Genomic DNA, 72089 nt, shown 5'->3' on the forward strand with positions numbered 1-72089 from the left:
TACTTCTATTAATGGCCTTGAAAACGGGAAAAGCTAAGGAATACGAGCAGCCTCTAGAAGCTAAAAGTCACAAAAAATGTCTTCTAGAACCTCCCCGGGAGGAACTCTTTGTGTCTTTCTAACACTTTAATTTGAGCCCAGTGAGACCTGAGGTAGACTTTTGGCCTTGAGAACCATAAGATGATAAACTTGTAATGTTATTTAATGCAGCAGCAAAAGGAAACTAAGATAATCATGATCTGATTAGAAATCGATCTAATAATTGAGTAAACTTTTCTTGAAAGAAATTTACAAATGGTCAATAAATACACTAAAAGAAGCTCAACATCACTAATCATTAGGTAATGCAAATCAAAACCACAATAAGATAACTCTTCACACCCCTTAGGATGTCTGCTATGAAAAACCCCACAAAACATCAAGTGTTGTCAAGGTTGAGGAGAAATGGGAACACTTTTGCACTGTTGATGGGGATGTAAAATCTTGTGGCTTCCATGGAAAACAATATAGCAGTTCTTCAAATAATTAAACATGAACTTGTTACCACATGATTCCACAGTTCCACTTCTGGATATTAGCAGTGATCCAAGTAGATATATGTACACCAGCGTTCATAGCAGCATTATTCGCAATAGCCAAAAGGTGGCAACTTCCACTAAGGATAAATAAATACGTGAAAATTGGTGTGTGTGTATATATATATATATATAGAATGGAATATTATTCAGTCTCAAAAATGAATGAAATTCTGACACAGGCTACAATATAGGATAAAATTGGAAGAAATGCCAAGTGAAATAAACCGGTCACAAAAAGACAACTACTGTATGACTCCACTTATGTGAGTTACTGAGAATAGTCATTCAGAGACCCAGAAAGTACAATAGGCTTACCAAAGGCTAAGGGGAGGGAGGGATGGAGAATAATTATTTAGTGGGTAGAGAGTTTCAGTTTGGCATGATAAAAAATTTTGGAGCTTGATAGTGATGATGAATGCACAGCAATGTGAATAGACCTAATGCCACTAAAAGGTACACTTACAATGGTTAAATTTAAAAATTTTATCCTATGTATATTTTTTCCACAATAAAAAAAATCTCTGAATAACATGCACCTCCTCGATTTTATCCACTATAATTCTAACCTTCTACCATCATATTCCATGTTTTTTTCTCCAGCATGGAAGATAATTTTCTGTCTTGGAATGGGCACTTCCTGTTCCCTCTGCCTAGCACCTCCCTGATATTTTCTTTCCACTCATCTATTTTATTTCTCCATAATGTTTAATGTTATCTGACAAAGAAAGCATTTATGTGCTGATTTCTCTATGTCTATCTTCAGCTACTAGATTGTAGGCTTTATTTTCTGATACATATTTTAGTTCCTGTAAGAATACTTGGTACCTGATACAAAGTACTTAGTACAAATAACTCAATAATATTAGTTGTATGGATAACTGAAAAATGAAGGAAGAAAACTTTTACTATGGGTGATTTCTATTCATACCACCATGCATTTTAACATGTTATTAAGGACATTTTTCTGGCTTGCTTAAGAAAGATTGACTAAATGTTCTTTTACAAGCAGTGTTATTACTCATATCACAGAAAATGATAAAAATGCTTTGACCCTCTGGTTCTTCCATGTTATTTTATTTCTTTTTGCTTTGTTTATCAACTTCTTTACAATTAAAGAATTATGATTGATTTGAAAAAATTCATTTGTTTCAGCAGTTTGTGTCATTATTCCTCTGGAAAAAAAAAAAAAAAAAAGAGACTAATGTGCTAGACCAGCACCAAAAAAACAAAAAGCACAGAGAAAACATAGATTGTGTATAGCGTTTTTTCATACATTTTTTTCCTGGGGCAGTAGGAGAATCTTTGCCATGATGTCAATATTTGGAATCTGTTTAGATCATTATATTTGAGTGACTGCTACCTAAAAATGTACAGAACAATAGGTCTGCCAAATATAATCATGAGTAGAAAGGAGCTAATTTTACTGGCATTACTCCAGGATGAAATTCAGTTGCATGGCAGATTAGTAGATAGAAAAAGTGCTCTGTCAAGCCTTAACATGCTGTCCAAGTAATACACAAACTTATCTGTCCAAAGTAAGGCAATTGAAGCTGTAGGAATAATTGCAATATGTGCTTGCTTTGTTTTTTAAATGGTCTATCAGTCAGAAGCCACTGTACTTGGATATAAGTGATGCAGGCAGCACAATTTTGTATCTTTACATTTTTTTTTTTTTTACTCCTGGCAAAACAAAATGATTGATTTGTAAATATATTAGTTTCTTTTTCATCTTTTAATAAATATGCTGTAAATGTTCAATACAATAAAAATGAATGCTAAAATAGAAAGTGAACAAGTCTTAGAAAATTGCCAAAAGTATTCCCTTTTAACAAGTAACTCATATACTGAGACCAATATAAGGAAAAAAAAATTAACTTGGGTAGCCATATGAGTTCAACATCTTATAATGTGATTTTTCAATGAATATTATTAAGAAAAAATACAGAAAAAGTATGAGTTTAAAGACAGAGCACTTTCTGTAAAAAGACTCGACAGTTTGGATTGCAACACTGAAGACATCCATGACATGGTATCAGACTGATATTACATATCAGTTTCTCCTTTCTTCTTGTGTTTGATTTTGATCTAATCACTGAAAAGCAATGGCTCTTTTTTTTACAATGATACATCCAGAAACTTTCATTCTCATAAGGTATTTACTAAAGGCCTAGGAAAATACTACCTTCTGTGACCCCTATTTGATTACTCTAATACCATGTAGGGGAGAATGATGTATAAACAGAAAATTACACCAAAGCCTCAAGGACCTACTGGTGCATGATATTGTGATTTATTGTATTCTTTGTATCATGAATGATTTGATCAATAGGAAACATCAGCAGGTATTTGACTGATTTTTGCAAGACCAAAGACTGCATTTATTTCTTACACATCTAAAAGTGAAAACTGTGGAGTCCCAGTTGTGGCTCAGTGGGTTAAGAACCTGACATAGTATCAACAAGGATGCAGGTCCAATTCCTGGCTTCTCTCAGTGGTTAAGGATTGGGTGTTACTATAAGATGTGGCATAGGCCTCAGCTACAGCCCTGATTTGACCCCTAGCCCAGGAACTTCCTTATGCCACAGGTGCAGCTCTAAAAAGAAAAGGAAAAAAAAAAGTGAAAACTTCGTGGATCAGAAATTTCATTCTTTGCCATTTATGTCAATTGATTGAGTAGCTGTTTAATGAGTAGTTTGGCTCCTGAAGAGTTACCATTGCCTCTTTCTTATACTGAGTATAGGAAAGTAACTACTACATGTGTAATAAAGAGAGTTTCTTCTGGTATAATTAGAAAAAAATATAAGAGAGGAAATTGTTATGAAACATAATTAATCATTTATTTTTTTAACTGAAGAAGAGTTGATTTACAATATTGTATTAGTTTCAGGTATACAGCATAGGGATTCAGTGTTTTTACAGATTTTACTCCATTAAAATTGTTACAAAATAAAGGCTGTAATTTCCTGTGCTATGCAATATATCCATGTTGCCTATCTATTTTATAAATAGTAGTTTGTACCTCTTAATGCCACACCCCTATCTTGTCCCACTCTGCTTCCCTCTCCTCACTTGTAACCACTAGTATATTTTCTTTAACTGTGAGTCTGTTTCTGTTTTCTACATACATTTGTTTGTATTGCTTTTTAGATTCACATGTAAGTGATAGCATAAAATATTTGAATTTCTCTGTCTGACTTATTTCACTAAGCATAATATTCCCTAGGTTCATCCATGTTTTTACAAATAGCAGCATTTTATTTTATTTTATTTTTTTATGGCTGAGTAGTCTTCCATTGTACATACACCACTTTTTCTTTATTCAGTCATCTGTTGATGGACGCTTGGGTTGCGTCAATATCTGGCCTTTGTAAATAGTGCTGCTATGAATATTGGGGGTATATATTTTTTTGAATTCATGTTTTTTTTTTTCTGGATATATATCCAGGAGTGGAATTGCTAGATCATATGGAAGCTCTATTTTTAGTTTTTTTGAGGCATCTCCATACTATTTTCCATAGTGGCTGCAAGAATTTGCATTCCCAGGAATAGTGTACAAGGGAGGGTTCTCTTTTCTCCACATTCTCTCCAACATTTGTTATATAGACTTTTTTTATTATAGCCATTCTGACGGGTGTGAAATGATATCATTGTGGTTTTGATTTGAGTTTCTCTAAAAATTAGGGATGTTGAGTAATAGCTGCTTTTACAATTTTTCAAGTTTGAATCTTTGTACTGGCTTATATAAGTGGTTGATCCTCAGTTGTTACCATGTATTTACCTTTCTTGGTGGGATTTTCTTTTTTCTGTAGATTTTTACTTCTTTTTCACTTAGGTAAGACCTTTCAATATTTCTTTTAGGGTAGGCTTGTATTAATGAAGTCCTTTGGTTTTTGCTTGTCTGAGAAGTTCTTTATATCTCCTTCAATTCTAAATGAAAATATCGATGGGTAGAATATCCTAGATTATAGTCTTTGACAGTATCATGCTGTCAATTTATGGCTTGCAGTTTCACAGAGAAATCAGCTGATAGTCTTATGAGGATTCCCTTTTTTTTTTGTTCTTTCTTTTTTTCTTTTTCTTTTTTTTTTTTTTTTTAGGCCTACACCCACAGCATATGGAGGTTCCCACGCTAGGGGTCAAAGCGGAGCAACAGCTACCGGCCTACACCACAGTCACAGCAAAGCAGGCTCTGAGCTGCATCTGTGACCTATACCACAGCTCTCCGCAATGCCACACCCTTAACTCACTGAGCGAGGCCAGGGATCGAACCCACAACCTCATGGTTCCCAGTCGGATTCGGTTCCTCTGGGCCACAACAGGAACTCCAGGATTCTCTTTTTAGTGATTCTTAGTTTTTCTCTCATTACCTTTAAAATTCTTTCCTTATCTTTGATTTTGCCATTTTAATTATGATGTATATTGGTATGCATCTGTTTGACTTTATATTGTTTGGAACCTTCTGTGCTTTCTTTATCAGAATATCCATTTCCTTCCTCAAGTTTGGGAATTTTTCAGCCATAGTTTTCTCTAATACATTTTGATCCCCTTCTTTCTCTCTTCTCCTTCTGGGAACTTTATAATGCGAATAGCAAACTTTTATGTTTTTCCAGAGATCTCTTAAACTGTTTTTTTTTTTTTTTAATTTATTTTTGCTGTTCTAATTGGGTAATTTCCATTATTCTATCTTCCAGATCACTTATGCATTCTTCTGTATCAGTCTGCTATTCATTCCTCCCAGTGTTTCTTATTTGCCTTCTTGAATTCTCCATTTCTGATTGTGTCTTTTGCATACTTTACAGCATGTTGTTAAAAATTTCACTGTGTTTCTTCTGTTTTTTTTTACTAATTCCGTTAACATTTTCTGTTACAAATATTTTGATTTCCTTATCTACTCAATTATTTATTTCTTTTTTATTATTTATTCTTTTCATGGGCTTTCTCTTGCTCTTTCAACTGAGAGCAGCTCCTCTGAATTTTCATTTTGTTTAACTTTCTCTGTCTCTCTGAATGTAGGTGCAATAGTTATCAGTTGCAGTCTTGAAGGTTGTAGGAACATCTTTGTACTGACTGAATGTTCCCAAGACTTTTGGTGGAAAAGATGGATTTGACATGGATACAAACCTTCCTCTGGGTATGTTGGTAGCTGTCATCTTGGTAAAGAGTGGGGCTGGAGATGGCAGGGCTAGAGCTGGTGCTGGGTGTAAGATGGGACTTCCCATCTGCTTAATGGCCATAACCACATTATAAGGAGGAAGAAGAGGTCTGATCCTAAGTTGCCGGAGCAGAATTCTGAGGTTCAGGCCCAAGTTGGCTCTGTTCTCTTTAAGTCTGTGTTTTCTCTCTTCTGGCATCAGGACCTTTGGGCCAGAATGGGGAAGTGTTGAAGCAAGGTGAGGCTCACGCAGGTCCGTGTCTCAAGTCACCTATAGACAGAAGTTCGAACTATCTCCAATGATCTGCCACAATTTTTTTACTCACTCAGATGCATCCTCAGGCCCCTTTGTCCCTCCCAGCCAATCACTGCCCCCAGGCTCCACCTACAATTAGTCATTTTTAAAATGAAAATTTAATATATATTGTAATGTGTTGCATAAATAAAAGCCTTTGGTTATAAATTTTGTAATCTTGCTAAATATATTTTAGAAAGCCATTTGGTTAAATTGTTTGGTCTTCCATTTCTTTATTTCCAAAGGAGGATAGTGATACTTCCATAGGTTTTCTAGGCTTCTCAAGTGAGATGATAAATTTGAAGCTCTTTGGAAACTGGTGAAGGTAAAACATTAACCTTGAATTCAGGGGAGTTCCATTTGTGTCATGGCTGGCTCATCCTGAGCAAGTCAGTTAATCTCTAAGGAACTATAAAATAAAGAATTGGTTGATGATTACTAAGGTCACTTTAAAAAATTATCAGCCTATGAATTTAAGATAAAATTACTCTAAAATACAAGTAAGTACGATAACGCAGAACATCTGTATTGTCAGCAATGTTTTAAAAGTATTTTATGGTGTGGTATTCTCAGGCAAAGCATAACGAATTGGTCTGTTTGTGGTTGTTAAGTGACTGTTTCCAATTTTTCTTTATACAGTGACTGCAAAACTCCAGTCTTTGATAATTCAAACCACCGTGTCTCTAGCGCCAAAAAATAGATTAGTGATTTCTCCAAACAGCTACAAACTGGTTTTTCCCTCCTATATACTATTAATCTTTGAGTTTTAACAATATGTAAGATATGTGAAGAACAGAACAAAATTAAGTTTTGGTGTTTTTTCTTGAAAGTCTCATCTCCAGAAGGCAGGGCTTCCAGGAATGGTAGCACACTGTCAGCTCATTTGTGTTGCCAGTGCCTCCACCTTGTTCCCAGAAGAGCATCTGTGGGTTTTTGGAGAGAATGCTATACTTCTGGGAGTGGTGCCCAGAACATGTAAGCTTCCGTGTCATTTTAGAAAGTCAGAGAGGGGACAATAAAATCTTCATTTGCTGCAATCTTTTATGCGCAGTCATCAGTCAGTCCTGGGGCTAACAGCTGCAACATTCATGTATTCTTATTTGTGGATTAAAATAAAAGTTCCTGCCTTATGAGTGTTGCGTTTTCTGTAGTTTCTCCCCTTATGAAAGCACCCCCTCTCCATTTTCTTTTTACTTTCAAAGGGATAGCGCATTAACAATGACCAAAGGCATTACTGTCCTACATAAGTGATATGTATAAATCAAGTGAAATTATTATATTCCCTCAGCTCCAAGGACTACCTAAAAATATTAGAATTTTAACAGGCAACATATATTTTAAGGAAACAATCTACAGATATATAGTAATTATTCTAATATTTGCTTATTTATTTTCATGCACATTAGGCAAACATAACCAACCCATCAAGCTTGAGATTTAAAGAATGTTTTGCTCCTTTAGGAATTAGCTAAAGTAAATAGTGACACAATAAAGTAATTTGCTTTACTACGATTAGATGAATGGCATATGTGGTGCTCAGAAAGTCCAGAAAGGATTAAGCCTTTGAAACAGAATGTTTTATAATTATGGTTTGTAAGCACAGATAGTAGGATGATATAATTTGGAGGTAGTTTTCATATACTGATTGACGTATATGTTATCTGTTTCTTCGTCATGGTATTGGAACTCCATTTTAAGCCTTCCAATTATGCGTAATAAAATAAGTATGACTTGGAATTGGTTCTGGTTCTGTGTTTTGTTTTTGTTTATGTATATGTATGTATTGTGTGTGTGTGTTGATTTTTTTCTCTTTTAAACCACTTTGGATCAGTGGTTTAAAGAAGAGAATGTTAATACATAGAAGGGAAAGTCACTTAAATATAATATGAGGATTCAAATACTTTATATGATTTAAGTGCTTAAACTGTATTAGGCACTAGTAAAGACATTAAATTTTAGCTATCACTACCATACCTCTGGTACTAATATTACATTGCTAAATTTGATTGTGATGAAATCTATATATGTGTTAAGAGAGGCACACAAATTAATAACGTTAATTTTATGTTAGGGTTGTAGAAGGAAAAACTGCAATGTAAATACTGAAAATGTTATGAAAACATATTTAAATTTTAAATGTTCATGAAACTGTAAACAAAAACAAACTAATTCCTTTAAGTTTGGATATGCTCCCAAGTGTTATGACATTGTCTGACCACAAGCAGCATTGTGAAATTTCCAAAGAATAAAACAAAGTAGAAGGACATTCAAGCATTTTAGAAATTTGTTAATACTCTAATTGGATAAAAATGCTACTACTTTAGAATACTCATTTATCATGTTTTATTTACTTGCAAAGCTTATAGTTGCTGGAGTTATTCGTAAATAAACTTATCACATCCACTGCCAAAATAGCTTAAATAATAAACAGGGACAAGCAAAGGGACTAGTAAGATGCTTCCGACACGTAATATAGTTTGCTATAAAATTACAGAGACAGCGATAAACTTAAGGCAGCACATATTATCGCAACAATAATAAAATCTATTCTATTCACTGCAAATGGATAAATTCTCTGATGCTGTGATTTTCGTTAGTATAATAGATGAGCTAAATACTGAGACCATGGAGACCTTTACTTCTTCCCGTCTTGGCCAACAAGCACAATTGGAATAGAGATTTTAAAATCTATTAATATGTTCATGACACAGTCTGGAAGTGATTTATTGGGATAAGCACAAAGAGCACTAAAGTCACAACTGGTGCAAAATGAGAACTTGTTCCACCTAGTCAAACCGGATCACAGGAAGTAATGCACAACATCCCACACCCTTATCCTCCACCCCACACCACCCCCAACGAGAGGAAGACAAGAGGCATACATAAGGCTGTGAAAACATATCAATCTTTGAAAAGAGAGGCCACTGAACTCTTGAAATGTTTTCTAATATTTGTGTAGAATTGGGAAACTACAACAAATAAAGATGGTATTTACTAAAATCGGTTTATTTTTTATTCAGAAAGCCATCCATTTTCTATTGAGGCAAAAGAATTTCAGTGTTTTTTCTTTAAGGCTAGAACTTTTAATATGTGACACTGTATGCACTAATAGGGATTGCCTTTGCGTATTAGAATATTTTCCAGATCCATCAGCCTAATGGGACAGCCTTAATTCCTGCTTACAAAATCCATTTACATCAATATATTCCACATATGAGACAGACTGAATTCACTGATAACAAAACTGAAGTATCAGCTATCAAGCCTTGATCAAGGTATGTTAGATTACTTTATGTGTTAGAATGCCTTAGTTATAAATTCATTTGAAGTACTTGTTGAAAAGCATTTTGAACATTATAAAGATGTTGTGGGAGTTCCCGTCCTGGCACGGTGGTTAACTAATCCGACTAGGAACCCTGAGGTTGAGGGTTTGATCCCTGTCTTTGCTCAGTGGGTTAAGGATCTGGCGTTGCTGTGAGCTGTGGTGTAGGTTGCAGATGAGGCTCAGATCCCACGTTTCTGTGGCTGTGGTGTAGGCTGGCAGCTACAGCTCCGATTAGACCCCTAGCTTGGGAACATCCATATGCCCCGGGTATGGCCCTAGAAAAGGCGAAAAGACAAAAAAAAAAAAAAGATGTAGTGGATGGATAACAAAAGTAAAAAGTCGTCATTAATAATCTCCCAAACTGAATGCCGTTTTTGCATTGCTAAGAAATGCTTTGGTTCCCTGGTATTGCAAATGTTACCATATTACTTGACATGTTTGGAATAGCAGAATTTGGAGAACACCTCAGATGATCTCTTAAAACAAATTTGTTTTTCAAAGTTGCTCATCTTATTTTGATTAACAATGAATTCTCAGTTTCAGAATTTATCACAAAAAACAACCAGATAACTTATCTAGTTTCTGAATAGGTATGTTTCAATCGAGGTTCTTGAAGCTGGTCAATATAAAATGCAGTGAGTGTATCCTGTTAAATTAAAAGTTTAAAAACATTTCAAGGATCCAAAACTTGATTATGGAACACAATAGACTTTTAATGGTACTTTAAAAAAAATTTTTAGGGCCACACACACAGCATATGGAAGTCCCCAGAGTCAGGGTCTAATTGGAGATGCAGCTGCTAGCCTAGACCACAGCCACAGCAATGCCAGATACATCTGAGCCATATCTGTGACCTATGCAGCACCTTGAAGCAATGCCACATCTTTAAACCCCTGAGCGAGGCCAGGAATCTAACTCACATCCTCATGGTTGGGTTCTTAACCTGCTGAGCCACAACAGGAACTCTTCCATTGTAGTTTTTGAAAAATCAATTTTAACCACATGATTGTTATATTGTTAAGTTGAAGACTATTTTTTGATAATTTAAAAATTTTTAACACAATAATATTTTGATATGATGGTATTAATTATTACTATGATGGTAAAGCATATATAATGTATTTTGGGGCAAAAAATATTATCAAACACTAAGTAATAACAGTACAACTAGTAAATACATGTAGCAAAAAACACAGGTTTTATGGAAATTACTTAATTTTGAGAACTATTACCTTAAACTAAAAAAATATAAATGAGATATAGAAGATTAAATCTTTCTTGGCTTTTAATCCATTTGAAGATATGACTGAGTGTCCTTGATAAAAAATCTGGCATAGCATCTATTAGGTAAATTAAATAGCTAATTATCTAGATTTGTACAGATTCACACAAATGTTTGTTGTCAGACAGAAACTTTTGTGAGAAAGATCACTTTTCTGGATCAAATTGTAAATTACATGGATTTTCAATTTTCATTTGTTAGAGATTTTATTTTATTTAATTTATTTTTTATTTTTTTGTCTTTTTGCCATTTCTTGGGCCGCTCCCGCAGCATATGGAGGTTCCCAGGCTAGGGGTCCAATCGGAGCTGTAGCTGCCGGGCTACGCCAGAGCCACAGCAACGCGGGATCCGAGCCGCGCCTGCGACCTACACCACAGCTCATGGCAACGCAGGATCGTTAACCCACTGAGCAAAAGCAGGGATCGAACCCACAACCTCATGGTTCCTAGTCGGATTCGTTAACCACTGCGCCACGACGGGAACTCCTGTTAGAGATTTTATTAAAGTTAATCTGCAAAGTCATTAGTATTGCAGTTAGTGTGGTAAATCTATTGCTGTTGTTAATAAAAATATATGCAACACTTTAAAATTTTTTATTTAAATTATCATGCATTTGGGGGAATATAGTCATATCCTCTGAAAAAAAATGTTATATTGATTAGAGAATCTGAGATAATTTCCTTAGAAATTTAGAAATAGTTCCAGTTCTCAGGAACAATTGTTTCAAGGATTTGAGACTAAAAAAAGTGACTATTGTCACATTTGGTTACTGGACAGATATCATTAGTCAGCCTACACATTCAACCTACACGCGGCACTTGGCATCAAATCTTAGGACAGACTGTGACAATAAAAGTGACACTCTGGAGCAAAGCTACTTCTTGGCACTGAAAGCCATAATCTCGGTGCTTCAATAAATAGACAACAGCTAAATAAATCAACTACTTCCCTTGGGAAGAGAACACTACCTAGAGAAGGATTTAGAGCTAAAAATGCATATGAAGAATTGAATTTCAATACATGAAAGAAGAAAAATATGTATAGAATCAAACTGTTAATCTCTATGTGGTCCAGTATCTACCATTATCAGATCATTGATTATAGGAAGATAGTGACGTGGTCATTCAAGATTATTTTACCTCTTTCCCCCTAAATAAACTCTCAGGCAATATCTCATATCTCAAGCATTTGTCCTGAAGATAGATTGTTGGCTCTGCAGACTTTATTGATGCTCTGATTTTTAAGATGCTCATCTTGAAGGGACAAAAAGAGGCAGATGATTTTGGGTTTCTAGCTTAGGAAAGTCAGACATCCAAGCACCTAAGTGCTCCCAAATCTGATCACACATAAGTTTCTCTTTGCCGAGAAACAATTATCTTGAGATACCATGATCTCAAGATAATTAAGTCTCATCATATTCACTGCTTGGATATCAGTGATTTAACCAGTGTCTGCTATTATTTCTTTTTGTGAAATTTACCTATATATGACTTACAGAGTATAAACATTCACAATCCTGGAATATTTAAGTCAAAAGGAATATCATCAATTACTTATTTCTATTCACTCATTTTAGGACAGTGAAATTGCAATTCAAAAATTTTAAGTAATTTTTCTAATATTGTAATCATTGAATTAGTACCATAGGTAGCTCTAAAATCCAGATCTTCCAGGTAATTACTCACTCCCAAAGAGTTTTTTTAGATTCCTGAATTTAGTTTTTATTTATGCCAGAAACCTGGCCATATATTTTACTATGTAACTAGTTAGAGGTATGGCATTAAAGACTTTGAAAATTAGCAAAAGAGACACTTTAGGGCTTGTTGTTTGATGGAAAGTTAACTATCAGTATTCTGGTCTTTGCTGTCTATCAGACATGGTGATAAGTGCAGCTGATGGAGGTGACACAGAGGTCCAGAGGGAGGGGCACGCAGTGAATAATCACTATGTGCCAGCTGTTATATAGCCTCCAGACCACACTTTATAAGGTCAACACTGCTAAAATATTCACCATATTTTGGATTGAATAGTATTAAATGTTAGACATTTATAAATAAGGTCATCTGATTTTCATAAAAACATTCTTGGTTTTATTCCCAGAAATACATTGTATATAAGAAAAATAAGGCTAGGAAATTTTAACTGTGGTCTACTGTCCAAGCTCAGTTCCTCAGCAATAGCCTGCACATATGCTGTATGCTCTCAACATTCATTTATGTTCATGACTGTAGAGCTCATTATCTCATTCTCTTCCAAACATCTCAGCACATCACATACCCTCTGCCTGAAACATCATTCTAGACATCTTTCCCATTTCCCACCATCTATTCCTCCCACTAGGCTAAGAACACAATAGATTTGGAATTATCTTTCACATCTGCGTCAGAATTTAGTACATTGTTGAACATAGATGAAGGACTCCCAGCATATTTTTATAAATACAGATAACATTATTTCACTTCTAGGGGCGATGAATACTCTGGTGAAGAATTAATAACGAAAATCAATTAGGATGTTTCTAATTACATTCAGCTGGGTCCTGTTCTTTAGGAAGAATTCTTTCACAGAAAATTAATATTAGTATTACCAAATCGGCCCATCTGTGTTCTGGACCTTGTATATGAGTTATCTTTGACCTTATTTATAGATGTAGAATTCCACATTTGAAAAAGCTCTGTATCCATTAGGGTTCCCCAAAGAAACAGAACCAATGGAGTATATGTTGATATCCATATTAGCAAGTTTATTTTAAGGAATTGGCTCATGCAATTGTGGGGACCAGCAGGTTTGTCAGCTGGAAACAGGCAAGTGTTGATGTTGCAGCCTTGAGTTTAAATTCTGTAGGGCAGTCAAGCAGATTGAAAACTCAGACAGGATTTCTATATTACAGTCTTAAGGCAAAATTCTGTCCTCTCTGGGAAACCTCAATTTTGCTCTTAAGCCCTTCATTTGATTGGATGAAGCTCACCTACATTATGGAGTGTGATCTCTTTGTCTTGAAATCCACTAATTGTAGATATTAATCACACCTACAAAATAACTTGATAGCAACAGCCTGACTAGTGCTTAACCAATAATTGGACTCCATAGCCTGGCCAAGTTGACCAATTTAACCATCACTAGCTCCCTAGATACTAGTCCCAAACGGTACTTCTAAATGAAGGACAGTGCAGACATGATGCTTCCAGAATATTTTTTAATGCATTGTGTTAACTCTAAGTCTGAGTACAGATAGTTGAAGATGGTTTGAAGTATTTATAAAACCCCCTGTCCACTAGGAATCCAGCAGAACTGATGACTGTGGGTGAGCATGGAACACTCTGAGCTGTAATAAACCTAGTTAAGTCTTGGCCACTTGTCTCTGTCAACAATCAGCTGCAGAGGGTACGGAGAAGTCAGGACCACACACCAGTGCTCAGAGAGGAAGAGGTAGGACATTGGTGTCTTTGCTGCAATGACAGAAGAATTCGTTGTGGGAAAGAGGCAAGGGTGGCTTTCCCAAGCAAATAGGCATTGTGGATGGAGTCTATATATGGAAGTAAATGTACAAAGCAACCACGTTGCTTGCAATCTCTTGACTTCTGGAGCTTAAGGGCATAAGATGTGATGGTAAGATGCTGGGTACTTTTCCATATCAAAATAGCTGACAACAACATGTGATTTCTTAAATTGATGTTTGAAAGAGAAAGGGGAACCCTTTTGAGAAATCTAACTCCATTCAGGAAGTTTTCACCTATAATTGCCCTGTAAAATTAATATAGCTTTCAAGGAATTCTTGATCTTTGGAAAAGTAGTTGCTATTGTTGAGTTATGCCCAACAGCTACGGATCTGGTGTATTTCCAATTCTGTTTTCAATTTTAAACATAATGCTTAGGGCATGAAACATAGCTCTTAAATAGTGATTTCATGAGAACAAATCCTGGATTTTCCACCTAAAAGACTTTTATGATGATGCATTATCTGTTGTTAAGAAATGCAGTGTGATTTACAAAAAATGTCATTCTTTATAGGCTGAAACTCAGGCTGAAATGTGCCCTGCTACTGACCACCCTCTGCACATCTACTTTAAAAACAAGCTAAAGTGAATCATTAGTAATCACTCATGTTGATAAGCCTGTATTACACAATTCTGCTATTACCCAAGCTTACAATGGATGGGCTGTCATAGCTGAAATCGGCACCAGCAAAAATTGTAGACATTTGTGGAAACAACCATTAAACAAAAATTTCCAGAAAAAAAACCTCCTGCATATACATTGATATAAATAAGAGTTAAGGATTAAAACAGGATCACAAAAAATAATAATAACGTAATTAGCATAGGTATAAGTGAGGTTATATATAGGCAATCATAGAACTTCCCTTCTTTAAGTTATTCTGACATGACTTTAATTCTTACTTAGAAAACACTTGATAGCTCAATTCAAACTCTTATTTTTTTCACTTAGAAAAACGGTATTATACGGCAAATACAAGAGTAACATGCCAAAGCAGTTTCTCTTCACTGCTCCATGGATATGATGACTCAAATGTCAATAGCTGTTTGATGCTCTAAGTAGTATCTTCATGCTGGCAGACCTGAACTTACTGAATGTTTGTTTTTAGTAAGATTACTAGAGGAAACCTCTTCTTTAGAATGATCTGTTTTGTTTATTTTCAATAGAGAATGAAAATAATGTATGGTTTTTACCCAAACAATTGATGGACATTGTTTTTTCAAAATGACCTATGAATTATCTATACTCACAGGGACAGTTTATATTTCAGAAAAGAAATCAGGATCAGATCTTAGTCAGGAGCACAGATTTCAGATTTTGTGACATACTTCCACCCCTCTCCTGATTTTCAAGAAAGTGGGAACGAGCCTATATGTAGTTTTTAGAAGACCTCAAACTGGAAGAACTCTCCACTTTTTCCTTGCTGCAGTGATCTGACAGGAAGTTTAGCCCAGAATATTGCATGAATAAAAAATATCTTACTGCAGGCCTAGTTATTGCTTAGATTTTTAATCTTTATTTACTTGTTTATTGGTTTTGCCTTCAGCATGTGGAAGTTTCCAGGCTGGGGATCAAACCCATGCTGCAGTGACAGCGCTGGACTTTTATTACTTTGCCACTAGCCTTGGAAGCTGCCTCTTGGGTCTTCTATTATTCTCTCTCTCTTTTTTTTTTCTTAAAGAGCAGATTAGCAAGACGAGTGGACCCTTCTTCCAGTTTAGAAGGGGCTCTTTTCTTTGAAGAAAAGATAATAGAGACTTAGTGCACAAGTTTTCTTTGAATTCCTTTTATGCACATTTTTAAACTTGCAGTGAAAATGAACCACACAGGTACAACACTGAGCCTGTCTTTTTTGCATTTTCGAATTACCAATTTGCATTACATATGTTGAGCTTGCTAGCATTGGCCACTTGCCTCAGGGAATTATTGTTGAAAGACAATTTAAAACATTGACTCTGAAGAGTCACAATCTCTTAGGATAGCAAACATTCCATACAACAAAATCTTATCATTTTGAATTTTAGAGTAATATAGCAACAATTCTAAGACCAAGCTTTCTTGAAACCATGCTGATGTTTAGCTCATGAATGGCTATTTGCTGTGTACGATCTGTATGCAGGAAACAGATTTTTTTTCTTTTTTCATTTTTATTGTGTACTTGTTAATCTATTTCTAAAGGTATTATGCTAATTATAACACTACTCTTCACATTCAGACTCCGAATTGCTCATTTTCAAGTTTTTCTTTTTTTCAAATTGTAATCTGTTAATTACTTGTTTAATGGAGTGTGTAATTACCTACTTTAAGTTAGGAAACTGTTTCCATTTCAAAGACAGAAACCTATTTTAGAAATGGAAGACTATAAATGCAATCCTTTCTGATACAGAATATAACTCTTTACCTCCCTTGATGGTTCTAAGTGAGAAAATTGGATTGAAAAACAACTCTTATTTTCTCTTTATGTTTTTGTGCATATCATATCAAACACAGGTGAAATTTATGATGAAGGTAACAGGTTACTATTTAACTACACTTTGCAGAGTAATTTTACTCTCCATTTGTACCATTTAAATGACTATACTCCAGAGTAGAGGGAAAATTACTAACTTCCAGAGTAGAAAGAAAACCAAGTTATTAATGTGATACCTTTTTGAAAGTGTTTTCTCTGTCAAGTACCTGACCAGAAGAGCAAACTGAGTAAAAAAGAGATTAAGTGTGGAAACAAGATATAAGAGAAGTGGAACAATTTAGGAAATAGAACAATAATAAATAATATTGAGTTTGGGGCTTATATATGATTTATATGGTTTTTAATGGATGCTTTAATTACATGTAAGCAACAGCAAATATAAGGAATAGCCAGAATGCTCTTATGTCACATGTGAGGAGACTGGACCTTATAGATACTAAGTAAAATTGGCTATTGATGCTCAAGCAGAAGTATAGGCATCATACTCCAAGCCAATGCCTCCAAACAAATTGCTAGCTACTATAATGGAGATAATTGGATTTATATCATCTTCAGGAGTAAAGCAGAACAGACATGATATTTTGATGAATATTTACTCTCTTGACAGTCTTCAATGTTGGGATATGAAAATGGATCAGAAGAGTTATTAGCAAAATCTCCATATTGAATGGGAAAATAAGCAATATACCAGGGCTTTTCTTTTGCTGAAAATGTCAGTAATGTGGGAACAACTGTCTAGAAACCTAAGTAAATGCCTTGAAAGACCAGTGGATAGATGTAGTTTGGTCAGCAAGATGTAGCAAATTAAGGAATTCTAAAATTTCTGCCCCCATAAAAGTGAGGATAAAATTGGCAAAAATTGTTTGAATCAACTTTTTAGGCAATTAGAAATTAACCGAAGGTTTGCAGGAGGGTTAAGGAGTATTTATTTAAAGAAAAGAAAAAAAAGGCTAAATCTCAGTATAAATAATGGGGTTTTGGCATTTTAACTTGCCCTGGTAAAATGCCAAATGGTGTTCCTGGGCCAGGGGTTGAATCTGAGCTGCTACTGCAACCTACTCCATAGCTACAGCAATGCTGGACTTTTAACCTACTGTACTGGACCAGGGATCGAACCTGTCCTGCCACAGATACTACCATGTCATTTACCCACTGTGTTACAGTAAGATGTCCTAATTTGCCCTGTTCTTAACACCACTTCATGCCCCCCCCAAACACACACTCTCCCTTTACTTCTTTGGCCATGTCCACAGCATGTGGAAGTTCCAAAGCCGAGTATCCAATCTGCACCACAGCAGCAACCCAGGCCACTGCAGTGACAATCCTGGATCCTTAACCTGCTGTGCTACAAGAGAACTCCACTCTTGCTTTTCAGTAGTGTTGACTACTAACCCAGAAGACACTTAGCAAATATCCCACAAACATGTTGAAATCCACTATACCTGTGTCCAGTAGAAGAAGAAATGGGTTGGAGCTCCTCAAAGTTTCATACCCAAAGAATCATTATTGTCTAGAGCTTTCCTGGAAAATTCCACTTGCAAGGAATCTTTATTTGAACTGAGTTGAAGTTCGTGCCTGTGAAAAGTCTTTTCTCTGGAGACATGCATTGAAATTGATAATTTACAGATCATTATTTAACTTGCGTTTTGAGACAGCAGGCAGTAGTTGGGGCCAACAATGAGATAGCAAAAATGCTTAAAATGAAAAGCTAGGGAATGAGATATCCATAGGATGTCCCGGGACCTGAGCAGGACATTCACATGTGCATAGGACTTTGCACACACTCAGAAATATTTTGAGAAAGTTCTAAGATCTCAATCCTGGCTGACCTTGAAGCTCTGAGGAAACATTACATGAAGGCTAAGCTGTCAACTACCTGTTGAAGGTATGTCCCAACATGCACTACGAGTTTTATCAGCCAAGACTGGGAGACTTATTAAGAAAACATATGTTTATCTGTTCAATAATTAGCAGATCTTTAAGCTAACCAGGTACAACAAAGAATACAGACCTTAGACCTTAGAATTCAGAAATACAACCAAAGAATTCAGCAGTGTTAAAAAAAAAAAAAAAGCAAAATCAGCCACAAACAGTGAAAACAACCACCCTGGTTGTTTCCAGAAAAACATCCTTTTCTGGAGAAGGTAGAAAAACTGATTCTCAGAGTTGACACATTATATTATTTAAAATGTCCAGTCTGCAACAAAAATATTATGGAAGCATGTAAAGAAACAAGAAAAATTGGCCCATACACAGGAAAAAAAGCTGTAAATAGAAATTATCATTGAAGAAGCCCAGATGACAGGCTTACTAGACAAAGACTTTCAATTAGTATTTAAGTATATATTCTGAGAACTAAAGGAAACCATGTCCAAAAATATAAAGGAAAGTATAAGAATGCCATCTCAGCAATAGAGAATATCAACCAGATAAGTATTATAAAAAGGACGAAAATAAAGAATTTAAATTTGAATGTATAATAACTAAAGTTAAAAAATTTTATAAGGGAGTCAACAATAGATTTGAGCAGGTAGAAGAAAGAATCTATAAATTTGAAAAAGTCCAACTGAGATTATTCAGTCTGAGGAATAGAGAGAAAAAAAGGAAAATAGTGAAAAATCCTTAGAGATGTGAGCACATCATCAATATACCAACATGCTCATAATGTGAGTCTAGAAAGAGAGGAGAAAGAGAGAGTAGTGGAAAGAATATTTCAAAAATGAGCCTCTGGCAATTTCCTGAAGATTTAAAAAAATTAGTTGACAAGTCCGAGAAGCTTATCAAACATCAAGTAGGTTAAGTTCAGAAAGATTCACACCTAAATGCTTTGTAATCAAAATGTCGAAAGCAAACCAAACTAAACCTAAAAAAAAAAAAGAAAAAAAGAAAGCAAAGATAGAGATAATCTTGAGAGCAAAAAGAAATAAGTGACTCATCACATACATGGATTCATCAATATGATTACAGCTAATTTCTCATCAGAAACCACGAAGTCCAGGTGGCAGTCATAGCTATATTTAAAGTACTAGAAGAAAAAGATCATCAACTATAAAGTCTATATTCAGAAAAGTAATCCTTTGAAAATGTTTATTAGTTAAGTTTTTAACTATAACCCATATTAAGAAATAACTTTAAAAATATGGTAAAAGAAAAAACAGGGAAACAAAATGTTATGCTAAAAAAGTATTTAATGTAAAAACAGGAAAGGATGGAGGGATAGAGGGTTAAAAAACATGAAACATTCCCACACATACATTTCACAGCAAATGGAAGAGAGAAGTCTTACTTTATCAGTAATTATGTGAAATGTGAATGGATTTACAACTTCCATTAAAAGGTAAATGTTGGTAGTATGGTTGAGGAAAAAAAGGCAACAAAACACCATCCAACTAAATGTTGTCTGTAAGAGATATACTTTAGATTCAAAGACACGAATAGATTAAAAAAATGAATGAAAAAATATACTATGCAAATAGTAATCAAAACAAAGCTGGAGGGGCTATACTATTATTAGGCAAGTAGACTTTCAGATATAGTTTATTACTGGTGGGAAAACAAAAAGATATTTCATAATAAAAAAGTCAATCCAAAAGAATATATGCCAATTCATATGCATCAAATAAATAGCTAAAAGCACGTGAAATATAAAGACTCAGAATTGAAGGGACAATTCAATAAAAATAGGTTTAGACTTCAGTATTCAATTTTCAATAATAGAACAATTAGAAGATAAATAAGGCAAATATTTGGACAATACTATTAACCAATTAGACCTAATGCATATGTATAGAGCAAAAGCAGCAGAATGCACATTCTTCTCAAGTGCACAGAGAACATTTTCCAAACTGGACAATATAGCAAGTCTCTATAATTTAAAAAGTAATTAAATTATACAAAGTATTTTTTCAAACATCAGTGGAATGAAACTAGAAGTCAGTAAAGAGAGACATTTGAGTAATTCACAAATATGTAGAGATTAAGCAACACTCCAAAACAACAAAGGGTCAAAGAAGAAATCACAAGAAAAAGTAGAAGTATTTTTGATGTATAAAACTGAGGGTGCAACATACCAAAATTGATGAGCTGCAGGAAAATTAGCTCTCGGTAGGAAATTTGTAACTACAAGTGTCTACATTAAAAAAAAATCTCAAATCAGTCCCACCTTAGGAAACTAGAATCTGCAAACCAAACTAAACCTAAAGCAAGCAGATGGAGGACCTGATAAAGATTAGAGAGGAAATAAATGAAATACCAAATAGAAAACCATTATAGAAAAACCTAATAATGGACATCTGCAGGAAAAAATAAAGTCAACTTTGAAAGACTAAAATCTTTTTTCCCAAGATCAGGAGCTAGAGGTCATCCAGGTTTTAAAGGATGAACTAAAGTTATTTCTATTTGAAAATGACATGAACTTGTCATTTTGAAAGAGAACCTATTAGTGCTAATAAATGAGTTTAGCAAGGTAGCAAGATACAAAATCAATATATATAAAGCAGTTGCATTTTCACGCTAGTAATAAACAATCTGAAAATTAAGAAAAGTTTTACAATATTATCAAAAATATAAAATACTTAGGATTAAATTTAACAAAAAGAGTGGAACACATGAGCCCTGAAAACTAAGTATAATTTAAAGGTAAAAAAGAAGATCTAAATAAATGGAAATATATCAAATTGTCTTAGATTGAAAGACTTAATATTGTTAAGATGACAATACTCTCCTAACTGATCTATGGATTCAATGGAATTCTGAAAAAAATTCCAGCTAACCTTTTCAGAAACTGAGAAGCTAATCCTAAAATTCATAAGAAAATTGAAGAAATGTAAAAAAGAGACAGCAATCTTGAAAAAGAAGAATAAAGTTGAAATACACTGCCAAATCTCAAAAGTGTCCTACAAAGTTATAGTCAAGATAGTGTGGTACTGGCATGGGAGAAACATATAGATCAATTGCACAGAATTGAGAGTCCATCAATAAATCCATATATTAATAGGCAGGCAATTGATTTTCACAAGAGTGCCAAGACCATTCAATGGGGAAAGAATAGTCTCTTTAATAAAATGTGCTAATACACATGGGTATTCATATGGAAAAGAATGATTTGGACCCTATCTCATACTATACACAAAAAATGCACCTAATTAAATCAAAGACCTAAATATAAGAGCTAAAAGTATAAAATTCTTAGAAGAAAGCATAGAAGTAAATCTTTTTGACTTTGGATCTGGCAGTGGTTTTGAGATACAACAACAAAAGAATGAGCAACAACAAAAAATAAATTGGACTTCATAAAAATTAAAAACTTTCATGCATCAAGGACTAACAAGAAAGTAAAAAGACAATGTATATAATAGGATAAAATATTAATAAGTCATATATCAGATAAAGATTTAGGGTTCAAAATATAAAGAAAGATAATAGCAAATACCAACTATCTCAGATGAAAAATGGAAAAAGCATCTGATTAGATATTTCTCCAAGTAAGTTAAACAAATGGCAAATAAACATATGAAAAGATGCTTTATATCCTTAGTCATTATGGTAATGTCAATTAATATCATAATGATATGTCACTTCATACCCACTAGGATAACTATAATCAAAAGAACAGACAGCAAGTATTAAAGAAGATGTATAAAAACTGGAAACCACATACACTGTTGGAGGGTATAAAAATGGTAAAGCCATTTTGGAAAATGTTACAGCAGTTCTTCAAAATGTTAAACAAAGAGTTACCATAATACCCAGCCTTTCTACTCTTGCACATATACCCAAGAGAATTGAAAGCACATGTTCATGCAAACTTGTACATGAATATCCATATCAGCACTATTCATAATGGCCACAAGTGGTGAAGTGATAAACAAAATATGGTATATCCATATCATGAATTATTATTTGGCTATCAAAACATATAAAGTATTGTTGCATGCTGTTACTTGGATGAACCTTGAAAATACGCTAAATGAAAGAAGTCAGACACAAAAAACCACCACAAATTATTTGATTTCATATACATGAAATGTTTAAAATAGAGAAGTGTGTGGAAATAGAAAGTAGATTAATGGTTGCTAGGGACTGGGGGATGGAGGGAATAGAGAGAGACTGCTCATGGGTAGGGGGTTTCTTTTGTAGTGATAAAATTTTTTTCAATTAAATAAAAATCATGGTTGTCCAATTTATGAATATACTAAGAACAATTGAGCTATATACTTTAAAAGGGGCAGTTTTATAGTATGTGGATTATATGTCAAGAACCCTCTAAAACTAATGGTAGTTGCCTATTGCAAAATGATTGTCTAATTCTCTACCCTATGTAAAATTAGGCAATAAACACATTGGAATTTATGGTTTATCAATTGGCTTCACGAAAAATAAAAAGGTATTTTTTTCTACTTGAATCTCTCATGATGGAATATATATTCTTCTCTATATTGATATGCTTTGCTGATTTTTTAATGAAAATTTATCGTAGTGATTCATCTCTTGTTTGTGCAGATAAAAGCTTTATAAAAAAAAAGATAGCAGTGCTCAGAGGGAAATTTATAGCAATACAGGCCTTTCTCAAAAAAGAAGAAAGATCCCAAATTGACAACTTAACCCTCCACCTAAATGAATTAGAAAAAGAACAAAAAAGACCTAAAGTCAGCAGAAGGAAGGAAATTCTAAAGATCAAAGAAGAAATCAATAAAATAGAGATTCAAAAAACAATAGAGAATATTAATAAAACCAAGAGCTGGTTCTTTGAAAAGGTAAACAAAATTGACAAACCCCTGGCCAGACTTACTAAAAAGAGGAGAGAAAGAACCCAAATAACCAAAATTATAAGTGAAAAAGGAGAAATCACAACGGATACAGCAGAAATACAAAAAACCATAAGAGAATACTATGAACAAATATATGGCAACAAGTTTGACAATCTGGAAGAAATGGACAATTTTCTAGACTCTTACAGCCTGCCAAAACTGAATCAAGAAGAAACAGACCAACTGAACAGACCGATCACTAGAAATGAAATTGAAAATGTCATAAAAACACTCCCTACAAATAAAAGTCCAGGACCAGATGGCTTCACAGGCAAATTCTATCAAACATATAAAGAGGAATTGGTGCCCATCCTCCTTAAACTCTTTCAAAAGGTTGAAGAAGAAGGAACAATCCCAAAGACATTCTATGATGCCACCCTCATTCCAAAACCAGACAGAGATACCACCAAAAAAGAAAACTATCGCCCAATATCATTGATGAATATAGATGCAAAAATTCTCAACCAAATCTTAGCCAACCGAATCCAACAACATACCAAAAAAATTATACACCATGACCAGGTTGGGTTCATCCCAGGTTCACAGGGATGGTTCAACATACGCAAATCAATCAGCATCATACACCACATTAACAAAAAAAAAAAAAGTCAAAAATCACATGATCATCTCAATAGACGCAGAAAAAGTATTTGACAAAGTCCAACATCCATTCATGATCAAGACCCTCGCCAAAGTGGGTATAGAGGGAACATTCCTGAATAGAATCAAATCCATTTATGATAAACCCACAGCAAATATAATACTCAATGGAGAAAAACTGAAAGCCCTCTCACTCAAATCTGGAACAAGACAGGGATGCCCACTCTCACCACTGCTCTTCAACATAGTTTTGGAAGTCCTAGCCACAGCAATTAGACAAACCAAAGAAATAAAAGGCATCCATATAGGAAGAGAAGAGATCAAACTGTCACTGTATGCAGATGACATGATACTATACATAGAAAACCTGAAGGACTCAACCCCAAAACTACTTGAACTGATTAATAAATTCAGCAAAGTAGCAGGATATAAGATTAACATTCAGAAGTCAGTGGCATTTCTGTATACCAGCAATGAAATATTAGAAAAGGAATACAAAAATACGATACCTTTTAAAATTGCACCACACAAAATCAAATACCTCGGAATACACCTGACCAAGAAAGTAAAGGACCTATATGCCGAGAACTATAAAACTTTAATCAAAGAAATCAAAGAAGATGTAAAGAAATGGAAAGATATTCCATGCTCCTGGATTGGAAAAATCAATATTGTAAAAATGGCCATACTACCCAGAGCAATCTACAGATTCAGTGCAATCCCTATCAAATGACCCATGACATTTTTCACAGAAGTAGAACAAACAATCCAAACATTTATATGGAACCACAAAAGACCCAGAATTGCCAAAGCAATCCTGAGAAATAAAAACCAAGCAGGAGGCATAACCCTCCCAGACTTCACGCAATGTTACAAAGCCATAGTCATCAAGACAGTGTGATACTGATACCAAAACAGACATACAGACCAATGGAACAGAATAGAGAACCCGGAAATAAACCCGGACACCTATGGTCAATTAATCTTTGACAAGGGAGGCAAGAACATACAATGGGAAAAAGAAAGTCTATTCAGCAAGCATTGCTGGGAAACCTGGACAGCTGCATGCAAAGCAATGAAACTACAACACACCCTCACACCATGCACAAAAAGAAACTCAAAATGGCTGAAAGACTTCAATATACGACAGGACACCATCAAACTCCTAGAAGAAAACACAGGCAAAACACTCTCTGACATCAACATCATGAATATTTTCTCAGGTCAGTCTCCCAAAGCAAGCGAAATTAGAGCAAAAATAAACCTATGGGACCTCATCAAACTGAAAAGCTTTTGCCCAGCAAAGGAAACCCAAAAGAAAACAAAAAGACAACTTACAGAATGGGAGAAAATAGTTTCAAATGATGCAACCGACAAGGGCTTCATCTCTAGAATATATAAACAACTTACACAACCCAACAGCAAAAAAGCCAATCAATCAATGGAAAAATGGGCAAAAGACTTGAATAGACAGTTTCTCCAAAGAAGATATACAGATGGCCAACAAACACATGAAAAAATGCTCAACACCGCTGATTATAAGAGAAATGCAAATCAAAACGACCATGAGATACCACCTCACACCAGTCAGAATGGCCATCATTAATAAATCCACAAATAGCAAGTGCTGGAGGGGCTGTGGAGAAAAGGGAACCCTCCTGCACTGTTGGTGGGAATGTCAACTGGTACAGCCACTATGGAGAACAGTTTGGAGATACCTTAGAAATCTATACATAGAACTTCCATATGACCCCGCAATCCCATTCTTGGGCATCTATCCGGAGAAAACTCTACCTAAAAGAGACACATGCACCTGCATGTTCATTGCAGCACTATTCACAATAGCCAGGACGTGGAAACAACCCAAATGTCCATCGACAGATGATTGGATTCGGAAGAGGTGGTATATATACACAATGGAATACTACTCAGCCGTAAAAAGAATGACATAATGCCATTTGCAGCAACATGGATGGAACTAGAGACTCTCATACTGAGTGAAATGAGCCAGAAAGACAAAGACAAATACCATATGATATCACTTATAACTGGAATCTAATATCCAGCACAAATGAACATCTCCTCAGAAAAGAAAATCATGGACTTGGAGAAAAGACTTGTGGCTGCCTGATGGGAGGGGGAGGGAGTGGGAGGGATCGGGAGCTTGGGCTTATCAGACACAATTTAGAATAGATTTACAAGGAGATCCTGCTGAATAGCATTGAGAACTATGTCCAGACACTCATGTTGCAACAGAAGAAAGGGTGGGGGAAAAAATGTAGTTGTAATGTATACATGTAAGGATAACTTGATCCCCTTGCTGTACAGTGGGAAAAAAAAAAAGATGGATAGGTCTGTGTGCAAAGATCATATAAACAGGTCAGGCTATCTCTTCTGATTTAAATTAAATAAATTAGATTAAAATATAAAAGAGAAGAAATTATTTTGATTAATAATTACTAGTCATAAGTTTCTGACAAAAATATTTTTTGTTTTAATGAATTTTTGTTGTAGCTAATCATATCTCCTGTTTTACACATTGTTTTAATTTTACATATTCTGTTTCATATTTATAATATATGCTGTGTTCATTGAGGATCTCAATTGCTTTCTACACTATAGTTTGATTTATGTTAGATTATGAGGCACAGATATATCCTGTATTAAAAATTTTTGTTTTCCTTCTTTTTTTTTTCCTTTTTATAGCTGCACCTGAGGGATATGGAAGTTCCTGGGTCAGGGGCTGAAAATGAGCTGCAGCTGTGGCTCATGCCACAGCCGTAGAAACACCAGATCTGAGCTGTATATATGGCCTATGCCATATCCCAAGGCAACCCTGGATCTTTAACCCACTGAGCTGGGCTGGGGATCAAACCCAGATCCTCACAGAGATGTTGGGTTTCCAACCTACTGAGCCACAATGAGAACTCTTTAAACTTTGTTTTACTTTTATAGCTTGTTCTGATACAATTCTATTATCTCTATATATCCATTTATTATGTACTTTCATATTTGATTTCAGCTTTTCAATTCCTTTTCTTTTTCAGGAAATGATTTTTATTTTTACCCTCATTTCTGTATTTTACAAAAAAAAATTTGCAGCATTCAGTCTTTGAAAATCCATAAATGTAAATTTAAAAAATTAATTTAAATTAAGCAACTCTAATTATATTTCTCTAATGAAAGTTCAAATATCTGTCATGACTAGAAAAAAAAAATTTTGACCATGTGAGAATTGATATTGATAAATATCAATACCAAATTGTCACTTGATGTCTAATATTCTATTTCAAAGATAGCAACAATGTTTAATATGCTGGGGTGACTTAGATACTATTCAGAATTTTTCAAAGACTCTTTGTAAGGAGGAGTAAACAAGACTACAAAGAACTGAGCATAGGAAGAAAGATGAGTGAGGTGATTGAGTCATAAATTAGAGACTGTTTTACCCTGAGGCCAGCCTATTGTCAGGAGGGGCTACTAAGGAGGGCTTATAGACTGGATGAAGTTTTATCAAGGTTTGGTGGCCCGAAGGGAGTAAATAAATTTAACCAAAGTTTGGTTAACAAGAATTTTGTGCTGGAGTTCATGTTATGGCTCAGGTGGTTACAAACCTGGCTGGTATCCTTGAGGACAGAGTTCCATCCCTGGCCTCACTCAGTGGGTTGAGGATTTGGCATTGCTGTGAGCTGTGGTGTAGGTCACAGACTCGGCTTGGATCTTGTGTTGCTGTGGGTATGACTGTGGCTGGCGGCTGTGGCTGGTAGCTGCAGCTCTGATTTGACCCCTAGCCTGGGAACTTCCATATGCCTCAGGTGCAGCCCTAAAAACAACAACAACAAAAGAATTTTGTGCTGACTTACAAGCTGGGGACAAAGAGTTCAGCTAACTATGTATAAGGCAAATAATGGGAATTGGAACATTCATGTCTGGCTTTGTCATCGATAAACCAGGAAAATTTCTAAGTTTTATCTACATCAAGTGGAGAAGGCTATTTCTTTGCAAAGAGAGGGGTGGGAAAATTTTGTAACCATTACAGTTTTCTGTGAGCACAGAGCTCAGGTAAAATTCGACTTTGTCAGTTTACTATAGGATGAAAATCTATAAGACACTGAAATATAAATATAATAATTTTCCCAATGGAATCTTTAATGTTGTTGAGTATATTTTGGACTCCCAAGCCTTTGCTTTCCTTGATGACAGAGTTGTAATCATCTCTCATTTGTAAGTTTTAATGATTCTGATCAATCTAATGTCTTGGACTGTCCCAGGTCCTGCTTGGTCTTACATGGTCTAAATGCATACATTATTTACAGTGTTTTCTATCGGGAAGCTCTTATCAAGGTCTTTTAAACTATATTTTTCCTTTATTTGAACTTTCCTGTTCAATAACTGTAAGTTTCTCTTATTCCCAAACTAGAAGCCACATGGTAAAAGCAATTGGAGTCATGTGGTTGACAATACAAATCTCATGGAAATGGTAAACACAGTAGCATGTTTATGCATATTTGTTTAGTATTTGTAGGAAAAGGCCCTAAACCTTTCAAAGATATTCAAAATATTTGGTGATTCTGAACACATGTCAGTAGTCTATCTTTGGCTTTCTACATTATTCCTATATGTGTATTACAGCTTGTGGGATAATTAATTTTTAATGAAAATTAATCAATTGACATTTCAGTATTGTACATCAATCTAATATACTCAATTAACATGAGCCTGTCCTTGAAAATGCAGCAATGCTTTCAGTCTACAGAAAACAAATTAATAAGCTTGAAAGATTGAGTACAAAGACTTCTTACTAAAGTCACCAAAGTAATAAATTCCCTTGAGACTAAAACTACTGGCATCAGTAGGTACCCCTTAGCATCACCTTTGTTGGACACAAGCATTTCGTTGTTGTTTGGATTTTTATAGTCTATGTCATGAAGAAAGATTTGTCTGGTGAGCTTACTGTGGCATCACCAGTTCACATGGGTAAGAAGAGTAGTTGAGGAAAAAGAGCTACAAAGTCATATCTTAGACTATTAGAGATTATTACTTGCCGAGTATCACAATTAAATGCATAGGAGGAGTTCCCACTGTGGCACATTGGGATGAGAATCCAACCACAGTGGCTCGGGTCACATGGCCCTGGCCTCATACAATGGGTTAAAGGATAAAGGATCTGGTGTTGCTGCAGCTGCAGCTTGGAGTCAATCCCTGGCCTGGGAACTTCCATATGCCATGGGTGTGGCCATAAAAAGGGGGAAAAAAAGCATAGCAATCAGATGGTTAGGAAATGACTAACTTTTACATGTACTATAAGTTTATCACATGCAATGGTTTTACTATATGGAACATCTAAATCCTTTTTTTTTTTAAATTGTTGGTTTATGATATTTACTTTTTTAATTTATTAAAGGATAGTTGATTTACAATGCTGTGTTAATTTCTGCTGTACAGCAAAGTGATTCAGTTATACATATACGCATATCTATTCCTTTATAAGTTTTCACAGAATATCAGGTAGATTTCCCAGTAGATCAGGTCCTCATTGATTTTCCATTCCATATACCATAGTGTATATATGCCATCCCAAGCTCTAGTTACATGATTTCTGTATAAACTGAAGCATTTACGCCTGAGCCATCACCGTTCTACATTCAGAGAATAATCAAAACTACTTCCACTGCTTTGAAGAAAAGATTTCTGAATCTATGAAAATTAAAATGACTACTACAGTAAGAGAACTGCTGTTTGTGTTAAATATTTTCCATCTGCATAGATAGAGAACAAGTCTCCTGAGTTTAAAACTGAACCATAATTTTTAGTTTGAATTTTAATTAGTCAGCAAGGATGTAGATAATAATCTTTTATAGTTGTACACTCATATTTCACATGTGAGATACATTTGAATATATTGACTTTACATGGCATACATATTTCATGTATGCTAAGGTAACATTGCTATGGCTATGGGTGAATATGTGAAGAGTTCAGGTATATGAGTACAGGTGTTCTATAGATTAAGATTATAAAATACTAGATAAATCCATGTTTTAGCTACACTTTATTCTTAAAATTGAATAAATGAAAATTATTAATTTTAATTTCAGAAAAAAATCTATACTGATAAATAAGTGTACATAGTTAGACTTACACACTGATGTATAAACAAGTAGTAAATTGAGGTTTCCATACATGACCTCATTTTATGTAGGCTAATACATGAGCAGCTTTGTTGAAAGACGATTTTTTTTTTTTTTTTGTAATTTTATGCAGCATGGAAGTTCTCAGGCCAGGGACTGAATCCTAGCCGTAGCTGTGATGTACACCACAGCCACGGCAATGCCAGATCCTTTAAGCTACTGCACCGGCCTGGGGATTAAACTGCACCTCTGCAGGAACCTGAGCTGCTACAGTCAGATTCTTAACCCACTGTGCCATGGCAGGAACTCCTGAAAGCTGATTTAAAGATTAGTTGTCTGAGATTTATAAATGTATATGCATGTACTTATTTATTCAAATTTTAAGATTAATAGATTAAAATATTGTATATTAAATTTTTTTCATCTAGGTAAATAAAAGCAAAGTAATAGTCACTAAAATTTTTCCTCTTAATATTTGAAAATGTTTAAAAGTGATTAGACTGTCATAGGATGGTCACGAGATAAAATTCCTCAAGTAGTTAACATAAACTGATTTTAAAGGGGTACTTAAAATAACTATCCTTGGGTAATTTTGATTTTTTTAATGGCTCCATACACATAAAATCTATTTTAATTATCATGGATAAGTACAAAATTCATGCAGTGAGAATCTGCATCTTTAAGCTCTTCTGACAAAACAGACAAATAAAAAGTTCATCCCTAAACTTTTCCTCAAGGTTAATGAAGCGGATTTCTACTTTTTACTACTTTTATCCACCTCCTTTTCTGCTTCTTGGAAAGCAGATTTTGGGAACCTGAAACAGCCACTGAATTTAGTGACTCTTGCTCTGGCTATGCCTTTGAGAATGGATTAAAAGTTTTTAAAATGTACATATGATATCCTATAAAGAACTCTCTGCTCTTAAATACATTTTGTAAAATACCCCATATAACTAAAAGGATACACATCAAACTTTATAGTGGAAAGTTGGAGGTGAGTTGGAATCATAAGGGAATAACCAAGAAGACTTACGTTTACGTCATGTTTTACTTTAAAGGACAAGTTATCCATAGGGTCTTTATAGAATTATCTTATAATATGTGACTATATCAGTATATATGGATATGTATGTAGAGAGAGATTTTTTTTAAGTGAAATTATTCCAGAACATTAACAGTGTAAATCTGGGTAATGGAAATAAGGATATTGTTATGGTATGAATTTTGTCCCCCAAATTCATTATGTTGAAGTTCTAACCTCAGGATGTGACTGTATTTGGTGATAGGGCCTTTTAAAGAAGTAAATAAGGTTAAAGGAGGTCACATGAGTGGACTTTAATCCCATTAGACTTGTGTTCTTATAAGAAGAGATAATTACCATGGGGAACTGTATCTCCTCACTTGTGATGGAACATGAGGGAAGATAATGTGAGAAAAAGAATGTATATGTATATTGTGAGTGGGTCAGTGTACTGTATAGCAGAAATTGGCGGAACATTGTAAATCAATTAAAATAAATTTTTTTTTTTAAAAAGAGATAATTAGGACATAGAAGAGGCATCTGTGATTTCCACATACAGAGAAAAAGTTTGCAAACCAAGGAGAGAAAGCTTCAGGAGACTCCAGACCTGCCAGTACCTGGATCTTGGACTTCTAGCTTCCAGAACTGTGAGAAAAGAAACTTCTGTTGTTGAAGCAATCTAGCCAGAGGTATTTTGCTACAGCAGTCTAGCAGACCAATACAGATTTCTGCTTCCATGTATGAATGTTTCTGGTGGGGTCACAGAAAACCTTTGAGGAGTTCTGTGAGGATCACAGTGATACCAAAACATGATTTGTGGTTTTTTTTTTCCCCTCCCTTCTATTGATCTTTGTCATAAGGTAAAAAAGCAAGCATGAGTAAAACATCTTCTATCTTAGTGTCAATCAAGATAGTGGCACCAACTGTGCTAATGGTCCTTCAGCTACCCACTCTCAATGCTCTCAAATGGAAAAAAAAAGAAAAAAGAAAGAAAAAATAAAAAACCATGAGAAAGCAGTAATAATATTTTTGTAATATTTGATGTGTCAAAGTAGAAAATATGCATAAAAGTATTTCTGTTGCATACCAAAGTATGTCAATTGTTCCCAGAAAATTCACTGACAATTGTTTGAATTGCAAGCTGAATTAATTGCCTTTTTTCAATAATGAAATACCATTTGTACTTCAAAAATAATTTATTAACAAATTATTTTTTTTTAGAATTGTGTGTTTAGCAACTATTTTCTCAAAATTAAAGATGTGAGCCTGTCACTTCACAGAAAATGAGTGACAGTGGTTTTTGCTAATATTAAATTTTAAACAGTTGAAATAAAAATGAGAATTTTGGAAAACTTGAATACACTACTTTAAGTTTCACAGCTTTTCAGTACTTAAGGACATTTTTGGTGAGACTGGAGGTGATATTTATAAATGTGATTTATTGATATTAGAAAATTTAATGTGCAAACATTTGTAGTATTTTAATAACTCTGTGAAGCAATGCTTTCCACATGACCAATGTATAATATCGCAAAATCATGCAGGAGTAAATATATTTTCACAGCGTATGTCGGGTCCATGGGATTTTAATGTAATAGAGCATGAAAAAATAATTATTTGCAGATTCTACTTTGCAACTGACTTTAAAGTAGCCATCACTTCATAAATTTTGATGTAGTATAAAAGAATACAAATAATTTTCTAAAAGACTACTAATCACTCCTTTCTTTTTCAACTACATATTTGTGTGAGCCTGAATTTTCTTCACAGACTTCAAGGAAAACAAATGTATTACAATAGATTGAATGCAGATGCAGATATGAAAAGTCAGCTGTTTTAAGCCAGATATCAAAGAGATTTGCAAAATTGTAAAACAGTGTCATTCTTCTCTCTGATTTATTTTTTAAGTATGGTTATTTTTCATAAAACATGCTATGTATGTTTTATATAATAGGCTTATTTTGTTATGTTTATGTTTTGTATAATAAGCTTATATGTTATTTTCATATGAATAAATATATATTAAAATTTTGATAGTAACATATAGTAAATATTGATAGTTCTACATAAACTAAACTCTTTTGCATTTTTTAGTACTTTTCATAACTGAAAAGGAATTTTGAGCCAAAAAGTTTGATATTTACTGAAGGTAATATTTTTGTAAGGATATAATTTAAAGAAAGCTTGATAGACTTTCATAGTTAAGTATCTCAACACTTCTACTAGGCCTAAGTATATTCCCTTAAGAAGTTATTCATATTATAATTAATTTTCTTCTCTAATTCATTTCATCATTTAGTCAACAAATACTAACACTATTATAGATGATGAAGATAGAGCAGAGGAAAACAAAATAAGAAATGTCCTGCTTTCACTGAGACTATGCACTAGTAGTATAAACACAAGCATATAAATAAACAAATATACAAAATATAGAACTTTTATATTCTCAATATATTTCCATGTCAGTCATAAAGATCTTGAACTTAAGAGTAATTATATCACAAACCACATGAATTTAATTATTTATTTTATTTTACGATTTGTATTTTTCTATTATAGTTGATTTACAGTGTTCTGTCAATTTCTAATGTACAGCAAAGTGACCCAGTCATACATATATATATATATATATTCTTTTTTCTCACATTATCCTCCTTCATATTCCACCAAAAGTGACTGGATAGAGTTGCCTGTGCTATACAGCAGGATCTCATTGCTTCTCCACTCCGAAAGCTACAGATTGCATCTACTAACCCCAGACTCTCAGCTTTTCCCACTCCCTACACCTCCCCCTTGGTAACCATAAGTCTGTTCTCCCAAGTCCATGAGTTTCTTTTCTGTGGAAAGGTTCATTTGTGCTGTGTAATAGTGATATCCTATGGTATTTATCTGTCTCTTTTTGACTTAATTCACTTAGTATGAGAATCTCTAGTTCCATCAATGTTGCTGCAAATGGCATTATTTTGGGTTTTTTTTTAATGGCTGAGTAGTATTCCATTGCATATATATTCCACATCTTCTGGATCCATTCATCTGTTGATGGACATTTAGGTTGTTTCCATGTCTTAGCTATTGTGAATAGTGCTTCAATGAACATGCAGGTGCATGTATCTTTTTCAATGAAAGTTTTGTCTTGATATGTGCCCAAGAGTGGGATTCCAGGACATTTCTTATTTTGTTTTCCTCTGCTCTATCTTCATCATCTATAATAGTGTTAGTATTTGCTGACTAAATGATGAATTAGAGAAGAAAATCGATTATAATATGAATAACCTCTTAAGGGAATATACTTAGACCTAGTAGAAGTATTGAGATATTCAACTATATTTAGTTTTTTGAGGTAGTGCCATATTGTTTTCCATAGTGGTTGTACCAATTTACATTCCCATCAACAGTGTGGGAGGGTATCCTTTTCTCAACACCCTCTCTGGCATTTATTTGTTGACTTGTTAATGATGGCCATCCTGATAGGTGTAAGATGGAACCTCACTGTATTTTTGATTTCATGAACTCTTGGTGTGATGCATTAGCTTCTAATTTGAGTCAGTCATCTTGATGCATTTTTATATGAATATTTGAATGCAAATAAGAATTTTCATTGGATAAAATGGTACAAAATATGTCATTTAGACTCTGTAAAAATTGATTCCACTTGGCCAATTTGGCTATTGAGTTAGCTGATTTTATGTCATAGGCATTCTAGATTTGGGCAAGTTATCAACATATCTGCCACTTCCAGGGCTCCTTTAGACTCAGTGTATGGTACGTACATGGACCCACTGCATGTAGCTATCTCTTCAATCACTTGGAGGCTGTGAAGTAAAGACTCCTGGATATCACCCCCCCCATTTGGTTGAAGTTCCAGTCTTTATTTGGGTGTCTCTCAGTGTCTACAATAGCCTTCTCTCTTTTGGGGAGTTGGGGGCGTCTGTCTTGAGATTTGGGTTTCAAGTTTTAAAACATTTTGGTGAGTACTCAAAGTAATGAGAAATTTTTACAGCAAAAATTCAAAGAAAGAGGAACCCCTCCAGGAACCCCTGTAGGCTTTATGTTTAACACCTATGGACCCTCATTCTATAACCACTAACTAAATGAGTCCATTTAACCTAGAATGATTTGAGATGGCACTGGCCAAAATAAGGAACTTTCCAAATTCCCAAATTAGTCTATTTTTGTGCATGACTTTTAAAAAGTATCAGAACCAGACAAACATTTAGGGAGCATATTTTAATTGGTGCCTAGAGGCCGCTAAAGTCTTCACTGGAAACTTACCTCCCTCCAAGCTATAAATAAAAAGTTGACTCAGATTATCTCTAAACTTAAAAAAATCAGCTGAACCTTCTTACCTTTCTCTTTTGCTCCTCCCAAATTTTGCACCTTCTCCTGCATCCCTTTTCTTGCCTTTTCTTGAACTTCCCTTTTATCTGACAGAGACTATTCCTTCTCTTCCTCTACCAATTAACACCTCTGAGCCCAGAACTCCTCTTGACACTTCTGTCACTGCAGTGGCCTGGGTTGTTGCTGTGATACTGGTTCAGTCCCTGGCCTAGGAATAGCCACATGCTGTGGGTATGGCAAAAAACAAAAAAATAAACAAACAAAAATCTAAGTCTACCAGATGAAGGGAAAAATTGCCCCATCTCCTCAGCAATTCCCTAGACCTTCCTATAAATAATCAGAAAATAAGTCAGTTAGAAGCCAACATTCAAGGGCTAATAGAAACAACAATCTTTGTCTTATAAATCCTTACAAAACCAGAAGAACAATTCTAAAAAGAAGTTAAGGTCCACTTATCAGTCCCAAGGCCTTGCCTGGTTCCTCTCACAATGATTCTAGATATTATAAAAGATCAGGATATCAGAGAAAAATTGTCCTATGCTTAAAAAAAATACCTCAAGACTTATGATAATAAGTCAATATACTTCAAAACTCCTAGGAGAAAACTTAAATTTTCTTTTCTGTACCTTAAAGTTATAAATCTTATCACGTCCTTGAAATGTAAACATATCCCATATCACCTGAAACTTAGCCCAGATTAGCTCAGTCAGTAAAGCTTGAAACTAAAAAGAGAGAAACAAACAAAAAAAAAAAAAAAGAGGAAAGAAGGCTTTTAAAACACAAACTGCTGCTATAAGTACTCTCTTGCCCAAATAGCATCCTTAAAATTTCTTGTCAAGGGCAAATGCAGATTTCAAAAATTTCTGTAAATGGTAAAATACTTTTTAGTCTTACGACTGTTAGCCTAATTTATTCAACTATTAATTACAAGCTTTGTATTTTACTTGATTCATGACTAAAGTTTTAAAATGAAAACTGTGAGATCCCTGTGAGATTAAATATAGATATAATCTTTTTCTACTTCCAATCATATTGCCAAAATTAATTTGTAAAAAGCTCTGTTTAATTGGCTTAAACAAATAAGCACTTATAAAAAAACTCAAAAATATAATAAAAACTAACCCAAATGCTTTTCAAATTCTATGTGTTCTATGATCATTTTCAGTAAGTAATGACTAACTTTATGCTTGTTGATTGAATTAATATGAATGTGTTAGAGTTTACATTAAATATAATGGAGATAAATACCATTTGCTCTACCTGGGTTTACTGATCAAATTGGCTAATGTCTCTGTTGCAAAGTTTGTTAGCAAAGGGAAAAAAAATAATGACCAACTGCTTTACATGATGAAATTTTCGTGAGTAATTCAAGTATGATTATTAAGAACAAATGAATTAATTAGATGTGAAAGAGATGAGTTTTCAGGGGAACATTTTAACTATAATTGTTTTATGATATATATACTTAAATTGTTTCCTAAATTTCTTTGGTGATTTACAGCCTTAAAGTTTTGCTAAGTCAGATTAAATGATGAGAATTCATTGAATATTTAGATCATTTTCAAATAAGAAAAAATACTAAAGCATTAATTGCTAAACATGTTTGTTTACCTATTTTTGACCTCATTACAGAGAGACAGATTATGTTTGGATCTATTCAGAAATACAGTTTATGCTTTCTTAAAAAATTATACTTTGAAGTAGGATATGTTTCTAGAGATTACAAAATGTAAGTTCACCAAGCCACAAAATGTTAATATAGTTCACAATTTTTTTCTTCTTCCTTTTCACTAAAAAAATTAAGGTTTCAAAGGATTAAGAATTCTAATTAATATGTGTGCTTAATGCTACCAGATATAATAATAGAACTGGATGTGTTTAAGCTATAAGCTTAAAGATATAAGCTGTGGAGATGTTTTTGTTAAGGAAAAAGAAAGTTTTTTTTTTTTTTCTAAAGCTCTAAATGAGAAAGAAAAAGAAGGACCAACTAAAATGAACATATAAATTTGTAAAATATCTGTAAAAGGGGACTCTTTGGAAAGGAATTTTATGGTCTGGACTGGATAATATTGGACTGAATTTAATTAAATAAATTAGTTTTAATATTAAAAATAAACTAATAACAAATTAAAATTTGATTTTCTCTTGGTTAAAAGTACTTTTTATTTCTATTGTCCTGTTCTTGAGAATAAGAGATTATGAAAGGTTTTTCTTTAGATGTATTCTACCTAAAAACAAAATAATGTCTTATCAAAATATCTTGTAAAATAATTATTCATTTTTATATTATCTTTATCAGGTCTTTGATTACTTAAGTAAATCTAGTCCTCCTCAGAGTAAAACAACTGAGTTTTGCTCAAAACTGTACAACCTTCAATATTTGCCTGTGAAATTTTCAATTGTTATTTTGGTTAAATGGATAATTAAGCATTGTGTCACAGTGACCTATTTGACTAAGTATTTAAAAACCATTCTGATATTTTTGACAAACTTCCCCAAAATCAAATTCTAAATGAAGTCTTTTTGTCTTAGAACTAATTGTGAGATGTCCTCTCTCCTTATAAAAAGATAAATTTGGGAGTTCCCTTTGTGGCATAGTGAAAATAAATCCATGAGGATGAGGGTTCAATCCCTGCCCTTGCTCAGTGGTTTGGGGATCTGGCATTGCCATGAGCTGTGGTGTAGGTCTCAGACATGGCTTGGATCCCGCATTGCTGTGGCTGTAGCGTAGGCTGGCAGCTGTAGCTCTGATTCGACCTCTGATTCGACCTCTAACCCGGGAATATCCATATGCTGTGGGTGTGGCCCTAAAAAGCAAAAAAAAAAAATATATATATATATATAAAATTAATAAGATGTATTTGATATGCTAAGTGAAACGAGAAGCCTTATCAAATAAGAAGTAATGTTAAGCCTCCTTTATATGTCTGTATCGGTATGTGTTAAAGTGTTTTAGAAATTATGTGAAACTCTTTGAAGTCTTCTAAGTTCTGGCATAAAATGGTGACTGTCATCAAAATTGAAGCTCACACTAAAAGGACTGATCCCAATTATCAGGGAAGTGCCCTAGTGACGTCCATGCAAAGTCAGAAACAACACAAGAATCTATAAAGATTATGGAATATGTGGATGAAGTCTGTATCTGCAACCCCCTCTCCCCAAATCCTGATCTTTCTTTGTCAGACTTTTGCCATTCTGATGTCCTTGTGACATGTAATAGTTTGTTTCTAAATCAGATAAATTAAGATGGGTCAACAACAGCTGTAAATTAAAAAAATAGAGCTACGGGAAACCAAACATGGCCACTTGTTTTTTCCCAGCTCCCTGACAAAACCCAGTGTGTGTGTGTGTGTGTGTGTGTGTGTGTGTGTGAGAGAGAGAGATGGACTGAAGCCTTTCATAGCTGTGAGGTTGATGCAATTACAACAGCAAAGAAACTTAGTAAATGTTTTTTTCCACTTGGGGTATACCTTCCGCGGTATCCAGTGATCAAGACACCCACTTCACTTAGAAAATTGTACTAGCCCTAACAAGAGACTTGCAAAGTTCTTGAAATTATCACTGTCTGTATCACCCTCAATTATTAAGCAAGGTCAGCAGAACAAATGGAAAAACTAGACTCAAGCAAAATAAGAATCATGTGGGATGGAATTAACTGATTAGCACAGTTATAATTTTATGACTTTTTTTGTTTAAAATACTACCATGTTTTAGAGAGTTTCCATTATGGAACAGCAGAAACATATCCAAATAGTATCCATAAGGATGTGGGTTCCACCCCTGGCCTTGCTAAGCGGGTTGGGGATCTGGTGTGAGCTGTGATATACCTTGCAGATGTGGCTCATATCCTTCATTGCTGTGGCTATGGTGTAGGCCAGCAGCTATAGCTCTAATTTCAGCCTTTAGTGAGGAACTTCCATATGCCACTGGTGCAACCCTAAAAAGCAAGAAAAAATTTCTTTAAAATAAATTTTTAAAAATATTACCATATTTTAATCATTTGTTTTCCAAATACAAGGATAATTTTTCTAAGACTTACAGAAATTGGGTAAATTATACCTTTTTTTTTTTTTTTGGTCTTTTTGCTATTTCTTGGGCCACTCCCGCGGCATCTGGAGGTTCCCAGGCTAGGGGTCGAATCAGAGCTGTAGCCGCCAGCCTACGCCAGAGCCACAGCAACACGGGATCCGAGCCGCGTCTGCAACCTACACCACAGCTCACCGCAACGCCGGATCGTTAACCCACCTGAGCAAGGGCAGGGATCGAACCCGCAACCTCATGGTTCCTAGTCGGATTCGTTAACCACTGTGCCACGACGGGAACTCCTAAATTATACCTTTTTAAGCAGAATTGAAACTTTTGTCTTTCTCTCTCTACCTGAACCCTCTAGAATTCAGAAAATCTCAAACTAATACTGCCCTTTCCTGAAGTCCTACAACCTGAAGCTAGATGACTTGATACAAACTTCAGATAAATTGTGACAACAATTTCTATTTAGACAATCCTCATGCCTATTGCTGTATGAGGCACTCAGAAAGTTTACCTGAAAACTTGATGACATCATCAGAGACCTTTCCAACTACAAAAGATGCTTTGACCTTGAACTCTTCTTGACTGACAACCTCCTGGGCTCAAACACTAGTTTATAATTTGGTCCTGTCATTAATTTTTGTTTTTGTTTTGTTTCCATAGGAGTGCCTCTTGTTAAATACCTGACTGCTTGCACCATTGGCCTAACTTTGGGAGCCCACCTCCTGAAATGAGATACAATGGTTTAACTGAACTGACCTCGTCTCAGAACTAAGAAAATATAAGTTACTGAAAAGGATAAGAACAGATTCATTAGTTTGTTCAAGAAATATCTATTGTGCTGACATTTCTGTATGCTCTGAGAATGTGACAATCATAGTCAAAACATACTCCCTACTCTCAAGAAATGGATTTTTTAAGGGAGGTAGATAAAACAAGTAAACAAAGAACAACAAGTCAATTTTACTTATGAGGAAATAATCAATTATATGATAGGGAGTGGCAGGAAATGAGACTTAGGATGGTAAAGAAAAGCCTCTGAGCATGTGACACTGGAGCTGAGACTGGGAGTTTGAGAAGAAATAGGTCATGTGATGAGAAAGGGGAAAATATAGTTTCAGGTAGAAAGAGTAAGAAGCCCCTTACTCTGAGAAATGTCTTCTTGTGGCCAAGAAATAGCATGGAAGTCATAGTGGCTAGACTACAATGAGTAGGGTGGAGAAGAGAATGAAATTATGTTAGAAAGGTGCATAAGAATCAGATCATGTGAGGTCCTGACATATGTAGTGGAGCTGAAGAGAGGTTGTTGTAATTAGTTCAGTTGATGAGTGAAGAGAATGACAGATCAACTGTAGGCAAGATGAGCTCATAAAAGCACTTGAAATTCTCATCCAGGCTTGGATGCCTTTTTAACACATATGAGGGGCTACTGAAGGATTTATATATTGGTGTAGAGATGAATATTATCTGATTGAAAGTCCATGTAAGGTTTAGAAGGGACAATTTCTAATATGAAAACAAGGAGTTCCTGTTGTGTAGCAGTGGAAACGAATCCAACTAGGAACCACGAGGTTGTGGGTTTGATCCCTGGCTTTGCTGGGTGGGTTAAGGATCCAACATTGCCCTGGGCTGTGGTGTAGGTCGCAGATGCAGCTCAGATCCGGTGTTGCTGTGGCTGTGGGGTAGGCCAGCAGCTGTGACTCCAATTCAACCCCTAACCTAGGAACCTCCATATGCTGCAGGGTGCGGCCCTAAAAAAGCAAAAAAAAAAAAAAAAGTAAAGAAAACAAGAACTTTTAGATTTCATGGACAAAAATTTAAAAAAAAATTTAAACCTTTATGAGAAGAGAGAAATAAGAAAGTTAACTATTTTTGGAGAATTTAACTACACTTTCAATGACATGAATAGAAGATGAAGTTTAACTAAATTCTCACTTGCCCTTTACTTAATTTAAGATGTCACTTTTGATGAATTACTTACCATTGTATTTGTATTTCTTTTTTTATAGTTTTAACTTTATATTAGGTTTGCATGGTTTTTTAAAATTGGTTGTATTCCTTTTTGTAATCAGTTTTTAAATTCAATTTTAGTTATACTACATAATTTCACTGCTCTTTTTGTTGTCAAATTTGCATAATTACTATTGCCTTTGTTCACTGCTTAGGTGAATTTTTTTCCCATGTAGCATCTAAAAGGAAATAATAAATTTTAAATGTTGGAAATAAAAACTGTAAACTAGGAGTTCCTGTCATGGCGCAGTGGAAACAAATCCAGCTAGGAACCATGAGGTTGTGGGTTCGATCCCTGGCCTCTCTCAGTGGGTTAAGAATCTGGCACTTCCATGAGCTGTGGTGTAGGTTGCAGATGCGGCTCAGATCCCGAGTTGCTGTGGCTGTGGCATAGGCTGGCAGCTGTAGCTCTGATTCGACCCTTAGCCTAGGAACCTCCATATGCTGTGGGTATGGCCCTAAAAAAAAAAGCAAAAAAGCAAAAAATAAATAAAAAATGAAAACTGTAAACTATAAAGTAGTCTGCACAAATTCTCTGAGAAAGGAACAAAGGGCTCATACTGTACATAGAAGAAAGATTTAGGTCAAACTTTTAAAGAGGAAAACCTTAGCATATACTTAAAGAACATATGGTGTACCAGAACTCTGAAGTCATAATTTTGTAAGATTTTGTATTCCACAGTAAATTTGCTGTATTATTCAGTCTTGCTATTGTTAATAGTGATCATCACTTTAAATTAATGACCTCCTTTGTGTAGGTCAGTTTGCCAGGCACTGGGAAGAAACGTGATATTTCTTTTGAAATAAGGCTTAGAAGAAAACTTCACTCGTGCTGTAAACTATATTTACTTTTCAGGATTTTAGCATCGAAGGTTTCAATCCAAAATATGAAAAGACTGATCTCAATTAAATCTGGATTGAGGACACATATAAACAGATGTCAGAGGAGGCTCAGAGTAGAGATAAATCTTGAGAACATATTAAATACTTAAAAATTGGTATTTGTTTATACCAAACAAGGAGGTTGAGAAGTTCCTTTTTTTTAAAAGTAGTTAATACCTTATGTTTATAGAACACTTTATAGTTTCAAAGCCTTTATACTTATAATATTTCATATGACTCTCAGAATAATTCTTTGGATAAACAAGTCAGCCACTTTCCCAATTGTATGAATGGAAAGAGTCAAGTAAATGAGAGACTTGCATATATCTTGTAGGTGATAAATATGAGCTAAAACTCTCACCTTCTATTCTCTTTTTCAAAGAGCTTTTTGCTATGCTGGGCAGTTTTGTTGTTATTTTATGTCTAAGAAAATCAGGGAAAATTAAGTTAAAGTAAGTTAAACTATTTGGACATTAAGAGAAAGAAATTATGAGCCTTACACTTAAGTGTAAAATGAAATGAAATTCTCCAGTGTTGTTTGGTGCAATATTAGTTATTGAGAAAAGATATGGAATTAGTTTTGTGAAAATATTTAGAAAGCATAATATGATATAAGCTGTCATTTGTTAAGTTCTAACTATGAATCATAGAGTTTCTCCATGGATATTATTAGTTCCATTTTAGAAATAAGAAAATACACTCAGTGTCCCCACTATACCTCAAGACAAAAGCCGCTCTGACTAATCTAAGGACTTTATCTAAGGATATGAGTAATTCTCCAACTCTCTGGGGGGGCCAGGGAATCTGGCTTAGAGGCTGGGCAGCCAGGACCTGTGCCTGCCCTGGGGCACAATTCAGAGACCTCACAGTAGGTGACACAGGCAGAGACCTTGCAGATCTCATGGGAGGCCACCAATGGAGCATTGCCATCTGTTTCTCTGTTGTGCTCTACCAACTTGCACCAGAAAATGAATTGTTCATAGCGCCTTCCCTTCTCTGAGTAAAAACATCTCACAAAAGAGCCTCTGATTCATTGAGTCTATGTCATATAGTAGAATCACATCACTCAGTCACATGAGTGAATTGAAAGGAAGCTGGGAAAACAAGTTTTCAGGTCCTGTTTTTTTTTTTTTTTTCCTCCCCTTGAAAGTACTACTAATAAAATGGTAAATTCCCTAAACAAAGAACTTTGGATTAAAAATGATTGCTAAGGAGTTCCTGCTGTCGCTCATTGGTAACGAACCTGTCTAGTATCCATGAGGACAAGGGTTGGATCCCTGGCTTTGCTCAGTGGGTTAAGGATTCGGGGTTGTGGTGAGCTGTGATGTAGGTGGCAGAAGTGGCTCAGATCCCACATTGCTGTAAGATCCGCCTGCGCTATGCAGTGAGGCTGAAATGGCACTACGCCTGGTCCTGCTGTCCCTCTAAGAACCCTGCTGCCTCAAGAGAACAATAGCAAGGTAACATTCTGAAGCATGGAGATCGCACAGAACAGACCAGTGCTGTCACAGCCTTGGCCCAGCCACACAAGAGAGCCACACAAGAGACCCCAGCCAACCTGCACTTGACCACGATGCATGCAGGAGCTTCACTGAACGTCCAACCTACATCAGAGACCCACTGAGTCAGCTGGCAAACTACAAGCCCATTTATGCTTGACCTTGTAAGCCATTAGAACTTGGGGTGGTTTGTATGTAGTAAAAGCTATCTGATAGACTTACAGAAAGGTAATTTGCATAGGGTATTCCTCTGCAGAATGAGCTTCACATACTAAAATTCTTTTGGAAGATAGGTGTGGGTAAGATGAATTTTTTAGATCATATGACAGGCAGTTTGCATGGCTCTCAAGTAGACCCATAGCACTCTGCATGTAGGTGCTTGGGGTTCCACTGTGCACTGTTTTGTCTTAAGGGACAAGCCAAAAAGGGATTTCCTTCATATGGTTTTAAATTACTTTAATGCCAATAAAGCTTTCATCACAGCCTTTTAACATAAGTTGATATATTTACTTCCTCATTCTTGTTTGGCTGCATATAATGTGTTTTGCAGTGTTCTTTTCATATCTGATTAGCCCCTCAATAGCTGTTTATTGTAATATTTACAACTTGGTCACCTCCCTCTGACAGCAGGGTAGTACAGCTTAATGAAATATTTTTAGAGTCCAATGAACTGCACAGAAGAAATGTGCTTTTAATTCTAAATGATGTTTCTCACTCACGCCATTAATAACATATTTTCCCCACATCTATACAGTTTGCAGTTTCACTCAACAAACCATACACCTTGTAGTCACACCAAAAGAAATGTTAGGTGTGTGAATGACTCACAGAGACAAATGGTCAAAGAAAAACCCATTGTAGAAGCTGTCCTCAGCCACTGTGGGAATTAACTGAAAAAACTGCAAATTGCTAAAATCTTTTCCAGTAATGTTTCTTGTAAAAAACTGCAAATTGCTAAAATCTTTCCAATAATGTTTCTTGTTTTTTTTTGATGATCATGATACTTTAAAACCTCTTTTAGCCTGGCATTATTTAGATATTAGTATTTAATCACATTGTATTATTAATGGCACCCGATAAGCTTAATGCATGTCAACATTCGCCTCTGTAAGACTCTGTCATATCTGAGATCATGCTGAGACCAACAGCTCTTCTATTGTTGATGCTGAAAGGAAATTTTAAGTTAACATATTAAGGGTCTAATATGATGCCTGGAAAGAAATAATTAGGCAATAAACATTAGTTGTTGGTATTATTATTACTATTATTATGCCCTCTCATTTTAAAGATGAGAAAACTGAAGCACCTACATAAATACTGCCAGTAATAGATTACATAGCTTCAGCAAATGTCCTCTTATTATTTAAAAAAATATTATCTGTTGCCTCCTATTGTCACATGTAGGAATATAGATGAGAAAGATAGAGTTTCTCTACTCTGCCTACTGACAGTTTATTGGGATCTGTGACTGTACATATGTAAATATGTGTTTTGGACTCAGACTTGATTTCCAAGTGTGGCCCAGTCCTTGACTCGCTTATAATCCATGTCCTGATAACATGTGCTGGGAAAGGGAGGAAGGGCAGAACTGAGCTGCTCTTACAGTGAAGGACTGAAGATTTTAAGGTCTCCTATAGAAAATCCATCTGGGAAGAAGAAAGGGAGGAAAAGAGGAAGCTGCAGGAAAGGATGAGAGAGAAAGAAGGAGGGAAGAGAGGATGAAGGGAGGAGCTAAGAAAGCTGAGTGCAGCTTGGAATAGGGTTTCTAGAAACTCCAGGATGACCAGTTAAATTAGAATTTCAGATCATCAATATATATAAGTATATCCCAAATAATGCATGGCACACATGCAATCCATGTTTAGTTGAAATTCAAACTTTGCTGAGTATTTTGCATTTGTATTTCTAAATCTTGCTGCTCTATCTTGGGGGGAGAGACATAAAGGAAGAAAATGCATACAAATTAGACATAGCTATTACGGGATGTGAAAGGTTCATCCCTCCCCTCTCTCTCCCCACAGATGCTGCAGATCTTTTCTTCTTCTTTTTTTTTGTCTTTTGTTCTTTTAGGGCCACATCCACAGCATATGGAGGTTCCCAGGCTAGGGGTCTAATTGGAGCGGCAGCTGCTGGCTTACGCTACAGCCACAGCAACAGCAGATCTGAGCCGTGTCTGTGACCTACACCACAGCTCAGGGCAACGCTGGATCCTCAACTCAATGAGCAAGGTCAGGGATCAAACCTGCAACCTCCTGGTTCCTAGTTGGATTTGTTTCCGCTGCACCACAGACGGGAACTCCACAGATCTCTTCTTATACGACTGCTTTTCTTTCTCTTTTACTGGATCATTCTCATTTCTATTTGGAAATCTCAAAGATACCTCAAGCAGAATCTTATCTAAAAGCAAACACATAGGGTTACTATTCTGTTCCCTGCTGAAGTGTCATTCTCAGAGAAATCTGTGAATCTCCTATTTAAAATAGCTTCCTTGCTTCCCCCATCGCTCTCTATGTCATTGTGTTGTTTTGTTTACTGTATAAAACATATAACTTAAACTACTTTATTTGTTTGCATGCCTCTTTGTGGTCTGGCTTCTCTCACTAAAATGGGAGCTCTATGAAAACAGGAAACTTGTAGATTTGGTTTACATTAGTGTTTTAGTACCTAGAACAACAGCATTTCACAAATCAGTATTTAGTAAATGTTGACTAAACTGATGAAAAAATAAATGACTACCTAAACCAAACTCTCTTGTACTACTTTCTCTCTCAGAGGATGGTGTTACCAAATATCTAATTTTTAAGGTGCCATAAATTTGATAGTCCTTGAAATATTTTAGCCTGCCAAGTGCACATCCAATTAATTTCTAAATGTTATATATTACCTTTTACATATTTGGAGATAAGCTCAATTCTCAAAGTTTCCACAACTATTACACTATTTCAGATACTATTAGCTCTAACATAGGCTCTTCTATACGTTCTTAAATTGTGGGTACATATACTTTGAAGACTCCTTCCAAAGAATTTTCCAGTGTAGTCAAAGTGATCATTCAGAAAAGACAACTTAGTCATGTCATTCTCCCCACCTCTCATCCTCAAAAGAAAAGTCAAAGCAAATCTGGAAAAAAAAAATTAAAGCAAACCTTTATTGTAATAAATAAAAAATAGACAAATAAGACCCAGATAACCCATTCATGACTCATGAACTGGCCTCTAAGAAATAGCCAACCTCAACTAGCACAATATTACTGCTACTCCATGTTTTAAATGTTTCTTGGAGTTCCTATCATGGTGCAGTGGAAACAAATCCTACTAGGAACTGTGAGGTTTTGGGTCTGATCCCTGGCCGTACTCAGTGGGTTAAAGATCTGGTGTTGCCCTGAGCTGTGGTGAAGTTCGCAGATGCAGCGAAGATGCCGTGTTGCTTTGCCTGTGGTGTAGGCTGGCAGCTGTAGCTCAAATTCGACTCCTAGCTTGGGAACTTCCATATTCCGTGGTGCAGTCCTAAAAAGAAAAAAAATCTGTTTCTCTCTTTCGCTTCTCCAGCCCTGTTGCTGTTGGATGTTAGATCCTAAATGCACACAATTGTATTTTTCATGACTTGTATTTTTTAATATGTTACCATTTTTAGTCTGTGAATGGCCATCTCTCTCTCTCTTTTTTTAATCTTTAAAATTCTAATCCGTCCTTCAACTCAAGATCTAGAACACTAATATATTTTATACCTACCTATGTGCTCTTTATCCATCCTCCCCCATTCTTTCAACTCCTTCAAACTGAGGCAACCACTGCCGTGAAACTAAGCATGTCTATGTGTTTGCGTATGTGTACAGAATTTGCCTGCTGGCCAGATCTCATCTGAGACCTGTTTTTGTACAACCAGTGAGCTAATGATTTTCACATTTTTAAAAAATTGTAAAAAAGACACAAAGAAAAATGTGTTACATGGCAATACTTTTTCCATGGCATATTACATTGCTAAAGCCCATTCATACTGCTGCATATAGCTTTGAGTGCTACGTAACATTCCATTGAGAATATGCTACACTTAATTATCTATTCTAGCTCAATGTCGATAAGTCTTCTTTTAGTTCTCCAATCAAACTATACATTTGGTTTTAATATACATCAACCCTTTCTTAAAATTAATTCATACTCTTTGCTTGGATCACAGCTAAGTCTTCACTTCTTAGAAAAGCATGCCTTGCTTTCCCTGACCACATTAGTTATCCTCATTGAAAATTTGTGTGCTAAACACCATATGATATCACTTATATGTGGAATCTAAAATATGGCACAAAGGAACCGATCTGCAAAACAGAAACAGATCATGGACATAGAGGGCAGACTTGTGTTTGCCAGTGGGGAGAGGTTGGAGAGGGGAACTGACTGGGAGTTTGGGGTTGGTAGATGCAGATCATTACATTTGGAACGGATGGATGATGGGTCCTGCTGTACAGCATAGGAAAATGTATTCGGGCTCTTGGGCAAGAACCTGATGGAAAATGAAACAAACAAACAAAAAAATGGGTGTGTATGGGTGGTTGGGTCATTTTGCTGTACAGCAGGAATTGAAGAAACTTTGTAAATCAACTACGCTTGAATAAAAATTTAAAAAAGAAAACGTGTGCATTCCTCCACTGAAGTAATTTTTTATTTATGGGTTTTATTTCTTGATTATTCTATCAGTCCTTCTCCTCAATTATATTATAATCTACATTAGGGGAAAGCCTATGGCTTTTTCTGCTGATTATTTATCCCCAGCACATAGCCCAGTGCTTGGTACTCAGTACATAATTTGTTAACTGAATGGATGCAGTGACTATTTCTCACTATTTTTGTTTGTGTGAGCAAATTCTCCTGACAACTCAGCCTTGCTGAGCTATATCTAGGTAGAAACGGTTATGAAAACAGATGGAAGAGATGAAGGAGTGTGGAGATGTGAGAACAACTGACATCTGGGTTATTTCCAAAACTAACTATAACAAAACATTGGTAAGGACCATATAGAGACTACTAATGACACAGACGGAACAGCAATTAATTCCTATTAGGTTTACAAAGTCTCACACATTTGATCTGAGTCAAAAGTTGGAGAACTGAAAAATGTGTGTAGAATTTAGCTCCATTTGTTTTTGGTTTGTTTTTGTAATTTGAAAAATGAGAAGGCTGGATTAAATAGTTTCTAAAATATTTTCCAGATCTTCCAGTTTAGCTGCTTGTTTTGCACACATATTAATTAACACACTTATAGTATTTCTGCTTTCCATCTTAATAAGCTCTTTCTCATGGGAAACATCGTCCTATCAATGAACTTGTACTTGGTATTACTGTGCACAAGAAACCCTAATACTTATTGTCTTGACTCTGTTTTGCTGGAAGAGAGATACTAAGAAAAGCTTATTTTGTTGCTGTAGTGTTTCCTGAAGCACTTTACCATCAAAACTACTTTAAATAAATACTAAAGCTTTTTGTCTCAAAAAATATCTGCTCTCTCTTTTCTGACTGTATTCATTCTTAATTTAAAAAATTTTTCTTTTAAAATTAATAGTATCCATGGAACATCCATCTTATGACTTCCAACCTGATTATGTTGACTAAGATTTCCTCTTAAAAACTATAGAACAATGTTGGCTTAATTCCTATTAGCAAAAGTCACTGATTAATTGCTTTACAACCCAGTTCTAAACTCCAGCTTTGCCATTGGTTCTGCTTATTTACCACCCATCTATGTTCTGTATCCTCACAATCTGGCCACCGAGTGAAATTATGCTCTTCATCTACTTCCAAAGAAAGAGATGTCCTGTGTTTAAGACCAAGCTAACACAAAGCAGGTTTACAGCTGTTTGAGGATATAAATAATCAAGATTAGAAAAACAAAAATCTCTCCTAAAATTTTAATTCTAAACCTCTCCCTTATATGGTTTATTACGATGTCTGCTTTTACAATGCACTAAGATCTTGTATCAGTTATACTGCCAAAAAGTGTAGCTGAAGGCATCCTTTCATCTGTGCCTTTCTGTTGCGTTTACTTGCAATCACCTGGTCTTACCACTAGATGGTGGTAAAACTAGTAAGGCCTTCAGTGTGCATGGGGTAGGAAACCATAGATGAGTACAAAGTGAAGTTCAGGGGTTTATTCGACATGACATAAAAAATAAATTAGTAAAATACAAGAACAGGAAACTCCTGAATTCAGAATGGTGAGGTATTTTCTCATTCTCATTTCTGCTGTTTAATTCTTAACTTTTTAAATAAGTATTCTCATTTTCAAACTTACTTGCCAATGTAGCTTTCCAAAATGTACAAAAACATTATTTATTTTTTTCCCCTCTTTGATTCGTAGAGCTGTATCATTATTTTTGAAAAACAGTTTCTGGAAGATGGGCTTTGTGGGTTAAGTTCTTTACTTACTATGTGCATATTAGTAAGTGTTTGTCTGTCTGTCTATCTATCTATCTATCTATCTATCTATCTATCTATCTATCTATCTATCTATCTATCTATCTATCTATCTACCTCCCTCATTTCCTCCCTATCTATCCATCTCTCTCTTCTATTCCCAACTTAAAGGTTTCAGAAATTCAATTATTTACTTCTCTTAAATCTCCCACAGCAACTATTGCTGACGTGTAAACATAGCCAGTTATGCTATTCAGAATTCTGCAAAGAAACAGAATGAGATTTATTGTGAGGGATTAGCTCACATTATGGAGTTCTGAGAAGGCCCACACCTGGGGGGAGGGGCTTCTGCAAGCTGGAGACCTAGGCAGCCAGGAGTGTAGTTCCAGACTAATCCCAAAGGCCCAAAAATCAGGAGCAAGGATGTCCAAGGGCAGAAGATGAATGTCCCAACTCCAGCAAAAAGGGAGCAAATTTACTTTCTTTTTGATCTGTCAGGCCCTCCACAAATTGTATGATGCTCACTGCAAGGGCAGTCTTCTTAACTCTGTCTACCTATTCAAATAGCATCTTTTCCAGAACACCCTCTCAGACACACCCATAAATGATGATTTACTAGCTAAGTGGACATCTCTGAGTCCACTCATGTTGACACACAAAATTAACCATCTCACCAATGCCCCATCAATGCTCGTTGAAAGACATGCTGCTTGGACTCTACATCTTCAGCCAGTTATGTAAGCTATTTTGACAGGTCATCTGACAATAGGGTCTTTGGACTACTCTCCCCAGGAAACCTACAGGTGATGGCCTCTAAGGAAATAAGCAAAGCCAGAGTTCCCGTTGTGGCACAGTGGAAAAGAATCCAACTAGGAACTATGAGGTTGCAGGTTCGATCTCTGACCTCACTCAGTGGGTTAAAGATCTGGCATTGCTGTGAGCCGTGGTGTAGGTCGCAGACATGGCTCAGATCTCGAGTTGCTATGGCTATGGCATAGGCTGGTGGCTGCAGCTCCAATTTGACCCCTAGCCTGGGAACCTCCATATGCTGCAGGTGCAGCCCTAAAAAGCAAAAAAGGAAAAAAAAAAAAAAGAAAGAAAATTAGCAAAGCCAAGTCTTGGAATTGATGACCTCATTATCTCCCCAACTTAGACTCTTGAGGCAGGACATGCTACAACCTATTCAGTCTTCCTCCAGAGTAGGTCTCCTGCTTTGCTCTCTTAATGTTGTCTGGCTTCGAGGCCTCGTTATTTGTTGTTCAGTTTTGCAGCCTTGTTACTTTTCAATAGTGGGCTTTGCCTTTCTGTGGTGGGTGTCTTTGGCTGAGTATAATTATGGATTCTCCCACACATTCTTTCGTGTCTTCTGATATATCTCTACCATAAGTTGTTAAAGAAGGTGGGAGGTGAGTGGGTGTGTTCTTAATGAATATCATCTGTAGCCCCATACGTTCCAGAATAATATGCAAAGAAAAGGACAGATCTTTTGAGCAGCCAAATATTTAACAAAATAGCAACTTGCACAATGATAAGTCACTCTTCCCCCAGGAAGCATGAGAAAAATGTCTCACTTGTGCATTTTTATCAACGCTTCCTCTTTTACAGTTCCATGATACAGCAGTTAAAACAATGAAATACAACGTATACTTTCTTTATGAGGCTCTAAGTTCCTAAACATAGAAACTTTAAAATTTATATCCCTATCATCTAGACAGAAGTCCATACCAAAGTCCCTTGGGCCTCCTTTGGCCAGATACCTGGTTTTGTAAATAAAGTTTATCCGCACAAGCCATATCCATTCATTTATGTTCCTCTATGATTGCTTCTTGCACTGCAATGGCAGAAGTGAGTAGTTGCAACAGAGTGAGTGGTTGCTGCATAGCCTGTAAAACTTAATATGTTTACTATTTTGCCCTTTATTGAAAAAGTTTGCCAACATAGATTTGGTCTTTAAAAAGTTTGTGAAATAAGTGAATTAATGGGGATTATTGCCGTATTGATGTAAATCTTGACTATGAATAAAAATGTTGATTAAAATTGCATTTTTTGCTTAAAATATGAGTCAAGAGATAATTGGTAATTTATCTACAGAGAATACAAGATGAAATGCTTTACTTGATTTAATCAGCTTACCCAAATGACTGGCTATAGTAGCTTTTGTTTCTTTGTAGGTTGTTTTGGAAACTGAAATGTCTGAGTGTTTTAATTACCTTACCAAATTGTGATTCATTTTTGTATCATACTCATTAGGTGTTACTGAAATGTGTTATTAGGATTATTAGTTCCATGAAGTAACTGTAATAATTTCTTGGGAAACAAATCACATAATCAAATGAGATAAAATTTTTTTTTAAATAGGTTTTATTTTTTACAACTAGCTTTAGATTCACAAGAAAATTGAGCCAAAGATACAAGATTTCCCATATACGCTCTACCTGCACCTACCCCCGCCCAATAGCACCTTCTCCTTTCTCTCTCGACATCCCTCATCCCCCAAGAGTGGTACATTTGTTACAACTGATAAACAGACACTGATACATCACCTAACATCCATAGGTAACATTAGAGTTCACTCTTGGTGGTGTGTATTCCATAGGTTTTAACAAATGTATTATGGCATGTATCCACCACTACAACATCATACAGATTAGTTTCAATGCCCTGGAAAGTCCTCTGTGTTCTACCTACTTATCCCTCCCTCCCTCCCTACTCCCAGCAACTATTTTTTTTTTTTTTACTGTTTCCATAGTTTCAAGTTTCATCTTCTATAGATAAATATAGTCATATATTTGGAATCATACAGTATGTACCTTTTGAGACTGGTTTCTTCCACTTAGTAATATGCATTTAAGTTTACTTTATGTCTTTTTATGCTGGATAGTTCACTTCTTTCCAGACACACCGGAGTCCAGCCCCGGAGGTCAAGGGATTTCCCAAAGAGGAGAGGCGGCAGGTGCAAGTAGTGTTCACGCAGTCTCAACTTTATTGGTGGTCAGCCGTGACTTAAATAGGCGAAAAGACTATAACTTGTAGAAACAGTAAGAGATCAATATCTTGAAATGTTTTCAGAGTTACAGATTAAGTTTAAAGATTAAGAAGCACATTGTCCAGGCAGGGTATGCTCTAAACCTATGAAAAGATAACCAGGCAGGACTAAAGATCACACATAGGCCATAAATGTCAGAGGTTAAGACTTCTCGTGGCCTTGTGTTTTTAGGGCAGGCGCTTGGTTAGTAACTCAACAACCACAACCTGTTTTTCTAAATTATATTTAACAATCAACAATAGGCCTTTACGCCTATTTTATTTTTATAGATTAATAAATCAGCCAAAGAAAAATGATTTGTCAAACTAATCAACCATTCTAAATGTTTCAAACTACGTCTATAAAACTTGACAATTTCTTCTAAAACTACAAGTAGCAAATACCATTGTTATCTATGATTCTCTTATAAGGAAAAGGAATCTTTCTAAAAAGCTCACGTAATTTAGGTGTAGATGACAAAGAGCTATTCTCCCAAACATTTAGCAAGCAAGAATGACTCCCAAGATTTAGGAATCAAGAGTCAAGGCACAGTAAACAGAACACAGGGTGATCATTAAAAACAAGAAGGGCAAGAATTTAGAAACATGTTTTCTCAGGCATTACAGCCTTATGCTTTTTGTGTACTGGCGGATGTGCTGCCTTGCAGCCTTTCTTCAGTATCCCCTGGACTTTGTCATCAGGCAGATTCTCTTCTCGAAAACTCTCTTCTTGAAAATTGGCTCCCAGTACAGAGAGACATCTGAATAATATGTTATTGTCTGGATGTACCATGGTATATTTATCCATTTACCTGCTGAAGGATATCCTGGTTGTTTCCAAGTTTTGGCAATAATGAATAAAGCTGCTATAAACATACATGTGCAAGGTTTTGTGTGGACATAAGTTTTCAATTCATTTGGATAAATACCAAAGAGTACGATTGTTGGATTGTATGGTAAGACTATGTTTATTAGTTTCTAAGAAACTGCCAAATGGTTTTCCAAAATGGCTGTACCACTTTGCATTTCTACCAGCAATAAATGGTAGTCCAACATTTGGTGCTGTCAATGTTTTAGGTTTTCATCATTCAAACAGGTGTGGTTTTGTTTTTCACAATAAGATTTCTCAATGGTTTCAAAATTTTAATTTAGGCTCCAAATACTTGAGGGTATGGTGGACTATACAACATTTCTCAAAATAAATTGATCACCAAAGTGTATTATTATAGTACAGCTTATAAAGTGAATGTTCCTGAGCAACTACTGATAGCCTTTTTGTGTCTCTGTGCCTATCATCATGCCTGGCTCATAGCAGCTCTTTGTCGATATTTGTTGCATAAATGAATACTTGATGTTGGAACTCAGAGACAGATCTGGGTTGGCTGAAGTTTGAATGAATCCAGATATAGTGGGGGCTGATTACTAAAGAGGAAGCCAGCACTCATATGCAAGAAAGTCCCAAGACTTAAGCTGAAGCTATTATATAAATGTTCTATTTTAATAAAATAGGTTAATTAAATGGTTAATTTTAGCATTAAGTTTGAAATAGACATATGAGACCAATTAATTGCTTTTTTTGAGAGCCCGTACATTTGGCCAATACTTCATAATAATGCAGTTTTCTTTGGCAGCCAGTAGTTGCTGATGGCAATTTTCTTTGTGAGAGCTGTTATCAAACTGTACTATTAAACAAGATTTATTTGGTGATATCTGGGTGGATCTGTAACAAATAAGCAGACAGTCCAAGCTGTTGTCTAAAATACAGGAATTTGGAGAGACTTTTCTCTATCCTCTAGGCCTAAGTCATATTTTGTCATATTTTGAATACGATCTGAGCAAGTCTTCCTAAATGCATCTCATATAATTATATGTTTAAGTCAGTATTTCACTTTGCAAAGAATATTTAGATAACTTTGTTTTTGGCTTCATGTATTCATTTAATATAGGATTTTTGTTGATTTAAACACTTTTCTCCAGTTTTCATTCTAAATAGTAAATTTATGTTATTCCATTTTACAAATGGAGAAGCTAAATTCTGGAGCAGGTTTCAATGCTATTTTAACACTAAGAATATAAAATAGAGTGGTGTTTAAGAATTTAAATATTGATCTACATTTTAAGCTAAATCTGTAGGAAAATTTAATTTTGTGGTTTTTAATTTGTATATACATTTTTAATTCTTTATGGCAATAAGCATGCTTATTTTCCCTGTCAGAATTCAAAAATTCTGAAATGACTTTTTTTTTCTTGGTCAACTTGTTAAGAAGGTTATGGAAGTACTTACAGATGTCTCTTAGTATCTGTTTGGGATTGGTTCCAAGATCTCTGCAGATATCAAAATCCTTGGCTGCTCTTCTGTTACATAAAATGGCATAGAATTTGCATATAACCTACCCACATCCTCTGATTCTCCATATACTTTAAATCATCTCTAGATTACTTATAATACTTAATATAATGTAAATGCTATGTAAATAGTTGTAAATACAATGTAAATACTATGTAAATAGTTGCTGGTGTGTAGCAAATTCAAGTTTTGCTTTTTGGGAACTTTCTAGATTTTTTTTTTTTTTTCCCCATCCTTGGTCAATTGAATCCTCAAATATGCCTCAGATATGGAGGGCTGACTATATTTCTACTTTGAAAAACTTTACAAATATACCAAGCATGATAAAAAGAAATATACTTTTTTAAATTTCACAGCTGTTACTGGAATATAAATTTCCATGAATGTACTTTTTATGGAATAGAAATTCCATAAGTGTATTTTTCATAATTCTTTTCATATTGACACATAATTTTAGGAAATTTTCCAAATGTGTTTTTTGATAAGGGGAGAATTCTGACTATGTGCACAGAGGCTGTAAAATATGTTAGAATTCTTAGATATGCAATAGGTAATGGATAGAAGTTAAAGTTTAAAAAAATCTACAAATAAAATTTAGTAGAAGTGATTTTTAAGTCACTTTTTTGAACACTTGATCTATTTTCTCAAGGAGATAACACTATGAATAATTGTTTGGGATTGAACTAGTCCTACAGGCGTATACAACCTATAATAAATAACACATTGCTGGGAGGAAATTGCCTGGGGATAAAGCCAAAGAGAAAGAGGTAAGACTCTTGGTGGGGGACTTTGTGTGCTATGATAAAATTTGAGAAATGTGCTGTAGAAAATGGGAATCACTAAAGGTTGTCTGGAGAACTTAACTAGTTTGACTTAGGTTTTAAAAATACGTCTGTATGGAGAATGTTGCATGTAAGTAAGGCTGAAGTTAGGGATAACAAATTAGGAATCGATTCCAAAGTTCCAGTAATTTCATGAGAGCCTGGACTCTATCATAATTCAAGGGAAAGATAAAGCTGAGGGAGTTTCCCAATGTTTAGCGAGAAAGAAAGCAGTGGGGGAGAGAGAATAGTTTCAAAGGAAGAAGGCACTAGAACAATGTGAGAAGAATGAATAGTCGAAGAAGCTGAACTCTAGGTAGCCACAACTGGAGAATGGATATGGAGAGGAAAACTGAGGCCACGCTTCTCCATAAGGACCGTGAAAGAAGGCTGGACGGAAGAGACCCTGGATCAGGAAACTCTCCCTTTAAGGGATGACACTATATGGATTCCTACACAATGGACAGTTATTTGCAAATTTTGATATACATTTGCTATCTCTATGATTGTAAACCAGATATTTGGATTTCAGGGAGTGGCTGTACAAATGCCCTACCACTAAGGATAATTTTTTTTTTGTCTTTTTGTTGTTGTTGCTATTTCTTGGGCCGCTCCCGCGGCATATGGAGGTCCCCAGGCTAGGGGTTGAATCGGAGCTGTAGCCACCGGCCTACGCCAGAGCCACAGCAACGCGGGATCCGAGCCGCGTCTGCAGCCTACACCACAGCTCACGGCAACGCCGGATCGTTAACCCACTGAGCAAGGGCAGGGACCGAACCCGCAACCTCATGGTTCCTAGTCGAATTCGTTAACCACTGCGCCACGATGGGAACTCCGAGGATGATTTAAGTGATACAGACGTTTGTTGATTTAATATCTCACGTAAGCATAATTATGCAAAGAATATCTAGTTTTCTGAAGATGTCCTTTTAGTTTTTGCTATATGACCTTGCTGAATGATTTAATTGTATGGTTTTCATTTATGAAAGCCTTATCTGTGAAATTAGTGAATTTAGAAAGATGACTAAAGTCTCAGAAATATGGCTCAATGCCTAATTTCCGACTAACTGCTGAAATGTGGCACTGTTAATAAAATACCACATGGTAAGTTTTGGCTTGTCTCACATTTAGTCGAATTTATATATTTGATGATATGCTGAGCTGAAGATAATCACTAATATTCCTATCTTCTCTTCTTATTAAAAAGATGAAACAAGGGAAGATTTAAGTTACTTTCTATTGATGGATCTTGTCCAGTTAATTTTTACTTATCTGGGCTCATGTGTTGGATAAATTTGGGGAAATAATCAAAGATGACTTATACAATGATTCATATTCTGAGTTTCTTATCCGATCTAGCCATGAATCCATTTGAAACTATGTGCATAATGTACTTTCTGATACATGAACTTAACTGAGCAATAAAAGACACCCAGCCCTTGATAATAGACTCATAGATGAATTGATTGTGTACTTTCATTGGCAACTGTTCACACACTGGCTCAGCTAAAGTTAGTTTTACATTCTTAAATGTCAGGCTAACTGGGACTCTAAGCCTACTGGATCTATAGCATATCTAAGTATAGTTCCTGTGGAGCACTGTGTGGTTTCCGTGCCTAGTAACAGAACAAAACCAAATAGTAATGATTACAATAGCAACATGGGTAATGTATCTCTTGCGGGGCTCCATGAAATCTTTTTTATAGTTTTTCATTTTTTTCTTCTGGGCTTTCCTAAATTAGTTTCATATTAAAGCATTTCTTCATCTTGTTGAGCAGTTGTTTTAATGATCTTTATAGCACTGCATTATTAATGATTGCTGAGAAAGGCAGACATTTCCTACTATGTAAGAAATTTTGACAATGAAATCAAAATAGATTAAAGGTGTACCTACTTAAAAAATGTTTTGCAGAAGCTAACTACAACTCTTGGGATAGAATTAAAATATTAAAATTCAGTAGGGCAAAAGAAGATCATTTTATTGTGGTATATGAGTATGTGTGTCTATATGGTGTATTTCAACTGAAGGTATTAATTATAAATATTTATGGGATGGATGTAAAATGAAATGTATTCAAATGAAAGTAAGCATTTAAGAGAAGATACCTTTATTTCACATTGGCAAGTTAAGTGGGGGGAAATAAATATAGGTAGGAATTATTCAAATATATAATTAATAGAAGTATATGTGTGTGTGTGCATGTTGGGAGGGTGTTGGTAGGTGTGTGGTGTATAGACCCAGAACCCTCCTTTTTCTGGATAAGATCAGTTCTTTCCTTGTTACTGAGTTTCCTCAGCAGAGAAGATGTCCCCAGAAGGCAGGTTGTAGGTCTAGAACTCCACAAGCTCTAAGAGTGAAAAAGGCAACTTTGAGATCCCTTTGGTCTACGTGAATCCAAACTTTCTTTATCCTCCAAGACTCCTATACAGAAGTCAGGAAGTGGTGAGTGAAGCATCACCAGGAAAGAAACAATGAGTCATGGGATTTTCACATTTCTACCAAGACTTAGAGACCTACTCCCTCAGACTCACAGCATCTCACCATAATCTGACTTTGAATCCGCCAGGATTAATCCAATCATGCCATTTATCCCAATGTATTTTATTAACCCCACAAGCGCAAGATCTGAGGTTCTCTCTCATGACCTGGATACTTATGCCTTAACAGTTTTCTTAATTTCACAACACTCCCTGATTTCCAAAGCTTCCCAGGCATCCTCTGGTTTTTACTTTCTGTCACCTACAAAATCCCCTACAGCTTCAAACTCTTCTCTAAATATTTTATTTGTTCTAACTCTACTCTGAATGAGTAGAGGAAAGAATGACTAAGCAGCATAGGGATTGAGACAATTTATCAGGCAAAGTTTCCTTCTTTATTTATTTTTTTCCTGTAAATTCTTTGTTTAAATAAAATGAGACTCTTTTCCTGTAGCCCTGTATATATGTAAAATTTGAAAGTGTTGGTTGAAGCAGTGCAGATAATCCTGTTTGAACAACTTGGGTTCATTTAACATGTTTTAAAAACCAATAGCTTAAACGAATTGGCCTTATAAGAGAAGGCTTAAGGAAGTTAGTAGCCTACAAATATTCATCTTTAGGGAATGACTTAGCAGTGATATTCAACTGTTTGAGGCAGTATTTGTTTTGAGAGTCCTAAATTATGTTTCTTTGTTTTCACTATGGAGACCAGATTTAAATTAGAGCACAATAAATTTAGGCTGGTTATTGAGAAATCTAAAAACTGCGCAGATAGCAAATGCATCCTGCTGAATATTAAAAATACAACTAAATCAATTTTAATATATGAAACCAAACAAAACCTTCTACATGACTGATAAAATTTATACTGCTAAATCCTATCCTTGGATTACTTGGGGCCCAGAGTGTTTAAAACATTGATTGGTAAGCATGTTAAGGAATTTGTAAAACTTCTTTTTCAGGGGAAAAAGAAAACAAATCCTTCCTGAAGCATTCTCCAAGCAAGCAATAATTTAAAAAATCCCAAATAATGTCTACCTGAGAGCAAAAAGTCAAGATGTGTAATTGGGCCATTGGATGGAATCAAGAGAATTGTTAAGCAACGCATTCCCTGAAGCAACGTGGATTGCACAGTTCACAGTATGATGGACGGAACACAGCAAGAGTCCACTTTTGTTCTGCAAAAAAGTCTGCCAAGGTGCTCAACACAAGCAAGAGGGCTATTTTATCAGTGACGTTATCTTACAAAAATCATCAATGTGCTCTCACATGAGCTGATAGTCCTTGTAAGCCTTCCTGGGGAAGGCAAAGATGAGCCAATTGAGAGATTGACATGCATTCCAGCAGCATGAAGTAGATGGTGGATGGATGAGTCAGACCAGTGCCTTCAGCAAATTTCAGCTAACTATTCCTTTATAATTAGTATTTTGGAAACTCTGTCCATGTTCGACTCTGACAAGGAGAGGTTTCAGTATTTTTCTTTAAAAAAAAAAAAAGAAAAGTCTCTTCCTCTCTCCTTTTCAGCTGTAGTAGTAGAATGTGTGTGCAAAAATCCTGTCACTCATGAAATCTCTGGATCTGACTGTCAGAGGAACGTCAGGTATGTTCAGGCTGTTAATGAATAGGCATCCATAGCCATGTCTTGCACCTGAAGTCAGATGTCACAGTTAATGTGCACTGAGGATTACAGTCTGTTCCAGCAGAGCATACAAGACACTCCAATAGCAGCACCCCTGGTCCCTTCAGAACCAATAAGTATCAAGGACCTGAGGTAGTTTCCCATATGATTCCAACTCAACTGACTGAGAAGAATAAAAATTAGGATCTAGTACTGACCAATTTCACCCAACGACTTTAAGTTTTTGATTAATTTTCTACCACTTATGCATCTGAAAGATATATATGTGTATGGACACACATATATACATACATATGTGTGTATGTATATACAGGGAGAGAGATAGATATATATTCATATGTAATTTTCTCAGGCTTAATGTTATTATTCTAATGCCAGAACCCAAAATAAGTAAAATTTTGTTTCTTCCTTTGAGCTCAGAACCTATTATATATAAAGATAATTTCACAAGTTTATCTTTATGAGTAGTAAAATCGTTATGGAAGGAGGAAGTAAAATCTTATATAGCACAATATTTTACCTATAGATGGAACGTCTGTCTCTGTGATGGTTCATTTTATGTTCAACTTGGCCAGATAATGGTGCCCAGACATGTGGTTAAATATTATTCTCCTAACCCTGAAAGAGCAGCAATAACTCTGCTTACCTTCTCTCTTCCTACTTCTAGATTAAAAGAGGCCATCAGAGAGGAAAACTTAGTTGCTTTAAGTGTGAAGTTCAAGATTTTGGTATTTTTCTCAGCCCTTGGCCCCACAATTCATTATTAACTTAGTTCTCTTATACCATAAAACTCTCTCAGTCTCTTTTTTTCCTTCTCTTTCCCCTGCCTCTTGTTTTCCTGGTTTTATAATTGTCAAATGTAGGATTCATTTGAATTTCCTCTCCTGCAGTTACTGAAACTGATAATCCTATATTTGCATATGAGTAACGTTCACCTTTAGGACATGGATTCATATAACATCCTTGCATTTTCAGGTTTATATTATTAAACAAACGTGTTTAAACTTAACAATTAAATAAAATTCCTAGGTAACTAAATGGATTCACAGTAACAATAATAATAGCTAACAGTTTTTATTCACTGACTTGTGCCACACACTGTTATAAGTTCTTAAGAAATAAATTCTTGAATATTCTTACCTAACTTGTTAGTTATATTTTGTAATTATTCTTATTCTACTGATGGAAACTAGCCCAGAAAAGTAGAGCATTTGAACCCAGCACTGAAGTTTCCAAGCTGTCATATACTGGGATGCATTCACAATTTATAAAAATTATTGATAAAAATATGGATGCACAAGGTCATTATATTATACACACAGCACCCAACCTACTCTCACTAAAGTCTAAGAGAGAAGCACTATCTAGCAGTCACAAAGTCTCCTCTGACAGACCAAAATCAGTTAAATTCTTCATGGGTGGAAAGGGTTAGTTGAACTAATAATAGTCCCTCATTTCTAACTCTCTCCCCTAAAGTGATACCTTATTAAAGTTCACTTATATACAATGCTTCTATCACCATCCTCTCTTGGCCTCTGAGTTATATGACTCTTCCTTAAAAACATCAGGATACGAATCTATTTGTGGGAAAAAAAATGTTATTTTTCTTTTTTCCCCATAACACATCAGAGGCAAGCTTGCATTTTTCAAAAGGAATTGAAACATATAGGAAGAACAGAAAGAGATGAATAATGTAAAGATGCATTAAAAACTACACAGGCTTAGAAAAAAAAAACAGGTTTCTGTTCCTCTAACATTTAAGTAGCTTATAAGGCCAAAAGCCGCTGTTCTATTCTCCAGGAATGTAACACTCCAGCCTCAAATGGCTGGAGCCACTTTGCAAGCAATTTATTTGGCTACAGACTCTTCTGCCTCCCTGGTTTTCTCCATAGGGTGAGAGCACTCTTTCCTGCAGGGAGCTGGTCAATTGCCCAAATAGTTCTCTCCATAATAACTGCAAAAATAAAACATTCCAAACCTGCTGCTGACCTAGGATGCTCCCACTCAGCTCTGCTTTCTTTGTGATTGGCAGGCCTACAACCTTCATGAAGGGAGCCACATATAGGCAGCAGTAAGAGGCTTATTCTCTCAGCATTTTCCAAGTGTGAGGTGGGGGATGGGCAATGAGTAGGCATTCGACTCTGAATCTATTTCTCAGTTTCTCAGCTACAAGAGAGCAAAACCCAATTCACTAAGAATCATTGGGTCCTTGGGAACTCATATAACCAAATTAATTTCACGAAAGAATAATTTATAAGCCTTCATGGTAATTGTATAATTTTCACCAAGAAAAATAACTATGTGAGCAAAATGACCATGCTGCCACACTGTTCACATCAGCTTCACGTTCAAAAATGACCACACACAAAAAATGATACCTCTTTACCACGTCCTCAGGATACACACAGTTTGAAGCTTCTGACCGTCATATACAAAATCATTATATGCTTACCGTTCTGAGACATTCATTATATCATTATATAGAACTAACAAGTATAATGCATGGTAACATGTATAATATTTCTATTTCCTTCCTAAGTAATAAAAGCATTATGAAGTTTCTAAGTGTTTTTTAGGAAACCACTTTAGGATACCTGTTTGTTTTGTTTGTTTGTTTGTTTTCCAGTTAACAGTATCATAGAAAGAATAGCCACCAATTCCACTATTGCAAAAATCTATTCCAGACTACTGGCTAGTATAAAAGAATAAAGACATTTGTCAATTATCCAACTTATTATACTTTCTCAGTGTATGACAGCCAAACAAAGTAATCTCAGTCCCCCAATGAACATTCTGAACTGAATTGTCTAGATAACTACCTGTACGTATTTTCAATCAAATTTTTGAGGATATAAATATTTCTGTATTTGTTTCATTAATTCATTAATGTATATACATCCAGATTGTTTATCCTGGGCTTCTAGAATAATGATAACAATAAAAAATCATAAGAGCTAGCATTTATTGTCTGCGAAATATGAGGCAGTCAGTGTGATAATTGCTGTCTGTGCATTCTCTTTTAATTTTACAACAAGCCTATGAGGTAGGCACCAGCGTACCTGGCAAAAAATGGAGGCTGCATTCCCAAATAGCTCTTTAACTTTATCTATGTAAACAGCTTCACACATACATTACTCAAATAAAATTTCCCGTGTGTAATACATAGGGGGATACTTTTGGACTCAGTCTTTTTTTCTTTTTCTCAAAAGCAAATGATTTTTCTTTTAGTCATTTTTTTTGGCATTTTTCTAATTTCTCATATCCTCTCCTTTCCTCTGATTGCTATCTTGAGTACAATGCCTGTCCCTGCTGTTGAGTAATGCTGAGAATCATGAGTTTGTACATGATATTTAGAATGTTACATGAAATGTTATTCCTTTATGTTTCATGGAAACTGCCATTTCTGTTAACATTTAAGAAATAAATCACTAAGTTGTATCTAATACATATCTAGTTGTGATGTATTCTGCATACCTGGAAAGATAAAGGTTCAGGGCACACAGAGGGTCTCGCATGCAATAGTTCCTTATTTAATTGGTATCAACCGTTGTCTAGGAATGACCCGCCGAGCAAAACACTTTTCCTACAAGTTAAAAGATACCTAGGCACAGAGAACCCCAATGTATTAAAGTTAATGACTAACAGATGGCTGTTAAATGTCCAAACACGTTGTTAACAGGACATTTTTTAAAAAATGATGCACTAGAAGTCACATGCCTTCTTTGGCCTTCTGAACAGTGGTTATCTTAAAGGTTTTCCTTAGTTTAATGGAAAATCATAAAATATTAGAAAATAAACAGAGTTTGAAATAAGATAACCCTGAATTCAAGTCCTAGTTTTAAAGATCATTGGCTTTGTGGAAAAGTATTTATTTTTCTAATTGAAAAAGTAAGATAATAATGCATCTAATCTCTGCTTATCATCCTTAATCTGTCCTAGAGAAACAGGATTTGCTGCTAGTATCTTAATGGGGCACTCTTTTCTTCTTTTTTCTTAGGTATCGCATTCTTTGATCTCTTCAACAAAGTCCATCCTAAGTAAATTGTTTTTACAGAACCAAGTAATAAAGTAAATTGTGTGACAGAAACAAAAAATATGTGATTTTCACCTTGGATGGGGAAGCAGAAGGAAGAGTCAGGCTGGAGGAAGTCTGTAAGTAAAAAGACTCATTCAGGGAGTCACGTTCTTCAGACCCTTAAATTTTGTTTCTGTTTACTGTTACCATCCTTCAGGTGAACAGGTAGATGCTTTGGTACAAATACTGATTCTATGAATTCTTATCTAAATCTGTAAGCAGGAAAACAAATCAAGGGGTGAAGGACCTAGGAATTGAAAAATTTCAAGTTGTCTAAGTGATCACAAGAAAAAAAAAAACCTACTCCAACAATAATTGCTGTGGAATTCTAAACTAAATAAGTAAAATAGCTCAGATCCTGAAAACATACTCAAATGTACACACTTTCTATCTCGTGAGAGCTCAATCAGTATAAATCCAATTATATGCCGGCCAGACTATTTTTGATGCCCTCAGCAGTCATTTGATTACCAGAGACTGTTGATCTTACTACTATATCATATCTCAATATTTACATCTTATGTTTATGTTAAACTGGCTAGACAATATCTTTAAGACTTTTGACCTGAGGTGAGACAGAATGGAAGGGATTAAGGTATTTTTCATTCTCAAGAAATACATTCAAGGAGCACTAAGGATTAAGGTTTTGTTGCTGAATGAAAGAGTAGGAGTTTGAAGATAGGAAAAAATATGTGATATTAAGGGAGGGAATCCAGTTCAACAAAGGGGTAAGAAGTCTGCAAGGCATGGAGTAATGAAAATGCAAAAACTCCATACTTATATTACTCTATAATTGCACAGGGTTTTTGACCTCTTGTGAATAAGAGTGGCTCGTAGATAAATAAATGGAGGACAATGTTGAAGTTTCCTGTTAGCTATTTATATCATGACCATGTAAACATCTTAGTAGAAATGCCGTTAAATAATATATTTCCATATTTCTGTGGTTTTTGGAACTTACTTCTTTCATCAAGAAGATTCCCAAGGATCGACCATGAAAGTATTTTATTCTCTATATGAACACTACAGCATTGATGGCAATGCTCTAGAATCCAAATTTTGTTTAATTTTAACAGTTGAAAGAGGCTATCTAATAGGTACAAAATTAAATCTTCCAGGTAAAACATGGAACCAAGTGAAATAACTAAAATTTTTTAGTAGAAGGATATTTAATAGTGTCATAGTATTTTTCTTTTTTCTTTTTCTTTTTTTTTTTAACATCTGGATGTAAATTTATCTTACTCAGAAGAAAACAATGCAAAGGTTGAATGCAAAGATTTATTTTATAATAAATCAAAGTCTGGTAAATAATTGAAAAAATAAATGCATATCTGATTTAGCCTCTTTCTGGAACAAATTCAATTGGCATCTAGTTGAAAACAATCATTTTTGGATTATAAAAACAAAAAGTTTATGAGATACTAGGTCTCTACACTCCCAATTTTGGGGAGTTGAAAAGATAAAAAAAGGAAAATAATAACCATATTCATGCTTTTTTCTATTTATTCATTATAGAATATTTATTGAGGTCTTAAAATATACCAAATTCTGTGTTAGGTGAGCAATAATGAACAAAACAGTTACTGTCATGCTATTATAAAATTTTTTCTGATTAAAGTATCAAGATCAAGATATAATAAATTATAAAATGTTAAGAAAGTAGGGAAGCAAGCATAAATAATTTTTCCTAAAAATGAAAAAGAGCTATTAAAATTCTGGTTAAAACAGAGGTAAAGAGTTTATACAGCTGAATATGAAACAAAGAATAATAATGCTTGGTTTCAAACACTAGGGGAATTGAGATACCATTTGTCACATAGTAGGTGCTCAATAACTATTTGATGAATGAAAGAATCAATTCATATAATAAAATTGTACTTGAGTAGCATAGAAATTGTAAAATTAGAGCCACAAGGGGCAATATTTACCCAAACATATAGTAATTGGTTCTGCAGTAACAGTACTTACAAAAGCAATGTAGATAATGTAGATATTATTCAATGAAAAAAAAACCTTTTGAATAAAATCTTCACAAATAGCATGGAAGAGAAATTTCAGTTACGGAACATAATGCACATGTAATCTGTTTTGTAAATATTATGCTTTTTAGACAAAGACTCAAACAATTTCCTTTTCCAACTCCTTGTTATGTATACGTAAATGTGTAAGTGACAGATGTTTAGAATTGGAAATAGCATGAAGAACTTTAAGAAATGAAGCAGCATTGGAATATTCAGCTTAAAAAACTCTTAATGATTACTGCTCAACAGTCATAGACATAAGAAATAAATGAAATAGTAGATTATTAAAATATATAAAATTAATTTCTAGAACTAACTTTCCTATAGTTGATTAATATTTTATCAAGGTATTTATTTAAAAATATATTTATTTAGATAAGTGTAATAAAGGTGCATTGTAGAAATTTCAGAAAATATAGAAGCTTGTACAGGAAGAGATTTTTTTGTGTGTGACCACATCTGAAGTGTATTGAAGGTCCTAGGCCAGGGGTCGAATCGGAGCTACAGCTGCTAGCCTAGGACACAGCCACAGCAAGGCCAGACCCGAGCTGCATCTGCGACCTATGCTGCAGCTTGTGGCAATGCTGGATCCTTAATCCACTGAGCAAGGCAGGGATTGAACCCTGCATCCTCACAGAGACTTGGAGTTCTTAACCTGCTGAACCACAATAAGAACTCCAGAAAGAGATTTAAAAAATCAGTTTGCAATCCCACAAATCAAAGCTTACTATTGCTAACTTTTGACTTTGTTTTCTAAATAAATATATGAAAATATTTTGGTTTCCCAAAGTTGTCATGATAATCATATAATATTTTTCTCAGCATGAAAATTACATCAGATATTACCTCCCAAACCCTTTCCTCCTTTTCTGTTGTTTTGCACTTTAATGGCAATTTAATATTAGTTTATAGTAGGGATAAATTCTTTTAACTATTTCTCTTTTTAACACTGAGGCTTTGGAGCAATAATTTATCATTCATTTCACAGAAGTCAGCTTACTGGTATCCACAGTCATTTCCTTTAATAAAAAATTATACAAAGTTATCTCTAACATGCACTGTAATTTATGACTGGGAAACTCTTCCCAATGTAATGAAAATAGCATGGCTTGAACTCTTGCCAAAATTTTCTCTATCCATCTGGAGGACTCCCTTTTCTTTAACTATAGATCATTCAACACACACACACACACACACAAACATACACACACATTTGAGAACCCACCTAGCTACGAAGATTTCCACAGTAAAGACTTTCCAAATAAGTTAAATAGCTATTGAATAGTTATTTCAATGTACAAAGAATGTAATTCTTCCAATGTACTAAAGGATTACAGCCGTAAAAGTTAAATATTGCAGTGTCACAGGAATATTGCATATTGCACTGACAAGGCAATAGACTTCCCACAGTAGAGGGCTATATTCCTATAGCTAACCATCAGTGTCTTTGAAAACTGCGATGCAGAAATTCCACTCGTAATAGATTATGCCAAATTCTCATCAGATACTGTTTTGTTTTGGTACATAAGTCAGAGCAGTTGTAGACAATATCATGGTTTACATGGCTTACATTTCTCATGGATCATTCCAACAATGTCTATCTTAATCTGTTTGGGATATAAAGGAAATAATTCAAAAGCATTGATGGCTTCAATATGTATGTTTCATGATGGCCAGGGAGCCATAGTTTCACAGCTAAGACAAGAAATGCCTAGCTCATTTACCCATTCCATTATTTTCTTTAAGTGGCTTAAGTGTTTGGTTTAAAAAACTGTTAAAATGGAGTCAAACGCTGCAATATTAGAAGTATCCTGTTTTACAGTTAATCAAAGGGTCAGGGGGCCTTTTGTACTAAACAAGCCTCATCAGGGTAGTTCATTAACACAATTAGACAGAATGCATCCTGGGTTTCAGCTTTCTATTCATTGTAAGGCACTTTCTGCCTTGCTTAATCAAATTTAACATGGGAGAATTTTCCTGGCTACATAATCAACATGTAAATTAAAATGCACAGGGATCTCCAAAGAGTAAAAAGTTAATTATTTGATCATTTTTTCCCCTCTATGTATTGGGTTGAGAATATTTAATTAAAAAGATAAAAAGCAAAGAAAGCAAATATATCTTTAACATTTGTTTATTTCTCTTGTATGAAAATGTGACCATAATTAATGTTAAAATGACAACATGGAATATTGAATTTTCTGCTCAATTTTAGTAATAGGGATTTTGACTAATCAAAGGTTGTCATTTTAATTGGAAAATTTAATTGATGGTGGCATAATCTGTTTTCATAAAATATGGAAAACAGTCTTAAATGATATTTTCTTTTTATATAAAAGTGGTCATGCATTTATTAAGTAGTTTGCCTTTATGAAAAATGAGAATATTGCTGAGGACCAAAGAGACAAACAATTTATTTGACATTTTGTTTAAAAAGTTTTGAAACAGTTCATGTGGACTTTAATTTGCCATCCACTAAAATTTACGATGCAGTGAATACAAAGTGTGGCTCTTCTCTCTCAATGCAATTTCTATCTGCACAAAATTATTGTGAATAAATTCATTTTCTAGCCTGATTTTTTGATGACATTTTTTGCATATCTCAAAAATGTTAAAATGCTGAGTTCAGACAAATGCTAGTAATCTCTGACTTCCTTTTTTGATTGCATAATCTTTCATAATATAAACTTTTTTTTAACATGAGAAGCACTTAGATCATTTATTTCCCTCTTAAGTGTGACTGTTGTGATTTAAATAGTGAAGCTTCACTTAATGTTATGTTCATTCACTTAATGATGCAAGCAGTTATCCCTTACATTTAGAAATAATGTTAACTTTAGATATGTCAACCAGCAAGAATTAGCAACTATTATTTTATCCAACTTTGTAAAAACAAGTCTTTTACCAGTGGTTCAGAAATGATTTCAAAGATGCCTAGGGTTTTGTACTATACCAATGCTCTTCATACTATATCTCAGAAAAATAAGTTACGTATAGCATATTTACAAATGGAAAGTTTACTTTTCTCCATGCTATATTTATTTTGACAACGGAACTTTCTAAGTGCGTTTCAATACTGGTAAATCAGGGCCCCAGGTAGGATTCATTCGATGACCACTTAAAAAAATTGTGTGACTTGCTATGCTGGGCAAAAATGTATAAACATAAATAAGACTTGATCTTGCCCTTCAGTAACTTACGATTAAGAAAGTGGAATAAAATCAGGCTACTACAAAGGAATGCCTTTTGGGATGATGGAGATTGAAAAGCCTCAGACCTTTTTGAAATTCAATAATATTTGGTTACTAAGGGAAAATATTAACAAAATGACATGCGCATTTTAGGCAATGGTGTTCTTAAAAGATAAAATAACCCAACTACATAATTAAAATACATATATGTATTTGTATTCTCTCTCTGTATATATACATGCACAGGTATATGTGTGTGTGTGTGTGTGTGTGTGTGTGTGTATATATGTATATATATATATATATTTAAATCATATAATGAAAGCAAATCCTAGCTGTAGATATTATTAAAAGACAGCAAAGTACAATTGTGTTATATATATATACACACACACACGTATATAAAACAAAATTTATATACTTGGTTATTTTTCCCAATATCAGCCCTATGATCTACATATGATTTTCCTTTCCACTCTATGGAAAATAAAGCAGAAGTTCAAAGAGTTTAAATGGGTTAGGTTACTTGTACGATGTCATATAGCTAATAAATGGGAGAACGGGGATTTGAACCCCCATAGCCTGGAAACAAGTAGAAGAATCTTATGTAACAGACTAAGGGAATAAAATCTTATCTTGCAAGAGAGGGAAGCCAGTAACTGCTTCCACGCAAAGGTGTGATAAGTACCAATGGCTGGTTCAGAACTTAAGTGCAATTGTGCCACAGAAAGATGAATTTCTTCAGTCCTATAAATATATTATATAGTCACAAATCCTCATTTAAATATAGTTTAATTATCTTTACCTAGGGACTAGTCTTTGGAATGGGAAATCAATTTTTAGTAAAAAGCATCAAAAAGTCAAAGACTAAACAGTAATCAGCCTTGAAATGACATTTGATTTTGGCAGAATCAAGAGAGCCATTGTGAACATTTCTAAAAGAGTGTAAGCAGACAAATGCCCTAGAAAGTATTATGAAATTTCAGGTTAATGTTGAAGTATTGTGGCTTTTTGTTGTTGGTTCACCATTGTGCTTGTAAATATTCATGATTTCTCCAGTTGCACACAGAACTAGCAAGCGCCATGGAAAAATACTTTGTTTGTGCTGATTGGTGTTTGAGCAAGTTGAAAAGTGCTAGAGCAGAGAGACCAGGCATTTCTCAATGGGCTGCTTGTAAAGTCCATGCTATCAAATCTATTGACTAAAAGGAACTAAAACCAACGACTATCAGATGGTAAACTGGACCTTTAAATTTTTAGATGCATCATCTAAGGAGTTAATTACTGAAACTTTCCAATTGTACAAGAATCTCATAAAAGCCATGGCTTGGGATTATTTACCCAAATAAACAACATCCTTTAGAAGAAAACTGGCAGTTTTACTAATAAAAAATGTAAATTCCAGCTTCATGTGTTATTCATAAGTGCTCTGATACCACAATTGTTATTTTCAAGTGTTTAGCTACAGTGAAAAGCATCTTCAGCAATGATGTTGGAGGTTGACTGCTGAATGTCAGAAATAATGACCTAGCTGCACTGTAATCTTTGCTGAATGTGGTCTATTATGTGTCATATTTAGAAGAATATTTGTGTTTTTGAATGATTTTAAACTAATTATCTAGTGCTGCTTGTGTTTCATAAAATATAATAATAACCACACAAAAAATTTACCATTAATACGGCTAAGTCCAATTTTTTACATCATATTGGAGAAGTAAACTAAAATTGACATATTTATCAGAATCTAAACACATTGTTATTGGAATACAGGCACAACATATAAATGTTTTCCTTGCTTTCAGAACTCAACTCAGATTTACTAGTAACAGCGTTTGTTTTATACTGTTACAATGGTTAGGTTCTTTTCATATGAAAAACTTAAGTGTTGACAGCATGAAGTAGCAAGAGTGTCCTTAGGACATCTTGGCTCCTCCATTGCCTCTCTCTGCCAGGCAAACAGGTCTATTTACATTGTGGTCCATTCACAGACATGGGTTCAGCAAATAAGCTGTCAACTTGATCTAAGCCTTCATAAAAACTTACTGTATTTGCTTAACATTGTTTAGCATATGTATTCAAGATTATTTTATTTCTAGTAAAAACAAACCCATTGTATTGCCTTCATACTTTTCTGAGGCCTCAAACTTCATATTTACTGGGGTTTTTA

Source organism: Phacochoerus africanus, chromosome 10 (assembly GCF_016906955.1).
Source record: "Phacochoerus africanus isolate WHEZ1 chromosome 10, ROS_Pafr_v1, whole genome shotgun sequence".
Lineage (NCBI taxonomy): Eukaryota > Metazoa > Chordata > Mammalia > Artiodactyla > Suidae > Phacochoerus > Phacochoerus africanus.